We start from the raw sequence: 72,089 nt of genomic DNA, 5'->3' as shown, positions 1-72,089 counted from the left end.
AATAAAACAGTACAATCCAACATTCTATTTTTCTGCAAGTGTTATAATAGTTACCACAAGCTGCATATAGCCTTTGGACTCAAGGGACATAGATTATATTTGCCATGGTGGCTAATCAACATTGTATCTGTTTCACTATTGTGGGTCAGCAAAAAACTTTGTAGTATAGTTGTGGGAAATTTTTGAGCATTTTAATACAAGTTCTGTTTTTAAACCAAACAGAGAAATGAAGAATTGTCACGCTTCTTACAAAAAGCTGTTTAATAAAAACAGTATCCTTAACTTGTACCAAAATATAGTTTCTTACTAGCTGGAGGTGGATATAGCTGTCAACATCAATGCCTGTGGTCCTCTAATAATTTTCCAGCTAAAATAGTATAAATAGAACTAGTGATCTGAAGCACAAACATTAATTTCTCAGAAATATAGGGTTCATCTCCTCTGATATCCCTATAAAGATACTTAAGTACAACTCCTGTTGTCATAGAGAGCAGATTTTAAATTATTGCTAGATGCTTTCCAGGCAGCTCTAAATTGTGCCAGGGACTCTTTAACTCTCTCGTTGGACTGAGGTTAATTGTATACAATCTGTAAAATGACGACTCAGTGCAAACTCATTTCCTCCCTACAGAGGATGGTCAGAAAAAGATGCGAAGGGCTTTACACAGTTTGGCTAAACCTGGAGATCTAGATCAAGTGGAACCTTCAGCTGCTGCAAAATGTAGCTTCTTACTTATTTAGGACACACTCCTTGCTCGTCTTGGATATGCTGGGAAGTGCATTACTCCACAAATAGGCACTACAGAGAAAGACATACTGAATTTGAGAAAAGATGGCATAAACAGGGCTTTAGTGCTGTTCCTCAAACAGCATATTACATCAGCATTCCAGAGAATGAAGAAGATTCCTGTTTGGTTCTGGGTGCAACTCATCTATAAAATAATTCTGGGAAGTGGTGAATTTCCCCCCTTCTCATTGGGGGATGAATTTCAGAAGCCTAATAATTACCCTTTACATTTCAACACTGTTAGATATTTCACTGCTGGTCAGCAACCTGATCTGTGTCCCCCTACAGTCACGGGGAGACTAGGTATTAATTGATTGTGGTGGATGTTGGATCAGGACTCAATATAGCACAAACAGTCACAAAGAGTAACAGTGGATAACAGTGGGAGAGGAAGTGAGGCTGGCTGAAAATCTCCCCATCAGTTACAAATAATGGATTTCTGAATCTTCACTCTTTCTTTATCCATTTTGAAAATGTGTGGCCCTATCCAAGACAGGAGGGAGTGGCGGTGGGGGGGACAACAAAAACAAGCAAACCCTTTTTCCTCGACAGTTTAACTCTATCTGCCTGGGGCTACTCCTGCAGCTGCTGAGTAACAGCCAGAAGCTACCTTGTCTTAGGTCTTCCTTCTTATTGCTGCCCCTACATGCTGCTTCCCCTTGGAGTGGAACAAAGCAGGAACTAGAAACTAGAATTGGAATACAGCTAGCGAGAAACTGAAGAAAGCATCTGGGGAGAGAAGGGGTGGCACTGATTAGACCCCGTAGAACGGGGAACTGATCCATTGCTAAAATCCCTCAACCACAAGACCTGTGGAGAAGGGAGAAGAGTGTCTGTTACTGGAAACCTTCAGCTGCTCCTCTAGAATATTTTCTGTCAGTCCTGACCATAGATTAAAAATAAACAAAACATATAAATTAAGTTGGTGTGGTGTTTAGGTGTTGCTTGTGATTATTAGAACTGGGAGCACTGGCTGTTGGGAGTTTGAAAGGACAGGAAACAGGAAGGAGGGGGGAGGAGTTGAAGTACCTTGCATGGTTGATACAACATTTTGCAATGAGGATGGATCTTCTGCCTCTGAACCCACCTTCACCCTTTCTGCAAAGCCCAGGTGAGCCTCCAGTTGCTTTTACTGCCTGGATCCATATGTTTGAGACTTATGTGCTTGCAATCAGTGCTACAGAGATCTCTGAAGTAAGAAAGCGTGCTCTGCTAATCCACTGCCTTGGAGCAGAAGGGCAGTGTATATTTTACACTTTTCCCCTTGCAGATGATAAATATGAGACTGCACTTACTGCATTAAAGAACCTTTTTGTGCCCAAAGTGAATGTAGTAGCTAATCGCTACAGATTTCTTCAGCATGAGCAGAAACCGGGGGAGACTATAATGCAGTATATTGCTTCCCTGAGGAGTCTGATTGTAACTTGTGACTTTGGAAATATGGCAGATGAGATGATTAGAGACCAGCTCCTTGAGAAAACAACTATGCTTTGTGTAAGAGAACTCTTACTTCTAGAACCACAACTTACACTAGAAAAAGCAACAACCATTGCTACTCAGATTGAGTCAGCTACAGCTAAAGTCAAAATAATGAGCAGGGATACAGGAGGCACAGTCCAGGCTGTGACTCCTTTGCAGAAAAGTTCGCTATCGCTGCAGACAAACAATTGCAGGAGGAAAACTAGTGAAAAGCCACTGAATCAGAAAATTCAAAATACAGTAAAAGCATGCTTTCGCTGTGGATCCCCACACCTTGCAAACTGCACAGGATGTCCAGCAAAAGTATCTCAGTGCAATCATTGCAAAAAGATTGGGCATTTTGCTAAAGTATTTCGTAATAACCAGTTCAATCAACCGGTGCATGCAGTTACAATACCAGATGTTACTGTGCTGAGCGTGGACAAAACCATTACTGCACATATTCCAGAACAGATAAAGTGCTCTGTAAACATTTCTGCCGTACTATCAGGCAAATCACACTCTATTCAGCTAATGTTGGACACTGGCTCAGCAGTATCTATACTACCTGATTCCTTCTATATGCATTACTTTAATGATGTACCTCTTACTGAACCCAAACTTCTGTTGATATGCTATTTGAATAAAACATTTTCCAGTACATGGCTGCCTGCCAGCAATAGTTACTTTTGGTGATTGCTGTATAACTGCAGAGTTCTACATTGTCCACAAAGGCACTCCTATCCTTGGCAGAGGTTTATTGGCTGCTTCAGATCTTAGGGTACTTAATGGATGAATTGATCTTCCTCAGCAAAGCACTCTTGCGGTACAGATACCAGTTTCAGCTGGGACCCAACACCAGGTTGAGGAGAAACTCGGCTGTGCTTATCGGTTTCTGCATAAAAGTTAAAATGCGGAATAATGTGATGCCTGTATGACAGAAATTGCAGCACTTACCATTTTCAGTCAGGGAAGCTGTTTCAGATGAACTTAGAAAACTCGTTCAAAAGGACATTATTGAAGATATTAATTCCTCGGAATGGGTTTCTCTTATAGTGGTGATGCAGAAGAAGGGTGGAGGCATTCATCTTTGTGTGGGCTTAAGGGAGCCAAATAAAGCTAATGTGATTGACAGCCATCCTCTTCCTCACACAGAAGTATTTGCAGAACTCTGTGGAGCAAAGATGTTTTCTACTCTTGATTTGCAGAGTGCATACCACCAGGTTATGTTGCATGAAGATAACAGAGACCTCACAGCATTTATTACACATGGGGAACTATTTCATTTTGAACGTGTTCCATACGGTCTTGCATCAGCCCCAAGTGCCTTCCAAAATATGGTGTCATTGATTCTGAAGAATCAACATGGACTTCAGTGCTATTTGGATGATATTATCGGGTTTGGAAATACTACTGAGGAGCATGACAATAACCTGCAGTCTGTACTAAACTGCATCAGCAAAGCAGGCCTCAAGCTCAATAGGTCCAAATGCAAATTTAGACAAACTGAGCTCTCCTTTCCAGGGCATACAATTTCACAGGCTGGACTAAAACCTGATCCAGATCATATCCTGGCAATTTCAAATGCTCCTCCTCCAACAGATTTACAAACTTTATGTTCCTTCTTAGGTCTTACCTCCTGGTATGCAAAATTCATTCCCAATTATGCTTCTGACATTGAACCATTATGAGAATTACCATGGAGAAGTTCAACCTTAGTATGGACAATGGATGCACAAGCTAGTTTTGAAACAGTGAAAGACCTGATTGTACATAGTCTAGCACTTGCACTATTCAGTCCTGCATTGCCGACAATTATAATTACTGATGCTTCTGATTATGGGCTTGGGGCTGTCCTCACACAGCTTCATGAGGATAACACAGAGAGGACTGTTGCATTTGCTTCAAGGTCACTAAGTAATGCTGAGAGAAAATATTCTACAGTCGAAAAAGAAGCACTTGCTTGTGTCTGGGCTACTGAAAAATGGAGAACTTACCTGTGGGGCTGCATGTTCAAGTTGTGCACAGACCACAGCCCGACGTTGCTCACCACGAAAGGACTGAGAAGAGCAGGATATCGTATTGCTAGATGGTCTGCAAGACTACTCTCTTTCAATTATGAACTGGAATATAATCCTGGAACAAAAATGTGGTACCTGATTGCCTTTCTTGCCTGCTTTTGCCTTCACCAGATAGTCCACCGGAGGAGGAGGATGTAGTAGTTGGGCTTATTACAAGCACTCTTACTGCAGTCACAAGAGAACAATTTCAAGCTGCTTATTCAGCATGTCCAATTCAACAAAAACTATGGGAATTTCTGACACAGAGATGGCTCAGTAACCCTAAAACCCTTGACCTAGTTTTGCTACCTTATTTTAGAGTTTGGGATGAATTTTCTTTGCTCGATGGCTGTGTGCTACGAGATACACTCTGGCTACTTGTGCCAGAAGAATTACGGGCCTGGTCTACACTACGCGTTTAAACCGATTTTATCAGCGTTAAACCGATTTAATGCTGCAACTGTCCACACAAACAGGCCCTTTATATCAATTTAAAGGGCTCTTTAAACCGGTTTCTGTACTCCTCCCCTACGAGAGGAGTAGCGCTGAAATCGGTATTACCATATCGGGATTAGGGTTAGTGTGGCAGCAAATTGACGGTATTGGCCTCTGGGCGGTATCCCACAGTGCACCATTGTGACTGCTCTGGACAGCAATCGGAACTCGGATGCATTGGTTAGGTAAACAGGAAAAGCCCCAAGAACTTTTGAATTTCATTTCCTGTTTGCCCAGAGTGAAGCGCTGATCAGCATGGATGGCGATGCAGTCCCCATGGGCCATATGGGAGATACTGGATCTGATCACTGTATGGGGAGACAAATCTGTTCTATCACAGTTCCATTACAGAAGACGAAATGAGAAAGCATTTGAAAAAATTTCCAGGCTATGATAGACAGAGGCCACAGCAGAGTGCTGTGTGACAAGCGTAACAGAAAGCCAAAGAATCAAGTGGATGCTCATGGAGGGAGGGAGGGGGTACTGAGGACACCAGCTATCCTACAGTCCCCACAGTCTCTGAAAAGCATTTGCATTGTTGGCTGAACTCCCAATGCTTGTAGAGTCAAACACATTGTCTGGGGTGTTTCAGGGTATATGTCGTCAATTTACTACCCCTTCCGCCCCCGTGAAAGAAAAGGGAAAAAAATTGTTTCTTGACTTCTTTATATGTCACCCTATGTCTTCTGCATGCTGCTGGTAGACGTGGTGCTGCGGCAAGGAATAGCAGCATCCTCTCCCCTCCCCTCCCCAGTGGCAGATGGTACAATATGACTGCTATCCATCGTCATCATCAGCCAGTGAGTGCTCCTGGCTGGCCTCAGGTGAGGTCGGCCGGGGGCGCCTGGGTAAAAATAGGAATGACTCCTGGTCATTCCCGGTAGATGGTACAGAACGGCTGGTAACCGTCCTCATCATAGCAACTGGGGGCTGAGCTCCATCAGCCCCCCCCTTTCATGTCTAAAAAAAAGATTCTGTACTGCCTGAACTATCATAGCAGAGGGATGCTGGGCTCCTCTCCCCGCCACCATTTAATGTCCTGCCTGGACTATCATAGCAGCTGGAGGCGCCTCTCCCTCATTTTATCTCACTAAAAAGTCAGTGTTTCTTACTCCTGCATTCTTTATTACTTCATCACACAAATGGGGGACACTGCCACGGTAGCCCAGAAAGGTTGGGGGAGAAGGGATTCAACAGGTGGGGCTGTTGCAGAGGCAACTCTGTGAATGGCATGCAGCGCCTCATTTCTGCGGGATCTGACACTGAGCGGCTGTGCTCTCTGGTTCTCTGGTACACTGGTTCTCTAGTACACTTGCCCCATATTCTAGGCAGGACTGACTCTATTTTTCGATAAACCATAAAGGAGGGATTGACTCGGTGAGTCATTCCCATTTTTGTCTTTGCGCCCCTGGCCGACCTCAGCTAAGGCCAGCCAGGAGCACCCATGACAGCAGCAGACAATACAGAATGACTGATAACCGTCATCTCATTGCCAATTTACAATGGCACAGCAGACAGTACAGAACGACTGGTAACCATCTCTGCTATCTTGCAATGGCAAATGAATGCTGCTGTGTAGCACTGCAGTATCTCCTCAGTCAGCAGCATCCAGTACACATACGGTGACAGTGACAAAAGGCAAAATGGGCTCCATGGTTGCCATGCTATGGCATCTGCCAGGGCAATCCAGGGAAAAAGGGCGTGAAATGATTGTCTGCCGTTGCTTTCATGGAGGAAGGAATGAGTGACGACATTTACCCAGAATCACCCGCGACACTGTTTTTGCACCATCATGCATTGGGATCTCAATCCAGAATTCCAATGGGCAGTGGAGACTGCGGGAACTATGGGATAGCTACGGGATAGCTACCCACAGTGCAATGCTCCAGAAATCGACGCTAGCCTCGGTACATGGACGCACACCGCCGAATTAATGTGCTTAGTGTGGCCGCGTGCACTCGACTTTATACAATCTGTTTTACAAAACCAGTTTATGTAAAATCGGAATAATCCCGTAGTGTACACATACCCACAGTCAAAACTCATTCTCCTGGCACACGATACTCATCAAGGAATTGTCAGAACCAAACAATGAGTATAGGCAGGGCCGGTGCAACCATTTAGGCGAACTAGGCGGTTGCCTAGGGCGCCGAGATTTGGGGGCGCCAAAAAGCGCCCCCAAATTTTTTTTTAAATGGTTGACCGGCTGCTGCTGCCGGGTGTCCTCCGGGTCAGGGCGCCACCACGGCAGCTGGCAACCCAGGGGGTCCCCCGGGTCAGGGCGCCGCCGCGGCAGCCGGCAGCCCTGGGGGTCCCCCGGGTCAGCGCGCCGCCATGGCATCCGGCAGCTCAGGGGATCCCCTGGCCCAGGGAAACCCCGGGCTGCTGGCTGCCGCAGAGGGGCACTGACCCTGGGTCAGGGCGCACCGCCGCGGCAGCCGGCAGGCCAAAGGCCCCCTGGCCCAGGGCGCCGCCACGGCAGCCGGCAGTCCAGGGGGTCCCCTGGGTCAGGGCGCCGCCGCGGCAGTCGGCAGCCCAGGGAGTCCCCTGGGTCAGGGCACCGCTGCGACTGCCCAGAGGTTCAGGCTGCCGGTGGGGTGCTGACCCAGGGGAATCCCTGGGCTGCTAGCAGAGGCTCAGAAATCAGAATCCCTCTCCCTCCCAGAGCAGGGGCTCCAGCCTCTGCAATTTTTATCACTGGGGGGGGGCGGTGGCGGCTGGGCAGAGCTGCGCAGCTCTGCTTAGCACACGTGGTAGGAGCCCTGCGACGGCGCTACACAAGGGCTTTTGGAGGAAAGCAACGGCTGCCCCCTGGCTCAGCCTCCACATCAGCCCCAGCAAGGGGCAGGAGAAGAAAAGAGCCTTAGCGGTGGTCTGGTGGAGTGGAGGAAGAAAGAATACCCTGATGCTCATGTGCTGGGCAAGGTAAGCAAGTGCTTCCCCACAGCTCAGCCTCAGGCGCCTGTGGTCCTGCCCCCTTGGTCCTTGGCTGGTCCCTGCTCCTGCTCCCCTTGTATATGGGTGGCTCGAGAGAACAGCAGCCTGCAGAGCTGAGCTGCCCCAGTACCCCCAGGCACCCCCTTGACCCCATCCCCCCCACAGCCCTGACCCCCAGCTCCGAGGCCAGCCCCTCTGAGCTGGACACCACCCTGACCCCATCTCCCCACATCCCTGAGCCCAGCCCCTGTGAGCTGGGCACCCCTGAACCCAGAGCCCAGCTCCCCACCCAGCCCTGGGCAACAACAGCACCACCCCCAGGCAGCGACAGCCCATTGTTACCAACCATCACAATCACCCATCATCTGCCCATTATGTAATTGCAAATGTATACAGGCCATTACAGCTTTTAATGTTTTTAAATAATGTATTTAGTGTATTTTCAAATTATTACAAGTTAATTTTTGAATGTATTTCACTAGTTATTTTTTACATTTCCTAATACACGTTACTATAGTATTGCAAATGTTTTATGGAAGGGGACCCCGATTTTGCTTTGCCCAAGGCCCCCGAATCCTCTGGGCAGCCCAGTCTGAGTTTTAAGCCCTGCTGCTGTGTTTTGCCTGCAACAGGCAGGCCTAAGCCTGTGAGTGACCCCCATAGCAGCTGCCTGAAGAAGTGCTTGGGAGAATCATGCAGGAGTGTGATATTTATTTGAGTTCTCTCCTCATGGAGGCTCTGCTCCACTTGGTGCAGGACAGTAGTCTCAGCAGGACTCTAGGCCCAGCACCTTGCCTCAGTTTGTGGACTTGTACTGCACCCATCACCGGGCTCAGTCTGGCACCATTACCCCTCACCAGTGCCCAAGAAGCAGTCAAAAAAGTTGGATGGACTGGTTAGGTTAGTTGTCGTGCTGTTGCTTGGCCAGTATAGAGACCACTGAATGCATAATATTCCTCTGTGTTGTTCTGTCCTGAGCACAATTGGCATGTTATGAGGTAGTGCCTGTGAGGGACAGGTGTCTGTTTATGTCATCCAGCCATCATGTCTTAGGTCTTCTGGGGGGGAGCTTTTCCATCCTGCTTTCATTGGATCAAAGTCAAAGATTATTTTCACAGGGAAGTTAGTAGGCATTTAGAGCAGATGAACGTACCACCACAGAGAGCACTTGGCAACCATTTGAGTGTGTGTGACCTATTTAGTTAAAAAATGGAATTTTTCATTCAAATTGCCTTTTGTACTATTTGATGTTTTTAATCATTTGGAGGTGCATGGCTAGTTAGGCAGAATGGGTTCCGCAGCACTCCCAGTCAGATTTTGATATGAAGGAAGGACGTATACGTGACTAAAAAAAAGTGTATTTCTGATTATAATCAACATTGCTTAATTTTAAGGGAAAGTCATCTTGATCTCTTAATCAATATTTACGTCAAACAGTTGATGAAATTCAAATAGTTAATTATAGTAAATGACATGCATTCTCTATCCTTTACTTTTAATAGTGAACAAGAAAAAGGACTGATAGGAATAAAATTTCATTTTTTTTCATTTACAGTTGATGCTGCCTCATGGCAGATAAAAAAAAAAGGTCTGGGGCACAATTTTGTGACCGTGTATTGTGTATAATGTATGTGATTTTTTTTGAGGGGGGGGGCGCGCAAGATGGAAGTTTCACTTAGGGCACAAAATATCCTTGCACAGGCCCTGAGTATGGGATCTGTATTGGTGGCCAGGGATGGACTCTCAAACTGAAGCACTCATAAAATCTTGTGTCACTTTCCAAATGCATGATAAGACAGCAGTGACATGTACCCCTCCATTACAGCCTGTTCCTCTTCCTGAATCTGCATGGGGAAAAGTGGCGATTGACATTGTAGGACCCTTTGATACTGCTCCAGTTGACTGTCGTTATGCCATCACTTTAATAGACTATTTCAGTAAATGGCCTGAGGTAGTGTTTACATCACAAATCTCTTCTGCTACAGTAATTAAGTTCCTCTCTTCAGTTTTTAGCAGGGAAGGTAACCCCAAAGAACTGGTTTCAAATAATGGTAGTTAATTTACTTCCCTGGAGTTTGAGACCTTTCTAGCAGAGAGGAACATTTTACACAGAAGGTCATCCCTATATTACCTTCAAGCCAATGGGGAAATTGAATGGTTTAACAGAAGTTTGAAAGAGTTTGCGAATGGCTAAACTGGAAAGGGCGATTGTGGATACCCTTCACTACTGATTTCTTGCAAGCATACTGGGCTACACAACATGCTACAATGCAAAGATCACCTGCAGAGTTACTGCATAGGAAATAGATGAATACTAAACTGAACATTGCTGGATTATTAAAGGTACAACCTGAGGCTCCAACCAAGGATGATGTGAGAAAAACAGTTGAACAGAACCAAGCAAAGTATAAGGCTTTCACAGACAAGTGGTGGGGTACTAAGGAGCCAAAGTTTGAGTGTGGTTCCTTCGTTAGAATACGAAAACCTGGAATTTTACGCAAAGGGGACCATAAATTCACAGCTCCTCTTAAAATCATAGAGAAGAAGGGACCTTACACCTATCGACTTTCTGATGGGCAGGTATGGAAGGCTTCTTATCTTGCACCTGCCTATGCACCAAGAGGAGATTATGCCAACACCCAGTTTGCATTGGATGACTTCACCATAGTATCAACACAACAAGACGTTGTATTGGAACCAGGGCTTGAGAGATGGCCTGTCAGACCCAGACAACCACCTGTCTGGGCTAGGGACTATGTTATGTAGTATCTACAGTGTTTTCAGTGTAATATTTCTGCCAATAGCATAGTGTCTTGTTTCCTATTTGTTCCTGTGGTTAGAACGTTTATTTTAATTGGGAGAGTTTCTTAAGAGACAAAGGAATGTGGTGTTTAGATGTTGCTTGTAATTATTAGAACTGGGATCACTGGCTGTTGGGAGTCTGAAAGGACAGGAAACAGGAAGCAGGGGGATGAGTTAAAGGGGCAGAGTGAGAGTTACAGAGGGTGCAACAGCAGCTTGGTAAAGAGGTTTCTACTTTATTTTTAAAGTCCTGTTGAAGTCTGTTAGTACCTTGCCTGGTTGATACAACAGTTGGTAAGACAGAAAGTTCACATGTCCTAATATTTATGATGTTTACAAACATTTGGGGACTGGATGAGGCTTCCCAGAATACTGCAAGGAACAGACCTCAAAACTCTTCTATATTACCCTACAACAATAAGTGACAGGGTAATTTTTCACTTCTCTCTCTGACATGTCTTGATGGATGCCACTCAAAAGCCTATCACTGTTTGGATTGGATTCATCTGCATTTCATTTTTGCATTTGAATCTAGGTCTGTCACAAGTGATAAAGAGTGATAAATGTGACATTACTGCGTCTAAAGATCATTAAATGTCAGCTCTTGCACTGGCAGCAAAATGGCTGGCAGAAAGTCAATGATGCAAGAACTGTAAAGAGTGTGAAGAGCGGAGATGGATCTAGGGCAGCAGGGAGTCATGCAAGCTGTGAGCAATCAATCAATCATTTTACACTGAGGAAGAATAAAGGGACTTAAAGGCAGTACAGTGTGTATAGGTACAGAGAAAAACATTTTATTTGCGAAGTGCTTTGGTTCACATCTGTACGCACCCTGTAACCATGATCAGAAATAGGTCAGTAAAAGCCTGTATTGTGCTCTAGCCAATTTCTTTTGATAATTCTTCTAATGTTTGATGTTCTTACATGTAGTTCAAAAATGAATCACCTTTCTGTCACAAAAGTATAGATACTTAAACAGTTTCTAGTGAAAAGTGCACCTCTTAGGTTTTAGATTTATGGAGTATGATAAAGACAGAAATAAATCTGACTAGAATGCTATTTGAATTCTTCTGTGGCCTTTAAAAGTATTTTCATATATTCATCTCTCCACTTGGCTTCCTATTTTCCAATTTACACAGCATGTCTCCTAAGAGTTGCTAAATATAAACTGGGTTTCAAAGTGTATAGAAGTGAAAATAGAACTTTAAAAATTCTTATAATCACCACTCAAAATTCTGAAAAGAATAGCCTGAAAAGTATCATGTACCTGATATAAATTTACTACTTTTTAAAAATAATCAGAAAAAATGAAAAGGCCTGCTTCGTGACTCCCTGCAGGTATCCTTTAGCTAAACTTTATGTACTTGTTTAACTCAATTGCATATCCACTATGTAAAAACATAGAATGATTCTGCTCTTACTCGTTTGAGAATGAATCAAGAGTAATGCCATTGGAGCCAATGGAATGCACCAGTTCAAAACCAGTGTGAATTCTGAACAGGCTTAAAGTCATTATTAAAAGCACTGGTGATGGCCCCACAGTTAGTGAATTTTTCACAAAGATTGCAGGACATCATCCTAAAAGTTTCACTTGAACACTTGTTCTTTGAGCAAAATAATATGTTTTCTGAGAATTTACAAGTGAACCCATTAGGTAGTTACTGGAATCAAAAATTTTTCTTCCAAGAAATTTGGCACTCTGTATCAGCTCTTTTTCGGTTGAAAAAGTCTTAATGGAAAGAGAGAGGGACACCACTTCAAAGTTTCTATATAGTTTAAGCTTCTTAAAATCTTGTGCACAGGCTACATTTGAAGTCTATTTATTTTGGGATTAATGGTAATTTTTCTGCCATCATTCATCTTAAGCGAATGTTCAACAAAATCTATGGTATACAATCTTTACCTTCAGAAAAATCAGGAAGATTTGCACTCTTTCAAAACAGCTACCATCTCCCACTGCTTTTTGTTTGTTTGTTTTTAAAATGAGACTGAGACCAAAGATTGATCTTAGAAAAGATAGCTACTGCCTTCAATGACTTGCTTTTTAGGTTTCTCATCTCTTTCCCCTGACAGCATAGGTGGCTTACCATCTTCCTTAAGTATCAGAGGGGTAGCCATGTTAGTCTGGACCAGGACCAGAATAGCCACTTCTTCAGATGCATGTGGTGGAAATATCCAGGGGCAGGTATATATATGCTAGCAAGCAAGCTAGAGATAACGAGGTCAGTTCAATCAGGGAGGATGAGGCCCTGTTCTAGCAGTTGAGGTGTGAAAATCAAGAGAGGAGAAACTGGTTCTGTAGTTGGTAAGCCATTCACAGTCTTTGTTCAATCCTGAGCTGATGGTGTCAAATTTGCAGATGAACTGAAGCTCAGCAGTTTTTCTTTGAAGTCTGGTCCTGAAGTTTTTTTGCTGCAGGATGGCCACCTTAAGGTCTGCTATAATGTGGCCAGGGAGGTTGAAGTGCTCTCCTACAGGTTTTTGTATATTGCCATTCCTAATGTCTGATTTGTGTCCATTTATCCTTTTCCGTAGAGACTGTCCAGTTTGGCCGATGTACATAGCAGAGGGGCATTGCTGGCATATGATGGCGTATATTACATTGGTGGATGTACAGGTGAATGAACCAGTGATGGTGTGGCTGATCTGGTTAGGTCCTGTGATGGTGTCGCTGGTGTAGATATGTGGGCAGAGTTGGCATCGAAGTTTGTTGCATGGATTGGTTCCTGGGCTAGAGTTATTATGGTGCGGTGTGCAGTTACTGGTGAGAATATGTTTCAGGTTGGCAGGTTGTCTGTGGGCAAGGACTGGCCTGCAACCCAAGGCCTGTGAAAGTGTGGGATCATTGTCCAGGATGGGTTGTAGATCCTTGATGATGCGTTGGAGGGGTTTTAGCTGGGGGCTGTATGTGATGGCCAGTGGAGTACTGTTGGTTTCTTTCTTGGGTTTGTCTTGCAGTAGGAGGCTTCTGGGTACACGTCTGGCTCTGTTGATCTGTTTCCTTATTTCCTTGTGCGAGTATTGTAGTTTTGAGAATGCTTGGTGGAGATTTTGTAGGTGTTGGTCTCTGTCTGAGGGGTTAGAGCAGATGCGGTTGTACCTCAGTGCTTGGCTGTAGACAATGGATCGTGTGATGTGTCCGGGATGGAAGCTGGAGGCATGAAGGTAGGCATAGCAGTCGGTAGGTTTTCGATATAGGGTGGTGTTAATGTGACCATCACTTATTTGCACCGTGGTGTCAAGAAAGTGGACCTCCCGTGTAGTTGGTCCAGGCTGAGGTTGATGGTGGGGTGGAAACTGTTGAAATCATGGTAGAATTTTTCCAGAGTCTCCTTCCCATGGGTCCAGATGATGAAGATGTCATCAATGTAGTGTAGGTAGAGAAGAGGCGTGAGTGGACAAGAGCTGAGGAAGCGTTGTTCCAGGTCGACCATAAAGATATTGGCATATTGTGGGGCCATGCGGGTGCCCATAGCAGTGCCACTGATCTGGAGATATATTGTCATCAAATTTGAAATAGTTGTGTGTAAGTATAAAGGCACAGAGCTCAGCAGCCAGTTGTGCTGCGGCATCATCAGGGATAGTGTTCCTGACAGCTTGTATTCCATCTGTGTGTGGGATGTTTGTGTAGAGAGCCTACTTCAAAGAGAAACTGCTGAGCTTCAGTTCATCTGCAAATTTGACACCATCAGCTCAGGATTGAACAAAGACTGTGAATGGTTTGCCAACTACAGAACCAGTTTCTCCTCTCTTGATTTTCACACCTCAACTGCTAGAACAGGGCCTCATCCTTCCTGATTGAACTGAACTAGTTATCTCTAGCTTGCTTGCTAGCATATATATACCTGCCCCTGGATATTTCCACCACATGCATCTGAAGAAGTGGGTATTCACGCACGAAAGCTCATGCTCCAAAACGTCTGTTAGTCTATAAGGTGCCACAGGATTCTTTGCTGCTTTTACATCTTCCTTAAGCGCAGGTTTGATTCACTGCCATTGGGAACATATCAAATATCAAGGAAGCACAGAGGCAAGGTTGCTTGGGTGTGTACTTGGTGACTATGGTTGATTAGGGTTTGTTTGCCAAGAGAATGAATAATACATATTTGAGAGTATTTGAGGATGATATAAATAAATATATAGATTTTGACTGCATAAGTTTTTCATTATTGTTCTTTAGCGACATGAACTGGCTTTCATGGAGTGTTTCGCCTCCCCTTTTTATGTTTGAATATAGAAAAGGGAGAGCAGGAGGATAAAAGTGATGAACTCCATAGAGGCTTTGCACATGTGCTATTTTGAGCTGTCTTCACACTTGACATACTAATTCAGAACAGAATGTCAATTCTTTCACTGAAAGCAAAGAAGTACCCTGTTGTTATGGAACCCCTTTTACCTTATCACCTTGCCAAGTGCCCAAGACTGTACATTTTTTCTGTTGTGTTTAGACTTTGTCACACAACCTGTATCACTTTGAAACTGCCAGATGTAAAAGCAAAGGTTTCATAGCATCTGTTTCCCCATTGGAAAAATGAGGGTAAAGTGATTTTCCATGTTGAGAACAATACAGTGACAGAGCAGGGACCAAATATCCAGGTTTTCTGAATTCCAGTTGCACATCATAGCCACTCATTTATGCTGCTCTTCAATTCCCCCAACAAACTAGCCTGCCAGAACATTAGAAATATGGATTCGACATGCAAAGTTCTCTCCCCCTTTGACTTTTCATAGTTGAGTCAACAAACCACAACTTAGTAATGTTATTTCTATTAAGGCTTTTCCTGTACAATGTTTATAGTCAAACCAAATCACTAGATATCTTCTAGATTTTAGTGTATAATTTTATTTTAACATTGTTAGAGAAAATATTAAAAGCAATGTGAATTAAACAGAAATAAACAAAGTCAATGAAGAAATCAAACTTAGGGGAAGGATAAGTATACATTTCAAATAAAAGTGTTAGGAAGATGTAGGCATTCAGAGTTCATCAGTATCATGATTGCACCATCATAATGAAAATACTAGCTCAGCCCCTCAGTCACTGTGGCTGTTGTCTGGGTTTGAATTGCATCTGAGTTACTCTTATTGAAGAAATTACTTGAATAGAGCACAGATGGCTGTTTTAGTCTCTTTTTTCATCTCATCTAGACAATATATTATCTTTGGTTTATTTCCTTGATTAGCAGAATTCACACTTGAAAGAATTTCTTAGATGTTCATCCAATAAACAGAATTTTTTTTATCTTTACTAGCATCCTATATTATAAGCAAAATCAGTTCAATGTTGTTTATTTTAATCCATATATTTTTATAAGAATGTTCTAATATCACTCTGATTTACCTCAAGTGACTAAACACAGATCTCTGGAAGTGTCAGTCTTATTATTAAGAATGCCATGGAAACTGAGTTGTTAGTGTCTGTTACAGCTATCCCCCTATTCCATTTTGTTTCTTATAGCTTTCCCCATACTCCATTTTGTTTTTGTTCTCCTCCTGTGGCCACTCTTCCCTGGCTGTTAAGTTGTCTACCAGGGCCACTGCCCAACTCACCTTGAGTTGTTTAACAAGAGCCATTGCCCTTCTCAAAGGGATGGCCACTTGTGCTGCGTGCTAAATGGGACCACTCCCCTGTTCAAAGGGTTAGTCCTGTTATCACCTCGTTGAACCTGGGCTCAGTGTAGGGCAGGCAATGTCCAGAGCTGCAAGACCTATTGTGTTTTTAAGATCCTGGGCATGAGTCATAGGCCTCATGTGCTTTTGAGTCACCTAATGCACAGGACTCTGCCCAGACATGTTTCTGTGCTCACCTGCAGTCTTTTCCCTGTGCCTCCTCCCCTGCGACAGAGGAAGCCTATCAGGATTACTGGCGGGAAAATTCCTGAGTTTGCCTTTAAAAACAGACATTTTTGAAACAAACATCAGAAAGGTTCCTGCATTGCTGCCTGGTCTGATCAGCTAGGGGTTCTGGGGGGTCCTTTCTCCGCTCTTGTTTTATTTTTGAACGTACCCCCGTTTTTTGACACCCCCCCCCGAAGAACGAATTGCTACCTGAGAGATCTCCTGATTATTGAGACTGTACCGAGCCCTCCTTGCTTCTTCTGATGTTGCTGCTGCTTCTGCCTTTGCTGCTGCCTTGGGGACTGGTAAGAATCCCTCTGCGAAACTTTCCCTACTTTTATTTTATTATTTTAGCTGCTGGCTCTGTTTCCCCAGCACACAGACTCAAGCTAAACCTTGGTCTGTGTCTTAAAACCTCTCTTAAACTCCGCAGCACTTTGCCGCTAAAAATAAGTTTGTGCCGCTGCTAAGCTCTGCTCCTGTGTGCTTTGCCTCGGGGCTCCCTGCTTTCAGCTGTATCCCTTGGCTTCAGCCACCATCCCTTGGCTTCCTTGGGAGCTGTATCTGGGGCACATACCACTCTGCCCTCTGTGACTTCCCCATAGCATAAGGTGCACCATAGGTTTTTTTTTTTAGTTTAATAAGTCATAGTTTGTTAAGATTGTAGAGCTTGTAAGTTCACCTGCCTTGTTATAGTTTACTGTTTTGTTGCTCCATATAGTTGCTTGTTATAGTTTTGCTTAGAATTGTGATATTTGTTGTTTTGCCTAGTCGTTGGTTAAGATAGATAAGGTTTTTGTTGCTTAAATTCGTCTTCCCGCTGTCCCGATCTCTCCCTGAACTTTCCCGTGTCTGTTTTTCCCCCGCTCCAATCTCCCCCTCTGTGTGCTTCTCCGTGTCTCCCTGTTATAACCCTTTGCTGCTTTTCCCCCTGCATCTGCACTCTCTCCGAACTTCCCAACTCCTTGCTGCAGACGCGGGAGGGGAGGGAAGCATCACCCTCCGACCTTTCCAAACCCCTTGCTGCTTCTCCCCCTGTGAAACTTCCCAAACCCTTTGCCGCTTTTTTTCCTTTGTTTTTGATGTCCGCTTGTTGCTTAAACCTCTCTCTAGCCCTTCTTTACACTTTTCCGCTGCCCCTCCCCTACCAAAGATCACCATCACACTGCTCCATTGTCCTTACCCTGCAGGGCTTCAGAGTGTCTCGCTGCTTCCAGCCGCACTCTCCTCTCATCAGTTGCCACTAATCATTCACTCCCCTCCCCCCTCCTGTTCCTTGACCCACTTCCTTTTTACACTCTTGCAGACTATCTGCTATCCTAGCCTCACAAATTAAGTCATTACTTTTTTCTTTTATACCGTTACATTGCATAAGTTCACTTATATTCACATTTTACTTGTAATTATAACACCCCATTGGTTGCTTCCACTTTTCTGATATACTTTGTATTTGCATTGATACCATTGTGTTACATTGTGTATAAGGCCATTAACCACTTAATACATTCTATCTAAGATTGTTGACCATTTTATATGGAAGCTACCATTTTATTTTGCATTTCTTTTTGATACGCTTATTGACTGTACTGTATCCCATTGTGCTGAACCCCACTTACTGTACCCCACTGTTAGAACTCCCTACACTGTTCAGTAAGAAGAACCCCCCCCATCATTGTCTATTGTAAACACCCTATACACCCCATCCCATCGTATTTCATTGTTAAATTCCCACCATTTCCTTTTTCCTTTAATAAAGAAATTAATTGGCACCCGACCTGTGTGGTAATTGCTCCCCAAGATCCCATATACCTACAGGCAGGGACAGTTAGGCCTTCATATTTCCTCTGAAGTTGAATTCAACAGTTGTCTGATTTTTTATTTACAGATATTTCCATTCACTCTTCCTCTATTGTTACATCATACCATTCTGATGATTGGTGCTTGTCTCAGATGGAGACCAGGCCTTTCACTACAGTGATCCTATGAATACAAGGCTCAATAGGGGGATTAACAGTTCGAGGGGGTCTGTACCTCTGTGCAAGACAGAGCACTAAGCAGTATAAAGGCTCTGACCCTCAGAGCAGGGCAGAGCAATAACAAACGCAGGCCATCCAGCCTAACATGGGGAGGCTGCCACCCCTGGGATGGGTCTGGTAGCAGAGGGACCTGGGGCAACCTTACTCCACTGGGTCCCAGTCCAGGCCAGTGGTGGAGGGCTCTGCCACTGGGTCAGTGGAGATCCCACCGAAACATGCTGAACTACACTCAGGCAACACAACTGGACTAATGTCTGGTATCCCTGGGTTACTTCCTAGTAGCCCTCCTGGGTGTACCTTGATGTCCTGGGGTTCATCCGTTTCCCCAGGGTATACAGCCAATGGTACTTTCTGTCGCTTCTCCAGTACTGGTCAGTCAGCAGTCCCAGTATCTTGTCTGAGTCCTCAGTGCTGTAGGGCTCTGGCTTGAGTGCAGGGCTCAGAAGCGGGAGAGAGATGTCTGCTTCCTTCTCTGGCTATCACAGGATATGTCTACACTATGGGTTTATTCCAATTTTACATAAACTGGGGAGTAGTACAGAAACTGGTTTAAAGAGCCCTTTATATTGATATAAAGGGCCTCGTTGTGTGGACGGTTGCTGCGTTAAATCTGTTTAACGCTGGTAAAATCGGTTTAAATGCATAGCGTAGACCAGGCCACACAGCCAAACTGCAGGTCCTACCTTTTAAACTTCCTGCCCAACCCCTCTGCTTCTGGTGGGAGAACGTGGCTTGCCTGGCTCAACCCACTAGAGGTGGGAGAGTGGTTTTCCCCACCTCCCTTGTAAGCAGACCATGCCCCCTCACTACAGTGGTACTCTTCTCTTGAAGTCTCTTTTAAACAAAAAGTGCCATAATACTCAAGAGCATTGATTTTGTTTCATCCAAAAGGTGGAATCTTCAATGGTGCAATGTCATTTTCCCCTAAATCTCCATGGAAATTTTGACTGAACAGAGAATTTTCACTAGCAAATTTTGTAATATTCTATGTACTCTTGAATATGTCACCCTACAGATGATTGCACTTTGGTATGAAGCAATCCCTGCAGTAAAGTTGTGAATACCATGAGATGAAAAATGATGTGACTTTTTTTTAATTAGTATTATATAGCAATGTTGGTCCTGACTCCCAAATAAGACAATTTATAATGCTTGAAAGGCATTAGCTAAATTTAACTCCCATCTTTCCCTGTCCCACCTTCAGGCAGGGCAATTGATAGTATAAATAAAAAATAAACTAAATATCAAATGGCAAAATGGATTTATTTACTTCCAGTCTGAAAGACAATAAACCCAGTGGATTCTTTGCAATATGTGAAGAGCAATTAGATAATTACACACAAAAATCTGTTAAAACAATGTTATTTAGATTACTTAAACAAACATTTAATAGTTAAGTCTAGCTTTAGGATTGTCTTAGCAACTTTAAATCTGCCCCCTTTAATTACCATTCTGCACACTGAATGAGGAAGGGATCTCACTGAAAAAACATGGTTTCTGATCATATAATTAAAGATTGTATCATAATACATGCACACAAGGAAGATAAATTAAGGTTGTGGGGGCAACCATGAATCTGGCATTTCCTTAACTTTTGAATGCTTGACTTAGCAACCTAAATATATTATATATATTAAAAAATATTTTTATATAATACTAATAAACAAGTCAGAGCATATTTCATCCCTCTGTATATCCATGAACTTCAAACTTTACTGCAGGGATTGCTTCATTCTTTGGTTATTATTACTAAATGACAATTTAAAGGTTAAACCAAGTTTTATTATGTACAACTGTAACAATGCCCTTATCACGAATTATCAAGAGGCTTTGAATGCTGAACCTCAGCACTCACTGCTACTATTGAAGCTACAGGACTAAATAGATTAGTTAGCAGCAGGAGAAAACTGTCATAGGGAAGATTGACCACAGACCTAGAGAAGAGAAGGACTGCTGGATCTGGGAAGGTAGGGGGGAACAAGGCCTTCCTCTTTCTGCCCTCCTGTGAGTTGGATGGGATCCTATTGCAGGTGGTGTCACAAAAGAGGGGGAGATGGGCCACTGGTACCACATGCTGGCTCTGTGAGGTTGAGGGGATGGGGTGGCCTTGCTTGGCTCTCTTCCCAGCTTGGGAGTAGGAAAAGTTCTCACGCAGTGATGATGGAGTGTCAGAGCCATGCCCATGTTGTGTTGGAATGGGGAAAGAAGCCCAGCCTGCTCTTAGCCCTACCACAATTATAACTGTCCCAGCTGTTCCCAGCTGCTGAAGTGGAGATAGAGGAGACCTGCCTCTTTAAAATGTTCACGTTCAGTTATTATTTTGGCACGCTGCCAACATTTTCCTGAGCATCACAAGTGAAGTAAGGAAAATATTGATCTTCAACACAGTTTATAACTCAGACCTGAATGGAATTTCATGGGACATATGAAATGCACTTCTCTACTTCCAGGGTTGTCCTCCCAGCTGAATTTCAAAGGCCTGCTGTAGACAGTGGAGGAGTTAGAGCTTCTCAGAAAAGTAGTCATCACAAGAGTCTTATATAATGGGAAAGCATTAGGCAACATAACCCTTTCACCTTCCCCTACAACAGTATCTCGTATTTAAATAATTTCATAGAATCTCAGGAATGTAGAGTGGGAAGGGGCCTCAACAGGGCATCTAGTCCTTACTCCCCACACTGAGGCAGGACCAAATACATCTAGACCATTGAAAGCAGGTGTTTGTCCAACCTATTCTTAAAAACCTTCAGTGATGGAGATTCCACAGTCTCTCATGATAATCTATTTTAGAACTTAACTATCCTTATAGTTTGAAAGATTTTCCTAATATCTAATCTAGATCTCCCATGGTGGAGATTATTTTCAGTGGAGATAGAGAACAACTGATTACCATGCTAATCAACATATAGGAAGACTTCCAAGGTCCCCTGTCATTCTTCTTTTCTCAAGACTAAACATGCCTAGTTTTTGTTGTTTTTTAAAGCTTTTCCTCTTAGGTTTGGTTTTCTTAACCTTTTATCATTTTTATTGCTCTCCTCTGGACTCCCTCCAATTTGTCCACTTCTTTCCTCAAGTATGGTGACCAGAATTGCACATAATACTCCAACCGAGTCCTCACCAGTGCTGAGCAAAGCAGAATAGTTACTTCCTGTGTCTGACATACAAACAATCCTGTTGATACACTCCAGAATTATATTATCTCTTTTCACTATTGCAGCACACTATTGACTCACATTTAACTTGGAATCTACTGTAAACCCCAGATCCTTTCCAGCACTATTACCATCTAGCCAATTATCCTACATTTTATAATTCTGCATTTGATATTTTCCTTCCTAACTGTAGTACTCCACACTTGTCTTTATTGAATTTAATCTTGTTGATTTCAGGCCAATTCTTTTATTTGTCAAAACAGCTTTTAATTCTAATCTTGTCCTACAAAATGTTTGTAACTCCTACCAACTTGGTGTCATCTGCAAATTTGATAATCCTCTGCTCCATTATCCAAGTCATTAATGACAATGATTTATCAGGATTTTTCATCCCGAAGGGTATCAGATCATTGAAACTGCGGAGGGAATTTGAGGCAGATACAATGGACTAGATTGAGCCAGAATCACAGGTTCCTCCCTTGCTCCCTCTTTTTCTATTAGGGGAAGAAGGAATAGCATTGCAGGCCTTGACAGGGCATACTTGGATTGATCAGCTAATTGTCTTTGCCCACTTACGTTCCACCTCACCTTGCTCACAATGTGTGGAGAGTAGGGGTTGTCTGTTGCACCAGACCTACACCCTAGATCCAGGTATGCTAAGCCTTACATAACTGCACACAAATTGACCAGGATAAAAGGGCTAAAGCAGTGAAATGCAATCTTTAGTAACCACAAGTGGTGGGGGCCTCACACTTTCATGTCTCTTTTGAAAGCACAGTGCATTGTAACATCCTGATGACATGGAGGTTCATTACTGACTTAAAAAGGGAAGAATTCTATACAGTGAATTGCTCACCCCCTCTAATGGAACAACATGAGATTTCAATGGGGGGGGGTTCTATTCTATAATGGCCAGGCCTATTCTACTTCATCACTCATTTTTACATTTAATCACAGCACAAATATTTATGAGAGTTGGTCAGGAATTTTGTAGGGTGACCAGATGTCCCAATTCTATAGGGACAGTCCCGATTTTTGGGTCTTTTTCTTATATAGGCTCCTATTACCCCTAACCCCCATCCCGATTTTTCACATTTGCTGTCTGGTCACCCTAGGAATTTTTTGACCAATAATTTATTTGCTGAAAGGTGATGATCCATTGAAATCAAAGCTGTTCACAATACAGGGTCAGTTTCAGTGTGTCTATCTGCTCAAAACATTTTGTAAAAAAATTTAGATGTCTGCCAAAAATGTTCTGCTTTGACATTTTCAAAACAAACCAAACCAAACAATCAAACAGATTTTTGTTTTGAAATTTTAGTAACTTTAGCCTTAAGATAAAGGGACAAAAAACAAACATTTAACACTTATCCAAATGAAACACTGATTGAGCTAAATTGGTTTTTTGTTTTCCAGATTTTCAGTTTGTAAAAGTTTGAGATTGACATTTTATTCTGATGTAGTTTGAGGGAAAAAATTGTCTCAATTTTTGTTCAGATGTGAAAGCCCTTACCCACCCATGTATAATATTTATAGCAGTTGCCATTAAAAAAGAGAGACTGGTTCTGCTAAGAGAGATACTACATAAACTAAGCATCATAGGTTGCTCCCTGTTTTCTTCATGGCTTTTACTATATTGCCAATAGTCTGTCATATTATTTCATGCCCATAGATTTAAATTCCATTCATGGTCAAAGTATTATTCCAGACTCTACTTCTGAAACCCCTTCAATAATGAATATTTTGGTTTCCAGGCCCCCCATTCACTGTAATCCCTTCTTTATGATCTCTCCCCTCACCTCCGCTGAGGGAAAACTGACCCCAAAATTAAATTGTTTTCATTTTGGGCATTTACAGGTGTTTCCCCCTTTGTTTTTGTTTGTTTTAAAATAATATCAAAAACAAACATTTCAAAATGAAAAGTTGAAACATTTCCTTCCATAATGGCCAGAGAGAATCTTTTAGGTTTGGCTGAGGAAAAAAAGTATTTGCTGAATGTGTACCCCAAAAATAACCTTTTCAGGAAAATCCACTGTTCATGGGGTGGGGGGAGAAGAGATCATCCATCTCTAAGTTGTATAGAGCATTAAGTTTTCTTCCATGACTACAGATTTAATCAGAAGTTTTCAATATCTCTTCTCCGCTACACAAGCAAAATTTTCTGGTCCAAGAGTTCCCCCCAACCAAAGATTGAATAAACTAGTCTCATAGCCATCGAAAGGGGAAGTGTATTTAGCAGCCCCATGCTAAAAACACAAAGTTAGATAGTGTTTTCCAAAGAATGGAAGAGCAGGTTTATTGCCTCATTATCAGTTGTAGCATTTATTGTGTTATTTACTTAATGCCCCCACTTTACTGAAAAATGCAAAGTTCAGGATCGCACACAGGACAATTGTATAGAACAGAATACCAAAACTATTTTCTATTGAGAGTAGGAAATTAGAGCAAAGGGAAGTGTTTTTTCATTCCTTTCTTCATATTTTGGATCAGAGATGTTCAGCCTGTAGCCCAGCGGATACTTGAGCATTTACACCATTGGCCTCAGGATAACTATTATAAAGAACATTTGTTTTTTATTTTTAAATGAAAATATTTTCCCTGATCTATACCATGGGACTTTTAATTCAAACAATCGAATCAGCCCGTCTGCTGGGAGAATGGCTTCCCTCCTCAACTTTCTCACACTGTTTTCTTTGGAGCCTCAGACATCTCAGATGAGAGCCCAGGAGTGTTCTGAGCAATTGCTGTTCTTCCTCTACTGCAACTGTCCAATAGCTTCCCTGCTGATTGTTTGCTATAGGACAGGAGAGAGGGGAGACAGTAGGTCTGGATAGTCCATTGCCTGCTTCCCTGCTGGGCAATGCAAGTACCAGGGAGAACACTACAACAGTGAGAGCCTAAGGGATTGCCTCTCACAGGAAAACTTTCCCCAGACAGTCACCCAAGAGAGAGTCAGAGTGGAGAAACTGAGAACTGGCAGCCACTTATAGCTTCCCAATTCTCTGGTCCCATCCTGGTGCAGGTTAGAGTAACTAGGAGACTCCTCTAACTCACCAGCTGGCAAATGGTTCCCTGCGGAGTATGCCAGCTAGTGATCGCCAGAGACCAGCACTTGTCAGCCTCTTCTCCTCCCCACTCCCAATATGCCCCTCCACTTCAGGAGCTGCTCACAAGTGGCTCTACAATCACTGGGGACTCCATGGGAACTTGAAAGTGGTTTCCAAGCCCTGCACACTGCCCAAACAATGCAACAGGGATTGACTAGGAGAAAACGTCTGCTCCGAAGAATTAATTGTGGCCCCTTGACCTTTTTCAAAGAACAGGTATCATAGTCAATATATTTGGCTCACAGACTGAAAAGACTGGACATCACTCTTTTAGAGTTCTTTCTTTCTTTAAATCCAAATCAAAAGGCACTTCTATTCAGTACACTCTTACAAGCAGATGACTTTGTTTCAAACTGATGGGGCTTCAACTTGACTTCCTCCTCTGATCACAAAAGCAGCAATATTGAAGATAATCTCTTGACAACGTAACTACATCTAAAGAGTAAAGTAGAACAAATGCACTTAAAAATTCCTATTGTAAGACAGAGTATTGTATCCTCTGCCATATTCTTGAAACAACCAACCAGAGGAAAAAACATTGCAATTGTTCTTATATTCTTTATTTTATTACCATGACTACCTACACTTTTATTGCTCTTTTATAAAGCCAGATTTGTTCTTTCACTTTTGCATTTAGAACATGAAAATACCTGCTTGAATATATAATTAAAAAATAATAATTGCACAGGAATTTAACATGAAAAGTGTATTAAGAAAATGTTAATTGGCATACTAACCCCAAGCATTCAAAAATAATTAATTAGATCCCCAAAATCTTGAGTGGCTTAAAATATTTTTTATTAGCTAATTTTAGGCTTTATGATTCACATTTCCAAGTTTCTCTCTCTAAGTATAAGAACTCTAAACTTACTTAAGCAAAAAAGAAAACTGAATAGCTGGGGCTTTAAGAAATATACCAAATATCATGAGATTCAGAGTAAAATTATGGAAGTTGGCAACACCACACACACACTCTTTCTGCTATCTCTCATTAAAGCAAAAATTCTCTTCTCAGACTATAGACTTTGTGGGTGAAATCTTGGCTACACTGAAGTCAATTGCAAAACTCTCGTTGTCTTTTAAGTATGAAGTAAGTTATGCTTATAACGAGATGACAACATCTTCCATACACATCATATCTCCATAGTGATAGATCTTCATGCCTACCACATTTTCTTTTATTTAAATATTTTTGATTAAGAAAAGATACAAGGTAACAAAATCCCAACCACAATTTCAATAAGGGATTTAAACATTTCTGATAAAAAACATGCAACATATCACAAAAGAACACTCTGAAAACTATTATAGTTGCTACAGACTGTAGCATTTCGAGACACCTTCAGAAACAGGTCCCCAATTAAGACCAAATCCTGCTTCCAGTAAATTCAGTGGCAAAAAACCTTCAATGAACTTGGTGGAAATAGGATTTGGCCCTCAAAAAGCAGCCCTTTTACATTTAATGCATGTATATGAAAATATGTCCCAGGGTATCTGTTATAGGAGATCGGATAAACATGTTCTTACTTTTAATCCCTCCATTTATATGTCAGGAATTGGAATAGCAGAAAGAGGCAGCAGGAAAATTAAATGAGACACACACTGGTTCTGGGTAATTTAGCATATTTTTAATGAAATTTTTACTGCTATGGAGCATTAAAAATATTGAATTCCACAACTGTGAAAAGGTAGTTTCAAAAGTTGCTATAACTCTCAGTAGCATAACAATCTTATTTCTCACTGATTAGACAATCTGTGTGTGTGCAAGTGTTTATTTTAGATAAAAAAAAATCTTTCAGGTCCTTTCTCCCAGAAAAGGATTGTCTTTTCATGGAAACAATCCTTATGATTAGCTTCAAGTAGGGGTGACATACCAGGGTACAATACAGACCAATGAGTAGCTCTGTCACCCCTGCCATGTAATCTAGGGTCCCCTTTACAATGCGTTGCTGCTGTAATCTCCAACCTGGTTTGCCCAGAAATAGCTTCCAGCATATGTGTCACTCCCAACTATGTCTGTTTGTGCTGCCATCAGCCAGCCAGACCTTAGCTCTTACCAGGCTTAAACCACAGGCCCAACACACTCCCAGTACCAGATTTCTGCCCCAGAAATGTATGTCCTGTACTGCCCAGCTTTCCTGGACAATGAAAATATATCAAGTCTGTTATTTCTTTAAGGGAATAATATGCACACAACTTGTTACCCCAAATAAAGTTCCCCAGACACTTCAACTTGAACACGTTGGATTAGATAAAACAAAACAGTATCATTAACTACAAAGAGACATATTTAAGTGGTCCTGCCCCCCCCCCCTTTGAGTAGCATTTCCAGCTGGGAGCAAGATGACAAGTTGATTTTTTTTGCTAAAATGTCTTCCAAAGAATGGCCACTTAGCAAGTCCCATCAAACTTGTTTACACCTACCTGAGGCATCAGCTTGCCCTATGGTTCTGAGGAAGTGGTTTGGCCACTCCACAGATTTATTTATTTATATTTTTAGTCATGATTTCAGCTTATGTTTATAAACTTAACATACAATGCTGCTACATGCATTTTGCAATGATAATATTGATCACCAAATTATGAGTTTTTAAATAATACCTCACTAGACATGTACAAAAATTACTACTATGGGGTGTAGGATGTGAATACAGAGATATATTCTGTCACTACAGGAACAACTGCTTCTATCTTCTGGTTTCTAAAGCAGTGGTTCTCAAAGCCGGTCTGCCGTTTGTTCAGGGAACCCCCCTGGCTGGCTGGGCTGGTTTGTTTACCTACTGTGTCTGCAGGTTCGGCCAATCACAGCTCCCAATGGCTGTGGTTCGCCGCTTCAGGCCAATAGAGGCTGCAGGAAGGGCGGCCAGCACATCCGTCATCCCGCGCTGCTTCCCGCAGCCCCCATTGGCCTGGAGCGGAAAACTGCAGCCAGTGGAAGCCACGATCGCCGAACCTGCGGACGCAGCAGGTAAACAAGCCAGCCCGGCCCACCTGGGGCTTTCCCTGAACAAGCGGCAGACTGGCTTTGAGAACCATTGTTCTAAAGGATTTTCCAATTTCATTACATTCTTTTCATGTGTTTTGATCAGGCTTAAATCATGGGGGCAAATAATTCTGTCTCTTCCTATAAGATCTCTCATGTTATAGAGATATTAACATTTCAGATTGTTAGGACCTACCAGGTTATCTAATTTTTCTTATGAGGGTGTAGGATTCTTCTAGGAAAAGACAATTTATTATGGTCTCCCCAGTCAGCTAAAAGAGATTCCAAAGTGCTCCTCCTGACTTTCGCACTGGGGTATTTCCTTTGACCTGTGCTTCCAGCCCAGTTAGATATAGAAAAGGCTGTCCACTATTTTAATGTTAAAAGTCAATGCTTCCAATTTCTTCCACAGAACCAGAAAAGCTAAGATCTAGAGCTGGTGGAGTGCCTTTTCTTGGTTCTCTGCTATTTCCAAATGGAGCTCTCCAATCCATATATTCTTAACTGCATAGTTATAAAACTATTTTTGTTCTGAGTTAACTCCTCCTGGCAATCTTCCAGTTCCAGTTTTCTCTGACTTTTTCATTTCACTTCACTCACTTATAGAGGAAACTGTATTTTTGCTAAGATTACTTCAAATTAATCCTCCAGAGGAGGACAAGGATGCCTGAAGTTTGCTTGGCTTGGCATATATAGGTTCCAGTAAATTTCAAAGTAGCACATCTTGATAGGAGGGGCACATGAGGAATCATAAGAGCTGGCATTGGTCATGTTGCAATGAGGACTGCTGTAGACAGTGTGATAAGTTTCCCATCTTATTGTTCTTTGCATCCTTGGAAAGGCCATTGAGGCACCAGGAATGAGGGAGTGGGGGGAGTGGAGCCACAACACTGCAGGAGGAGTACAAGGAAGTGTTCTGCCTCCCAAAGCTCCTGGACATGCTCAGGTTGTGCAGCTTTTACTATGCTTATGGAGCTGACCAGGTCTATTAGGAGATGCAGCCATATCCCCCTAAGAGTAAGCCCTTGTGCTCTGGTGGGTGCAAAGACTAAAATTCTACCTGGCCTCTATATGGGCCACAAAAAGGGAAAGGAAGTCTTTGTGCCCTCCCCCCCCCACTCTACATCTATACAATGGCCAAGGAGAATCTAGCCCTTTATAATTTTGCTGGACTAATTTACACTCAGGACGGAGGTTTCACAGAGGTGTTTATTATTGATAGGGAGCTCTCTGTAATAGGACATGCAGTTCCACAGATCTTACATCAAAAGCTCACTCTGTAGTCTCATAGTTGGGGATGTCATATGCGTTTGGGATCATTTCTGGAAAGTTTGGAGATCACAAGCCAGTGAATAGATTAAACAGTGAGACAAAGTTATCAAAAGCCTCCCCATTGAGCCCACACATTTCTGAACACCTCTAGTTGCACATAGACATTTACTAGGTACCCATTGTGGACCTGACTGTGTGACCACTGAAGTCAATGGGAGTTTTGCCATCTACTTAAATGAGACCAGAATTAGGGCTATTATCCAGACAAATGACTAGCTGCATACACTTAACTAGAGTTTACCAGAGCCGTGAAAAATTCAATCTGGAGGTGTGGGGGAAGAAAAGAGACACACAAACACCAAGGGCTTCTCTACGCAATCAGCCTGTGTGGAACAGGTTGAGGTGTAAATCCAAACCCATTAATGGTTGTGTGGACCATGCTGCTGTACACCAAAAGTTCTCCAGTGCTCTTTCATCTACTGATGAGTTTTAAAGCTGAGTAGATCAAAACACATTAGGGAACTTCTAGTATGTGCCTGCTGGGTCCGCGCAGACAGTTAGTGCGTAGCAGACCGGTGCACTGCAAATTTACACCTTGCTGTGCATTGACTGTGTGGCCAAACCAGGACGGACACACACACACACACCTCTACCTGTGTTAGGACATTGGCTGGAGTATAGGTGACCTAGGTTAAATTATTTACTCTGCCTGAGTCAGGAAGAGCAGGAACTCTAACCTAGGTCTCTCATATCTTCGGCCAATACCTTAACCTCTGGGCTACAGGGTGAGTGTCAGTGTGGCCTTTTCCCTTGCCCCCCACCCCTCTGGATGAAGTTTTCATGGTAACATTTCATGTACACTGTTTGCCACAATATGAGCAAAAGAGAAAGGGGAAGGGGGGAATGGGGAAGGGGAGAAGACACATGGTCCCTGCTCCACAGGGCTTACAATCTGAACAGATGGATAATGCAAACTGCAGGAGGAGATCCACGAAAGTTTCCTCGAAGCTCTGCTGTTGATATTTGTTTTCTTTTCTTCCCTACAATTTATTTTATTTATTTGTTTTAAGATAATCTTGCTTCACTAATTTCCATTTTATTTAAAGGAAAGCTTATCAATTTTGCTCAGTCTAGCAATCTGAAAGTTTCAGAGAAAACATGCACTTCTCAGCAAGCATAAACTGTGAAATGTATTAGAAAATAGAGGTTTTAATGCCAATTATCATTAAAAACCTTATTTTCAAAAGCCCTTCACAGTTTATTCATGCTGCGAAGTGCTTCTCATCCTTGAAAATTTCAGACTGCTAGACTGAGCAAAATGGGTGCAATTTTCTTTTAATTGTTTGGAACACCATGTGTGAGAGAACATGACAGAATGCAAATTGCTTATAGAAAATGTAAGAAAGAGAAGGTTGCAACAGTTTGTGCAGCTCTCACAGAGAAGTGAAAGGCATAGGACATGTCAGCTTTTCATCTTAAGGTCATAAGCTAAAGCATAGCATGACTTTAAATATTAAATGAGAAACATGCTGCAACCCTTACTGTAACATGTGGCAATGCACCAGTTTTAATTCTTGTTGACAGTCTGAGAAAAAGGTTAACATTTGTGCATGGTGAATGAACTCTTACCTTTAGCAATGATTCCCCTGGGTCAGTGTTCAAGCACACTGCTGGGACATTTTGAGGAAGATCATATTGCTACCTATCCTATATTGCTCAGTGAATACAAGACACCATGCTATAAAAAGCACTGAGCAAACAGACTGGAGGTGCGGTGAATTCTTCCATGTCTTTCTGCGCAGCTAGTCAGCTGAGGAGGGGGTGACACTCAGAAGTCAGGATAGATAAGGGGAGAGAGAAGAAATATTGTTCTGAATGGAACTGTAGAGAGCTATGAAATAATCATAGTACAATGTCACAGTAGCAAATGCGTATGTCATAGCATTGCATGACATTGTGTCATAAGGAAACAGTTGATCTATTCAAACTTTTGGACACCAGGTTGTTATTCCGCAGTTCTCTGACTATATTCAGTGACAAATTCTATCTTAGTAGCTCTGCAAGGCAAAACACTTAGGCTATATAGATGTAACCCTTCTGCCCCTCTAAACTGGCAGCAACAAGGGCCGGGTTCAGTATCCAGGGGTTCCGTTTCAATAACACGATGCATAACCGGCTCGAGCCCCCACCCAGTGACCTGGGACACTTACATACCACACCTCCTTGGGCGCCTCTAGGAGGCAATACTTCCCCTCTCGCAAGCACGGAGTCTGAGTGTAGCAAAACCTTTTTAATAAAGGAAGGAAGCAAAGCGGCATCCCACTAGAGAAACACCACAAACAGGATTATAACACAAACCATAAACAAACCAAAAAAAACCCCACCCCCAGGTACATTTGGCAATGTCCTTTTCCCCTTAGGGTCTTAAGTCCAATCACCCCAAAGTCCAACAACCAAAAGTCTCTGGTCAGTGCCACCCCAGAATTCGAGAGTTAATCTGCAGAGTTTTGCCCCCCCCACCCTGGGTGGAAAGTGGGGGAAGTCCACACAGGGTGTTAAGGGGCACCTTACATGGGCCAGGGCCAACCACTCTGCCTCTCCGTGGAGTTCTGCTGCAACCTTCACCACGACCAGCTCCACCACACCAGCTGTGCTGCTCCTCCAGTTGTCCCTGCAAACCGCTTCACTCCTCTCACTGTTCCATGGGCTGCTCCAACATGCTGCAAACTGCTCTGCTCTGCCAGCCGCTTAACAATAGGTCTTCAGGCTCCCCCACTAGTTAGCACAGCACTCCATGATCTCAATTCAGCTCTTTCAGTGATTTCAGCTCTTAGTAGGGGAGCCCTGGTGCTGGTGCACCATTGGCCCAACATGAATTCAGCTCAGCAGTCTCCAGATAGACTAATTCAAAAAAATTAGCTCTACTCTTTAACATTGGAGAGAGGAGGATGTGCAATTGGTGTCCAAGGCCCTCAAAAGGGGCCCATACTATCAGGTACACACACCAGTCCCCAACCTCTTTCCATTCATGGGGTTTTGGAACCCATGTCCCATGTTTAGAAAGTACCACCCAACTGAGGCTGAGTCATTTCTGTAACAAAGCCGTCCCATCACAAGCTGCTGTGGGGTTATGCTATGTGGGGGGGGGGGTGCATGCCAATGCAAATTCTTAACATTCTTTCCACATGCTCTACAATTCACCACCAGATGTCAGGGTAGCGCTCATCCTGACTCTGCTTACATAGAGATAATGGAAAAATAATGTGCCATAGAACTATCAACAATTCTGATTTTTCAAAGGCTGATAACTTGGCCATGTTTAGGGAAATTTTTACAGATGTGGCAAAAAGTACACCTCTGACAAAGGCCATCCCAGGCCAAATTTATAGTCCCTTCAAACATGAGATCATCTCAAAGAAACATCACCAATTAAAAAAAAAATTGTTCAGCCTAAGACAGATTCCTGTCCCATGGAAAATTTCAAGATTTCAAGCAAAATGGTTGCAGCTGGGTAAGACTCCAAACAATTGAAAATAGGGTCTTATAATAGGAAGTGTTAGGCAATCTTAATAGGTGGTGCTATCAGCACTACCTATAACTGACACATAGTAAGAGATGGTCCTTACCTGAAAATTATTAGAGTGTAAATACAGGAAACAGATAAAGGGTGGGGACAGGAATCCAAGACACAGAGAATTAAGTTATTTGTCCAAGGTCACACAGCAGTTCAATAGCAGGGCCAAGAACAGAACCAATCAGGTCAGTACCTTATCCCACTGGACCATGCTTTTATCATTCTAACCAAAAATTTTATCCTTGCTTGCTACTCATGACTGCCTAGAGAGGATCAAGTGCCTCAGAAGTGCCAGAGACTTTTGTTTTATAAGCAAAACAAATTAACTATACTGACATCAGCTTTAATAAAAAATATGGAAACGTTTGATTGTACTAAAGCAGAGTTGAAGATTTACTTTTACAAGATTTTTTGTAAAAAAAAAAAAATCACCTCAACATAAACCTATGCTCTTGGGGATGGAAAGCTGACTGACTACTACACAGTGTTTCAGTTGCCTTCTGTGCCTAAGAGTCTCCCTCGGTTCAAATGCCTTTTAATATTACTAGAGGCCTATGCTGTAAGTGACAGCACTGGGCTTCTGATAAATAAATGAATTATTCACTAGCTAAATAGATACATTAAAATGAGCTATTTAGAATTTAATGAATATTAAACAAGCCCATTCACAACTGAACCACATTCATCTAGGCTGAGGAAGTCTATAGGTAAGGGTAGTCTATTATAAACATACTCAAATAAATTTCCTGGGAGGTTTCAGTGTCATCAGAAAATTCCTTCACTTTCAAGAACTAAAAGTTGTTTCATTTGCAGCCTTCTGAAACAGGCAGAAACTTTATCAAAGGGAAAGCAGAATGTTATAGGTAAGGTACCAATAAAACAGACAGGCTCCAAGTTAATAAGACCTGGTCTACATGACAAAGTTGTGCATGTCTATGCTGAAATTGGTCTCTCACTGCTGTAAGTGCCCCATTATGCTGAGACAGTAACACCACTTCCCGAGCAGCATAGAGCCATGGTTGATGTACTTAGATTGATGCAGTAAATGTGTAGACACTGTTACTTATGTTGACCCTAAGTGTCCTCCAGCAGCTGTCCCACAATACCCCGCACTGGTCACCATTGTGAACACCACTGCTCAGGGCTCACAGAAACCCTCCTCCCTTTTAAAGCCCTGAAAAATTTTGAAATTCCTTTTCCTGATTACACAGCTTGGCAAGCTTGCATAGCTGCTCTCCATTGTTAAGCTGACCATGCTGATTAAACGCTCCAGATGTGCTCCTGCCTGGAGCAGACCAAAGACAGTAGATATCCTTGGCCTGTGGGGAGATGAGGCTGTGCAGGCACAGCTCTGAACCAGCCATAGAAACATTGACATATATATGAGCAGATTGCTCAGGGAATGCAGGAAAATGGGTACAACAGAGACTAGCAACAGTGCTGCATTAAAGCCAAGGAGCTGCAGCAGGCTCCAGAAGGCCAGAAACACCACCATTGATCATGTGCCAAGACTTGATGCTTTTACAAAGAGCTGCATGCTATACTCAGCAGAGACCTGCCCCCCCCCAACACATCCACAGCCCTGTGGATACCTCTGAGGAGTCTAAGTCATAGGCCCCTGCCATAACCAGTGAGGATGACAACAGGGGACCAGAGGATGCACCTGGGTAGTGAGCCAGGACCAATTTCTGACTTCACTGCAATCCACCCAGTCAAGTGTGAGTGAGCCCAGTGCTGGGGAAGGAACGTTTGTGTAGATATATGTTCAATTATAGGGATGGCACTCCCAAAGTAGCAGGTCACATCTTTTGACTTTTCATTAATTTACTCATTCTGGAAGAGGTATCAGTGCAACCAAGAGAAATAGAACAGCTAGCTGCTTTTCAGTCCCAGGTAGAGCTGCAGGGAAGACCATGCAGAGCAGTTTATGTGCACAGGGATGTCCCTTGAATCCTTCTGAGAGATCTCAATGAAATGTTCATGGAGTTACTCTGCAATCCTCTGCTGAAGTTTTCTAGGGATGGCAGCTTTATTTCTTCCTCTCTGGTAGCTCAGTGTCCACACCACACAACAATAACTTCAGCAGGCAGCATTGCAGCACACATGATTGCAGCATACGGGCCCAGCAAATGTCAGGACACTAGCAGCAGCTGTGCTTTCTGCCTTTGTTACCCTGAGGAGTGAGATATAATCTAAAATCACCACTGCCTATAGAAAATGGTGCCAGTGTTCATTGTCATTGTCCTATACAACTCAACAATTCCCTTCTCATTTTCCTAATCCCCAGCAAGCCATACTCACTGTGGCTAGTGTTGTGACTGGTGCGGCACATGAGCAATCCCAAGCAGAAGCGAGAATGCAGTGCCTAAAACTTTCGGGGAGTGAGTTCTGCATCTTAAGTTTTGCTTTCTGTCATGAATACACTGACAATGGTACATCTGTGTGTTTTATCTCCAGCTGCTGCCATTGCGGCCTTCTGGGTCTCCTCTTGTATCCCTCTCCCCGACAGAATTCCAGAGCCAGATAAGGAGGAGAAAAATGACGACTCAGGATGACATGTTCAATGAGATCTTACAAGCCAGTGCTGTACTGGGCCATGAGCACAGGGCCAGGAGGATGAACATTGCAGACAGCTTGGAAAAGAAGAGAATCAAGAGGAGAGAAACACAGGGGTCCCAGCAGAAAAAGGGGAGGGACATGCCTCAGGAAATAACGAGCAACAAACAGACATGAGGCAGCAGTCTGGTGGACTTGCAGGTTCAACAATTCCAGGCTCACTTCCATCTACAGCTCACTGACAACTCAATATCAGGACCTCTCCATAGCCCTCCCTCAACATTCCATATGGTATCAGGGGTTGCTGCACTACCCCTACCACTCCACCCTGGGGGACATTAAAACCATCACAGCTTCACATATTCTGAACTGTGAAATCCATGGTTGGTGTACACGCAACTGAGATGGGCATGAATGTTCTCTCTCCTTAATAAACTAAATAGAACTCATGAAATTTTTAAATGTATTTGATTTAAAATTGCTTGTTTCCCCCACCCCCCTGAGTTTGTTACAGAATACAATTCCGTTATTTGGAATCTAATTAATCTTTATTACTTCACAACATATGTTGCCAAGAGATCAACCATTCTGAAAGCAGACAATTACCTGTTACTGCACAGTGTCACACAACTCATAGGATCATTCACAAACAAAAATGAATAGGTGCATTACAAGGTTATATTCCTACATATACCGCAATCACTGCATGATTCCTACCAGGCCACAAAAGAGCAGGGCCAGGTAGGGCACATTACAAACACACACTATACTACTCTGACTCACTGTTAAAATGGTCTTTCAAATTCAGCAGACAGCCACTCCACCTTCTCCCTCCACCACAATGGAAGCTTTCTCCCCTTTTCTTCAAATGCAGTATGCAGGACATAGCAGGCAGCTATAACCATTGGGATATTTTTCTCACTGGGGTCCAATCTTGTGAGTAAACAAACACCAGCCACTCTTCAAATGACCAAAGGCAAACACAAGTGTCATTCTGTACCTGATGAGCTGGTAGCTTGAGTTGACATAAGTTTGTAGCATAGACGTGGCCTAAGGCTCCACCTTAAATGGGAAATTTTAAAGTGGGCTCTATTCCTAATAGAGATGGGCCTGAACTTCTGAGTTCAGATACAAACTTCTCCCAAAATTGGGAGAAGTTTCAATCTGAAGTTTTAGTTGGGTTTTGCTTCTACTCCTCCACTCCTTTTATTTGCAAAATTTCTGCCAATCAGACCATAATATCCTCAAATGATTTAGGGCTGGATTAGCATCATGCTTTCCACAGTTAAGTTTCACTGGAAAAGGGAAATCAAGAGAATTTCCATATGAAAACAGTCATTTTTCACTCAACTAGTTGCAAATTTGATCAAATCCCATTTTGCTTTCCAGTTCATAAGCACATTCCCAGACCACTTTGCTCTCTATTCTTTCAGCTGTAATGGAGCTGCCAAAAAGCCTTTTAGTATACACGTATGATGTTCCATTCCCATTGAGAAGCTAATCACTTTTTCCTCCCTTGTCCCCACTATCGCTACCATTTCACATCCCATCTCCATCCACCCCATTTTAAAACCCTAAAGCCAATGACAACATTTCGTCTTTGTAATGGATCCATTATACATTTCTGCTACTAAATCAGCTTTGCATCTCCAGGCAATCTTTATAGTAAGCAAGACCTACACGGCTCATTATAGGTGGTCCTTCCAGGTGGCTGGCTTTCTTCATCCACATTTGCATGAGTCAGCTCTCCCCTTTTTGCTAATGAGATCCGAAGCGGCAGCCTGTTGCTCTGTCCCACATGCATAACTAGTCTAGTCACGTGATATGCAAGATGACACAGACAAATCCCCTTTCTCCTGGACATACTTAGAATTTGTCTAAAGTAGTAATTTTATTGATCCTCCTCAAAGTCATTGAAAGCTTGATTCTCCACCCCTCCTCCCCACTTCACCCTCATCTTGTATATAAACTGAATAAGGTTGATTCAACTCACACAAGCTAGACATGGAATGTTACTTTGACTATACGAAAAATATGAAAGCACTCAAAGTAATGATTCATCCTGTCCTAAGGGCTCAGCTGTCACTGGTGCCATACCAGTGAATTCATGGGCAAAATCTTTGCCTATGCTTTGGAAGTCTGCCACAAAGGGCAGGAAAATGATGGAATGGAAAAGAGTGTAGGGGTGCATCAAAGTCACAGACAGAAGTCCTGCTTGCCAAAGAATGATGAGTGAGCCCCTACTGGCAGCCGCACAGATAAAAGCTGCAGAGTTGTCCTACAGGATCAAAAAATGATCTAGAGATCAGGAAGAATATTTTTTTCAAGAAGGGTTACTGGGTCCATTGCATTAATAAACCTGCAAAGAGTGTCTATTAGTTAGAGTCTGTGCTTGGGAACCAGGATCCCTATATTTCCAAATCTACAGTTTCCTGTATGGCATTAGGCAAATCTCTTAGGGCTAGGTTTTAATCCTACAACGAAGCCAGAGGAAAGGACAACGTGTAGCTGTGCTTCTCTGAGAGCCACAGTTTAACTTCTACTTCCCTTTGCTTCTGGGGAGTGGGGCGGGGGAGGAGGGAATAAGATGTGCCAGCCCTTTTCCTAGTTCCTTCCACTCCTCTCTCTGTCATTTCAACTACAGGGGCTGGGGGAGGGGAAGAGAAGAGAGAATAGAGTCAAGGATTCCTCTGCTTCCCATCCACCGGCATGGGAGGAGAAGCAGCAGCATGTTGCTCTGTCTGACACGCACAAGGCTAGTTATACACATAGTCTGTGCAGGGAAGTAAAGGGAGGGCTTTATGTACCCTCACTCCCTTTCCCAGCTATGCAGCTGTGCTCCTGATTCCTTTACCTTTCCTCGTGCTCTTTTACATACAGGTAAATTAAGGTTAATGATGGGGGTTCTCAAAGCACTTTTAAGATTAGCTATAAAAAGCATTAAATGCAAAGTGTTAATTACATTCATTGCTTTAATAATAAAACACGCTCAAGTTTGAATTAAAAAAAAAATCTTCCATGGAAAACACTGCTTTTTCCATTTAATCCAGAGTCCCAGAGGAGATTCCATCTTGCATTCAGTAACATTAAACATTTATTCCAGGAGTCCACTGAGAATTCATATTACAGAGAACATTGTAGTTTGTTAATTTTGACTGGGTACAAAGTATTAAATGAGACATGAAAATATATGACACGATTCAAACTAAAAATGTGGATTGTAAACTTAAAAAGCAGACAAAAATGCAGTTGCCACTAAAAGGTTTGAGGCATGAAGGCTATTAATCTAGAATGCATCTAATGGAGAAACTGAAAATTTAATAATGTTGAAATCATTTTCTTTTCTGTTCAAGAACACTTTTTCCTTATTGAAGCCATGTGTATTCATTCTTTGGATACACAGACTACTTAACATATTGACTATAATCAGTATTTTGGAAAAGCTGTTGACCTGTGCATTTATTTTGAGCCACAAGAGTGCCCAAATACTACCTATCTTAGTCTTACCTGCACAGCAAAACATCACTAGCTCCTCTTGGAGTCACTAAAAGTCCTGACTGCAGATTATGCCATCAGGATTTACCTCAAAGGCCTGCTCCTGCAAGCTGCTTCACTGAAAATGGGGTCCCAGCTGGACCCTGGAAGTTTTTCCTATAGCTGCCAGATTGAAGGACTGGGCCATTTGTGAAAATGTGGCAACTACTGGATTAGAATTTAAGGTAAAAATTGTCATTTACCTCAGAGAGGTTTTTGCTTGAGTAAGGACAGCTGAAAAATTCAGTGGGGATATTTTTCAGGAAAAGTTCAAATCAACGTTTTGTTAATACTGGGAGTCCAGGAAAAGGCACTATTACGGATAGTCTTACAAGTTTTACCTACTTGAATATATAGGTGGTTACAGTTTGGAGAAATGTGTATTACTGGTTGTAATAGTCCCTCTTGAACTAAACAGTCTCTCCCGGATTAAATGTTTCCTTAGGTCAGGGATTGGCAACCTTTGGCATGCAGATCATCAGGGTAAGCCCCCTGGTGGGCCGGTCCCATTTGTTTACCTGCCACGTCCGTATGTTTGGCCGACTGTGATTCCCACTGTCCACGGTTCACCGTCCCAGGCCAATGGGGGCTGCGGGAAGTGGTGCGGGCCAAGGATTGTGCTGACCACTGCTTCCTGCCACTCCCATTGGCCTGGAGTGGCGAACTGCAGCCAATGGGAGCTGCAATTGGCTGAACCTGCGGACGCAGCAGGTATACAAACCAGCCCAGTCCACCAGGGGGCTTACCCTGGCGAGCCACATTCTGAAGGTTGGCAATCCCTGCCTTATGTTATACCCATATAAGCAAACAAGTACATTACACTGTGCTAGAATGTTTAAACTCCTCACATTCAATGTGGAACTAGAACTTTGTTTGTTTTTTGGATCAGTCTAGAGTGTTCAGTGGCAGTTGTTTGAAGACCATTTGGTCGGGTATGCAGTTCATCTTACTTTCTCTACTTCTTACTATCTAAAAGGCTTTAAAAAAATAAAAAGTCGTCATGTATGTGTCACTTGCAGGAACATACTGGTGAGGCAGCAAGATACTAAAAGTATAGTCAATATGTTTATATATTTGATTATTTAGCAGCTAGTAAATTTCACATTTCCCCCGAAACAGTTATCCATCTGCATAACTACTTTTCTCTTCATACACAATATATATATTTATTAAATATTAATTGAAAAGATGCATACTATGCTGCTTTAAAATAGAGAAAAAAGATTTAAAAAAAATCCTTTAGACTTCAATTTGAGTTTGGTGCATCACTGCTCTTCAGACATGTAAGTACAGATACACGTATGTCTGTCACTATCATCAGCTATAAGACATCAGCCTAGCTAACTCAAAAAGCTTTCTGGAGAATTGAGCTTCACAAATCTTCAGCTTTGATAAGTTTTTCAGGTCATATAAGTGTTTAAAATAAAATATAAATAATTTAAAAAATAGGGAAACATTGCTTTATAAAGACAGACAAAAAAATGACCAAACACCACCAAAAACATTTGGACAAATTTTCTGGGACATTACACACTTGCAAGTCTTTAGTGGATTTGAAATATCCAAAAGTGCAACTAAATAAATCACTGTCATAAGGGTCATCAGCACCTTGCATGATTGTGTATTTTACCTTACTTAGTTAGTGCTTCATCTGTAATTCGATAGTGTCCAAAACTACCTATATGAGAACATAAGAATGGCCGTACTGGGTCAGATCAAAGGTCCATATAGCCCAGTATTCTGTCTACCAACAGTGGACAATGCCAGGTGCCCCAGAGGGAGTAAACCTAACAGGAAATGATCAACTGATCTCTCTCCTATCATCCATCTCCACTTTCTGACAAATAGAGGCTAGGGACACCATTCCTTGCCCATCCTGGCTAATAGCCATTAGTGGACTTAACCTCCATGAATTTATCCAGTTCTCTTTTAAATCCTGTTATAGTCCTAGCCTTCACCACCTCCTCAAGCAAGGAGTTCCACAAGTTGACTGGGTGCTGTGGGAAGAACTACCTTTATTTGTTTTAAACCTACTGCCCATTAATTTCATTTGGTGGCTCCTAGTTATTATATTATGGGAGCAAGTAAATAACTTTTTCTTATTTACTTTCTCCACATCATGATTTTATATACCTCTAACATATCCCCCCTTAGTCTCCTCTTTTCCAAGATGAAAAGTCCTTGCCTCTTTAATCTCTCCTCATATGGGACCTATTCCAAACCCCTAATTATTTTATTGCCCTTCTCTGAACCTTTTCTAATGCCAGGATATCTTTGAGATGAGGAGACCACATCTGTATGCAATATTCAAGATGTGGGCATATTATCAATTTATATAAGGGCAATGAGATATTCTCTGTCTTATTCTCTATCCCTTTTTTAATGATTCCTAATATCCTGTTTGCGTTTTTGATCATCGCTGCACACTGTGTGGACATCTTCAGAGAACTATCCATGATGACTCCAAGATCTTTTTCCTGATTTGTTGTAGCTAAATTAGTTGCCATCATATTGATTGTATAGTTGGGTTTTTTTTTTCCAAAATGCATTGCTTTACATTTATCCACTTTAAATTTCATTTGCCATTGTGTTGCCCAATTACTTAGTTTTGTGAGATCTTTTTGAAGTTCTTCGCAGTCTGCTTTGGTCTTAACTATCTTGAGCAGTTTAATATCACCTTCAAACTTTGCCACCTCACTTTTTACCCCTTTCTCCAGATCATTTATGAATAAGTTGAATAGGATTGCTCCTAGAAGTGACCCTTGGGGAACACCATTAGTTACCTCTCTCCATTCTTAGAATTTGCTATTTATTCCTACTCTTTGTTCCCTGTCTTTTAACCAGTTCTCAGATCCATGAAAGGACCTTTCCTTTTATCCCATGACAACTTAATTTACATAAGAGCCTTTGGTGAGAGACCTTGTCAAAGGCTTTCTGGAACTCTAAATATAGTATGTCCACTTGATCCCCCTTGTCCATATGTTTGTTGACCCCTTCAAAGAACTCTAATAGATTAGTAAGACTCAATTTCCTTTTACAGAAAACATGTTGACTTTTGCCCAATAATTTATGTTCTTCTATGTGTCTGACAATTTTTTTCTTTATTATTGTTTCAATTAATTTGCCTGGTACAGACATTAGACTGACTGGTCTGTAATTGCCAGGAACACCTCTACAGCCCTTTTTAAATATTAGTATTACATTAGCTATCTTCCAGTCATTGGGTACAGAAGCCAATTTAAAGGACGGGTTACAAACCATAGTTAATAGTTCCACAATTTCACATTTGAGTTCTTCCAGAACACTTGGGTGAATGCCATCTGGTCCCTGTGACTTGTTATTGTTAAGCTTATCAATTAATTCCAAAATCTCCTCTAGTGACACTTCAATCTGTGACAATTCCTCAGATTTGTCACCTCCAAAAACCAGCTCAGGTTTGGGAATCTCCCTAATATCCTTAGCAGTGCAGACTGAAGCAAAGAATCCATTTAGTTTCTCCGCAATGACTTTATCGTCTTTAAGTGCTCCTTCTATATCTCGATCATCCAGGGGCCCCACTGGTTGTTTATCAGGCTTCCTGCTTCCGATGTACTTAAAAAACATTTTACAAACTAGAGGGGAATTATTTTCATAGTCTTCAAAGTTATGGGAAACTCTTTCTAAATCCTAGATCACATTTTTGCAAAGGACTAAAAATCATGACAACTGGTACCAAACTAGAGACTAGATTTTCCCCACCATTATGGGCTACAGAGGGGAGCAAAAGAGCACAGAGTGAAATGCCCCTTTGGTGACATACCTGCTCAAGGTTCTGCATAGCATGGAACTCCTGCAATGCCTCCATAGAAAACTGCACTATGTGCAGGCTTTAAATATGCTGGTGCAGAAGAGAGCATTGAGGCAGGAGAGGTGAACAGTCCACTAGATTGATGTTCATGTGGATACAATGACCTAGAGCCTTTGTGTAGTAATCACGAGCAACTGCAAAAGGGTATTATGTCTATGCTCCAACTGAAAAGACTGTCCATGGATTGATGGGATGGTTTTCATTCTCCACACCATCTTCAGGACAGTCACATGAAAGCAAATCATTCTAGATTTGAGTGATTTGATCATTTTACCCTTGGAGTGATTTGATCATTTTACCCTTGTTGTATAAATATCACCAAAGTTAGCAGGAGAAGACCAGCAATACTCTCAGTTCTCTTGAGCTGTCAACACCACATAGTTGAGAGCTTCAGAGAATTGAGGAGAAGTGGCTGGTTGGAGGGGAGCTGGAGAGTAAAAGTTCAAAAGCCATACAAAGGCAGGGGTAAAGGATGCATGGAACTATTATTTGCATTGTTGTTTTATTGTGACATCATTGTGCAAACACCCAGAAGAGCTTGCAGTGTGAATAGATAAGCTTGCAATCCTTTCACCTATGCTTTATCTTCCTTTTCCAGATGGGAAACCAAGGCACAAAGATTAAGAGATTTGCAGAAAAGTCTATGGAAGAGCCAGAAATGAAACCCAGATTTTCTGAATCCCAAATCCAGTGCTGTAAGTACAAAATCATCCTTCCTCTCTAAAATCAAACCATTTGCAATTTTTTTCAAATAATTATAAACTAATAGATCTGGTCATTTATTTATTTGTCTTTTGAAATATCAGTGGAAATGTTTGCCAAAAAAGTCTATTTTTGACTATCACTATATGCTCCCATTAAGCCCTTATTAGTTGGTTGATTTATTATAAACATCATGGAAGAAGTAGGTCTTGGGGGAAGAGATTTATTAAAGACCACCTCAGTGGCTTTATGGATCCTAATATCACTGCTCAGAGGATTTTATACCTAGGGGATAGAATGGAAGATGTCATTGGGATGTTTGCGTGAGAGACTGACAAGGGAAGTTGGCAAAGTGGAGTTGATGAGTGCTAACATGGTAAGTGATGAGAGCAGATAAGAATGGCAGACTTGTCAAGGTCTTCAGCTTAATTCTGTAATACTGAGAGGTATTGGTGACACACCCCTTCAATTAACAAGTCAAGATAAGCTTCCCCTTCCCCAGCTTAAGGAGAAAGGGCTTGTGAACCCACCCAGGAGTTATTTGGACTGTGTAGGTGGAGGAGCTTTGAGTATTGTGCACATACAGGCAGAAGACACAGGACCAGGAAAAGACAGAGAAAGCTGGAAGGAGCAGCTGAAAGCCTGGTGTCTAACCCAAGAAGAAACCTGGGGAGAAGTTTTTGGGTTGGGTGAGTGGTTTTGGTTCTGTGAGCAAAATAAGTTGTTTCCTGGTATTTGATTTTTTCTGTGCTCAAGGACACAGCACTTTGTAAATAAATAAAACTGTATCAAAGATTTACCCATCACCAGTTGTCACTCCCAACTGGAATGTCCCCAGAGTCTCAAACACTGGCTAGTTACTAGTGTCAAAAGGGAGCAATGCAATAGAACAGACAGAGCTAATGGAAAGATTAATGCAATCAGAATAATGGGCAAGAAAGATTATTTTAACAGCTGCATTTTGCATAGTCTGAAGGAGGAGGCGCCATTATTAATAGAAGGGAAAGAATAGTCATTTGGAAGTTAAACACTTCAATTTCTGATCAATGGCTGATACACCAGAATTAGCTAGAAGTAATTCTTCCCAATTTGGTTATCACACTAGAAGACCAGTAGATTGTGGCAAACTATGGTCACATCTCCTGATGAATGTATAAGTACAATCCAATATACTAAGAGATTAGTGGAGATGCTGTCACCAGGATCCTCTCTTTCTTGGATCCTAGGATCTTACCTTCTCCTTTACAGAGGAGAAAAACAAAAATCAATCAATCTGCAGAAGACTCTGAGGGAGTCTCTTGGTCCTCCCCACATTGCAACTGAGAGACAGCTTTTAAGGAAGTTTGTCTTGAAAATTATATTTACTAGTAGAGACAGATTTCTTTTTTAAAGTATAATTTACTGCTACTCACAATTCGAAAGAAGCAAAGACAAATAATGTCCCAGTACATGGCTACAACTACATATTACAGAGAGTACCTTAGGGAGAAAATGCCTGATTCTTTAAACTTTCCTCAATTTTATAAAGTACTGGAGTTAATTCCAGACCACTTACCACAGCTGTAATAGTTATTGTTGATTTTTAATATCATCAGCTGGTATCTGTGAGAGAAGACAAGAAATATACTGCATGTGACATTCTTGCTGTTTCATTTTCAAAAAGCTACAGATAGTCATACTAACTGTTTCATGGCATACAGTTAATGTAGGCAGAAAGCCTCTTACCTAACATGGGAAAATTATATTGACATATTTGAATATGCTTTGTTTGTGCATGGTATCTGAGTGCTATTTTAATCTTCATAAAGTTGTTTGGTAAGAGTAAAGCTACAAGTAGCTAATTGTTAAATTCTGATTAAGAACCAGAACCCTTACTTTGGCAAAACTCATGGACTTCTGTGAAGATTTTGGTTGAATTGGAATGGGACTATCAGATGCCAGAAAACGGTAGTGAAAAGGAAACGTAAGTTCTATAGTTTGCTTTGCAAGTTAGGTTACTAATATTTACTTAAAAATACAAGTGGTTGCCATATAGATCATATGATTAAAACTGACATGGCCAATGCTATATAAGATATACACATTAAATGAATTTTTACCAGCTGTTTCATTGTTGCAAACACATTCTCATTGGTTAGGTGGGCATAATTGTGTGCAGACATTTGCTTGTGCCTACTTTAGATATATTTAGATGCATCTAAATATATGTATGCAAATATTTCATGTAGATGTGCAAATCAGGTATTTGTGTATGTACCCAACTGCACATACTTAGCTTTGTCATTTAGGCCAGTAACTTGAACTTGTTCTGTGTAATCCATCCACTGGTATTGAATATCATGCAGGATGGGGACCTAAGGGTCTACTTTATATGCAACATACAAGGCTGATTTAATTCTGACTGAATCCAATTCTCTGTCTCCATTTTTTCCTGGGGAAAATTCTGATTTTTAAATCTCTTAAGGTAATAAAGAATCTACACCCAGAGCTTGTTAAAAGATACATTTCATAAAATGAAATGTAACTTCCTTGTTAACATGATTTTAAATTTCCACAGCATATTGAAAGCATTAATATTTGATTTGTTTAAAATGTGTAATCAGAGATAAGAAAATACAGAAAGTTAAAGTTTAATTTAAAAAAACACCCATGAAATGTTAAACCTATTAAATATTCATGGTTAAATTATTAGAAACATTACAAGTCAAACGTCTGAGTCACTGATTCACAGTACTCGTGTAATCGAGCCTACTTACACAGCCTCACTTTTTACTTGGGAGCCTGATGATCACACAACTTCTATTGAGTTGACTCACCAGCATACTGCAGGATCAGAGCTTAATCTCACCCCAAATATCCAGTTCCTAGAGCCACACAAGCACCTGAAGTCGTCAGCTTCCAGCTCCATGGTGAGCTGTGTTAGTCATATAGCCTGCCTGCCATCTAATGCAGCCCTAGTCTCCAACAACATAGTTATACATCAAAGATAGCTGAGAGATAATAGACCTCAATCTCTCCATATTTTCTTTCAGTCCTTCCACAAGCAAGGAATGAATGCTGTTTATATTTGTCCATCCTTCCAGATAGCTGCAATTTTCTGGTAGTCTACACCACTTTTACAGTAACTGTCATTAACTGCTGTTTTACAGCTTGATGATAGTGCCTTGTTTTCTGAAATTGTTATAAAGGTGACAGCTAAGTTTTGTCTATTTTTTTTTAATTCATGGGAAGGACTAGATCAGGGGTTGGCAACCTTTCAGAAGTGATGTATTGAGTCTTTATTTATTTACTCTAATTTAAGATGTCACGTGCCAGTAATACATGTTAACATTTTTAGAAGGTCTCTTTTTATAAGTCTAAAATATATAACTAACTTATTGTTGTATCTAAAGTAAATAAAGTTTTTCAAATGTTCAAGAAGCTTCATTTAAAATTAAATTAAAATGCAGAGCCCTCCGGACCAGTGGCCAGGACCCAGGCAGTGTGAATGCCACTGAAAATCAGCTCGCCTTTGGCAGACGTGCCATAGGTTGCCTACCCCTGGACTAGATTCAAAAGCAAAATTACCTAAATATAGAACTCCCAGCCCTGAATTAATTGTACATGTTGTCCAGTTCATTTAAAACATTGGAATCATGCAGAAATCATTTTTAAGCTACACATTTCTGTGGACAAAGATTCCCAAGCAACTCTTTGTGGTTCCCAGTAACAATTCTGTAAAACACAATATATAGAAATCCCTTATTTGAAAACACTGACACAAATAGGAATTGTAGTAATAAGACATAGAAAATTCAATAAGTAGACTGGCAGGAAAGATATTTCAGACATAACAAATAAACCAGGGGGGTTGCCAGAGAGGACAAGTGAGACAGTGGATCTGCCCGATAAACTTTTAGTTAAGAGGAAGAGGGAAAAAAGGAGCAAGTCTGACACATGACAATTTGTATAGTTGCACATAAGCACAAAATAGCATTTGAAATTTCTATGCTCATTATGTTTTAATGTAGACCAATTTCCAAAATTCTGTACCAAATGCACTTGAAAAACTGCTGAAAGTGACATTTGTAATTAAAGTCTGTGCTCAGAAAAAATTCTAAGACTTGAGATGACTTTACATCTTCTGTGATGTATAAGAAGGGTTTGGATGCAGTGTAGCTCTGGTATATGTAGGAGTATTCCAAGTCCTAGAGTTTTGATCCTGCCCTCCCTGCTCAAGAAAGTCTCCCAGCGTCACCTGAATTTCAGGCCTGATGTTGAGACACAATGATCATGGCCCCTAGTGAAAGGTGATCAGTTCCTTTGAGGATCAAGCCCTCTGTATCCAAAAAACCCTCTATGGTTACCAGTACAGGAAGTCTCTGGTAATAATATGAAGTGGTTCAGATGCTGCTGAATATGAGAGTGGATGCCAACAGCAAATTGAAGAATGAGAGCCTTAGTAGGGAATCTTACAACTTGTGCATTTAGGATGGGCAAGCCTGCTCATGGAAACAATCAAACCTGGAAATAGAGGAATATTTTGAAACCAGTGGGTATTACTATTAAAATGTTGGCCAAGACTATCCATTTTGGAGCCCTGATCCTGCGCAAGGCCCCACACAACTGAACTCTTTCCTATGCCTGTGCAGACCGGTTCACAGGACCTTGGACTTAAGCCCTAATCCTGTAGCTGAAGCTGCTAGCATTAACCCCTGTGCACTTGTTCCAAAGTCTTAGGGTGTTTATATTGTTAACCTGCTAGGCAGCCATCCTACAATTCATTGCACATCAGCAGGCTACTGTGTCTCTGTGGGTAAAGCCCCATTGACTTCATGGGGATGTGTGTGAGTGGAACAGTCCCTTCATACTAAATGAAGTGGAGAGTCAGGGCCTTAACAGAAACCACATTTTGTTATTTGAAGACTAATACAGAGATTTAAAAAAAAAAAGACTTTTTATTCAAACCGATGAAAGATATTATAATTAAACTAGATTGCTCTGACCTGAAGATGAGCTCTGCATAGCTCAAAAGTTTGTCTCCATCACCATCAGAAGCTGGCCCAATAAAACCTATTTCCTCACTCACCTTGTTTCGCTAGATTGCTCGAGTCAGAATCATGCTAGTGTATGAGTATAAAGTGAAACTGTTTCATTTCGGTTCATAATATACTGTTATAGTACAGTTTGGTTTAAAAACAAACAACAAACACCTGTTTTTCTCTTTAAATGATACCATTTCTGATAAAGTGTAAAGTGAATAAACAATTGTAAAGTTATTTATAATGTTACAAGGACAGAATACCTCATACAATCTTCTACAGCCACATTAGCAGTTGGAAAAATCTTCACCAGCCTCAACTAGCTCTCTCTGCTTATGCATTACAGAACTTTTCTGTGTTTGTTTTTCCCTCCCCACTGCAATAAATGCTAAATGAGTAGTTGAAGTAACAGTTGGTCCACCAAACTCTTAATCGTTCTTCCACACAGAATGTTTGGTCTAATGCAGTATATTTAAAATTATATTACCTTTCTTGGTTTTGCCTTCATTACATTAGAACTCCAAACACCGACTTGCATATGCAATTAAGATGCCAATTTTCCTAATCTTTTCAAGGTTTTTGTAATCTTAATGCCATCTGCATTTGAATTGACTTCTGCCTCTTCACCAGCTTTGTATCATCACAACATTTCATCACTTTACTCAGCTTAATAAGGAACAGAAGTAGCACCATATTGATTAGGTCACCCAAGAGACAAAAAAGTTCCAACAGTTATCCCAGCACAATTCATTTTCCTGGGTTCTGTTAGACCACTAAAGAGCATATTATTTTATACTTAGTACACCACAATTATTTTATATCAATTGGCATTCCACTGCAGGGCAGGATTTCAAGTTAAGAATAGTGGAAATCAAGGTGTTGGTGCTAAGTCAATTTAATCAAATTGACAAACAAGATAGTAATTAAAAAAAAAACAAAAAAAACCAACAACCCAGCACTGTGTTTATCAGGCACACAAAATGCATATTGCTAATTGCTGCTTAGCATTGCAACATGTTCGAAAGAGCATGCCAATGAAACCATCAGCAACGAAACTATATTCTTGCCCATAGTCAAAATATACCATTTTACACACTGGCACAGAAGACAAAAACAATAACATCAAAGCATACAGGTTGAAATAGGCTGCTGCTACCTGACGAACACAAAGACACAACCACAATGATAATCCTTCAGGAAATATCACCAGCAGTATCACTGTACTTTTTATATGGCAGTAAAGCCTCAAGCTTTCCATCACACAAAAAAACCCCACTTCTATAATCCCCAAGTGGCTCTATCAGCTCATTCAAGACATTTTTTTTTAAAGTGTGCAATTCACTCTGAACATTTTGGTTGATCTATTTTGGTTTAATTTACATCATTGTATGTCCATACCATTGCATATTGTAGGGTTCATGAGATTAAATTTACTTGCAGTTAATTTTACACTCCCTTAGATTCACTGGGCCAAATTTGAAAGGCCATCTTTAAGGAAATAAGAGGCACCTATCCTGCAACAGGAACAATGCAGGCAGATATCTGTGTCCATGGGGATTCCCTGTGAGGTTAATATAAAAGTCTAGCTAATATGGACCCAATTGTAGTATCAGGGCTTAACTGGTATAACTCAAGTAACAATTTCCCAAAAGAGAAGAATATAGTCTCTCAAAACTACCCAGGGAAAAAAGTAATGCTTGGGGGATGGTGGCAGCGATACCAGATCGAAGCTGGTAATTAAGCTTAGAAATGTCCATGCAGGTCTCCACATCTGTACCCTAAAGTTCAGAGTGGGGAAGGAACCTTGACACTGACTAGCCCTATATGTGCTAAACTCACTTAGCTTCGAAATTTCCCTTGCAAAAGTTCCCTCGATGACTAAGTTTTAGACCCTGGGACATGAACACTGCTGCCCCATTCTATGTGTCCAGATGCCTGTCTCCCATTTAAGCCCAAGAGCAATTCATGAACCATGGGATGATAGGCGTTCAGCCACCTATGTCACATGCAATGCCTGATCCCTCCCTGTCTGGCTCAGTGACTGTTCCACTTTGGATAAATACTTAAATATTGGGTGAGATATAGAATGACAGTTGGGAGGTGGGAGACCCAGGGTCTTGTTCCCCATGCTCCAATTTTTATTATTTATCCACAACAGAACATCTTCAACAGAAGAGTTTGAGGGAGCCCCCACCTCAGGCTATCCCATAGCTCAGTGTTTAGAGCACCCTCCTGAGATTTGTCAGATTCCTGTCTTTGGGGCAGAACCATCTTTTTGTTCTATGTTTGTACAGCACCTAGCACAACTGCATCCTAGCATGACTGGCAAACCTAGACACTACCACAAATTTTAAACAATAATTATTATTATTGAAAATACATGATAATGTGACTTAAAGATTTCATGAGAATGAATGTAAAGTGGCAAGCCATGCATGAGTTATGAAGGGTGACCCAAACAACTTTCACTGAAGTCTTTATACTACACATCACATTCATCTTCCTCACAATATAACACAGAACCTCAATTACAATTTCAGCATCAGCTAATATTCAGTGTTGACATACATCCATAGATCAACAGTGACTGCGTTTGTGAGGGGAGTGCAAATTCATACCTAAGGCTTTGTGTTACACAGAGATTAATGTGTTGGGTGTAGTGTGTATCCAAGTTCCTCAGGACAGAGCAAAGTCTGTCACTGTAAATGAAAACATGCTGTGTGGTCATTAGGGCATGGCTAAAAGGTGTCCCAAAACTTTGCATTTCCTTGATTTTTTAGGATTTATGTTCTAGGAGATGTCACATTTAGTTAACTTTTATCCCCTTTCAACAAAGCTTTTGTTTATGGAATTTCATTTTTTTTTCAATTTAGCAAATGAAGGAAAGGGCTTGTGTATATGCACCAATATTTTATCCCATCACTGGTGTTTTAAGGTAACAGCTATCCTGGCACACCCTGGTGTGACAGGGCCAGCTTTCCTCATCCTTCCATCAGGGGACAGTTATGCCTCAGTTTCACCTCACACTCTGCTAGTGGATGATTTGCAGCTCTGGCTATCTGGCTAAAACCAAAATCCTCCCTTTTTCAAGGTAAATAAAAATCCAAACAGACAGCAAAGAAAAATACAGGTCCTTCTGTCCTCACCAGCCTGAAGCTCTTCCCCTTTAGTCACAGACTTTGTTTCAGTCTCTTTACCTGTAAATGTCAGGAGTTTTCACCACTACGTCTGGGTGGCATAAGGGAACCCAACCAGACCTTCCCTCTCCTCTAGGCTTGAGCTCAGAGATTCTTACCACACAGGGGCTGCCCATCCCACTCAAACTCCTGCTTCATTTGTCCCCAGCCCTGTCACATTCAAATAGTGCATTTTAGGTTCCTCCAGGAATGAAATTCTGGGTCAATTGAATGCAATGGAAATTGAAGCATTGACTTCAGTAAGGACAAGATTTCATGTTAGCTCTTTTCCTACTTTCTGGCCACCATGTCTTTCAATGCTGCCCTGAGACCTCATGTCTTCCCTATGCCTTCTGTTGTGCTAAGTAATAAGAAGCTCTTTTGTAGACTGCCACATCTCCCCAACAGGCCTTATTCTGAGGCATAGTCATATGCTTCTATAAGGAAATAAGTCCAAGAATGCCTATTGCAAAAGGGCAGGGATGAGCTAGAATCAGGCATTCCTGTAAAGGGACAAACCACCTTGTGATACTTGGAATATCTGACAGACTGGATTATCCAATAACCTGCAAATATTTTGGTTGCAGTTGCAGTTCGGTTTTGAAATATTCTGGCTACTTGTTGAAATACCCTTCTTTCTTCCACTCAGCAAATGTCTGCAGATGTCTGCTCCCTAACAGAATTGTCCATTGCAAATTTGTTTGTCTGAAATCCAGCACAATGTACTGTAATTTGAAAGTGAATGCAAACATAAACATGGATGAGCTTTTTCCTATCCAGTTTTCTTCGTCTGTGACCCACTCCAATTTCAGAGCTAACACCCACCTCTACACATAGAGTACATTTAACAGCTGCAGGATTTCTATGCATACAGGAAATATTTAAGAGATCGCAGCCATAGAATTTGTATTCTGCAGAGAATAGGGGAAAACCATTACAACATGACATTTTAGCATAATAAGAACGTAAGAATAGCCATACTGGCTCAGACCAATGGTTTATCTAGCCCAATATTCTGTCTTTATTTCTCCATTTTGATGGTAGGGACATGGGACATAATCATTCAGAGCAAGGGAACTCTGGGGTCAAAATTCAAAATGATCTGGACAAATTGGAGAAATAGTCTGAGGTAAACAGGATGAAGTTTAACAAAGATATGGATAGAAACCTCTTTAATGTTTTTAATGAAGTAAACACTAATGGGAAATGTGTGATCATGGGAGACTTTAACTTCCCAGATATAGACTGGAGGACAAGTGCTAGCAAGAATAATAGGGCTCAGACTTTTCTGGATGTGATAGCAGATGGATTTCTTCACCAAGTAGTTGAAGAACCAACAAGAGGGGATGCCATTTTAGATTTGGTTTTGGTGAGTAGTGAGGACCTCATAGAAGAAATAGTTGTAGGGGACAACCTTGGTTCGAGTGATCATGAGCTAACTCAGTTCAAACTAGATGGAAGGATAAACAAAAATAGATCCGGGACTAGGGTTTTTGACTTCTCAAGGGCTAAATTTAAAGAATTAAGGAAATTAGTTAGGGAATTGGATTGGACTGAAGAACTTGTGGATCTAAATGCGGAGGAGGCCTGGAATTACTTCAAGTCGCAGCTGCAGAAACTATCAGAAGCCTCCATCCCAAGAAGAAGGACATTGAGGTCAATGGTAATTGGGACAAGTTACAACATGGTTTTACTAAAGGTAGATCGTGCCAAACCAACTGGATCTCCTTCTTTGAGAGGGTGACAGATTATTTAGACAAAGGAAATGCAGTAGATCTAATTTACCTAGATTTCAGTAAGGCATTTGACACGGTTCCACATGGGGAATTATTAGTTAAATTGGAAAAGATGGGGATCAATATGAAAATTGAAAGGTGGATAAGGAACTGGCTAAAGGGGAGACTCCAATGGGTCGTACTGAAGGGTGAACTGTCAGGCTGGAAGGAGGTTACTAGTGGAGTTCCTCAAGGATCAGTTTTGGGACAAATCTTATTTAACCTTTTTATTACTGACCTTGGCACAAAAAGCAGGAAGGTGCTAATAAAGTTTGCGGATGACACAAAGCTGGGGGGTATTGCTAACACAGAGAAGGACCAGGATATCATATAGGAAGATCCGGATGACCTTGTAAACTGCAGTAATAGTAATAGGATGAAATTTAATAGTGAAAAGTGCAAGGTCGTGCACTTAGGGATTAATAATAAGAATTTTAGATATACATTGGGGACACATCAGTTGGAAGCAACAGAGGAGGAGAAGGACCTTGGAGTATTGATTGATCACAGGATGACTATGAGCCGCCAATGTGATATGGCAGTTAAAAAAGCTAATGCGGTTTTAGGATGCATCAGGCAAGGTATTTCCAGCAAAGATAAGGAGGTGTTAGTACCGTTATATAAGGTACTAGCACCTCACCTGGAATACTGTGTGCAGTTCTGGTCTTCCATGTTTAAGAAGGATGAATTCAAACTGAAACAGGTTCAGAGATGGGCTACTAGGATGATCCGAGGAATGGAAAACCTGACTTATGAAAGGAGATTCAAAGAGCTTGGCTTGTTTAGCCCAGCCAAAAGAAGGCTGAGGGGGGATATGATTGCTCTTTATAAATATATCAGAGGGATTAATATTATGGAGGGAGAGGAATTATTTAAGCTTAGTACCAATGTAGACACAAGAACAAATGGGTATAAACTGGACACTAGGAAGTTTAGACTTGAAATTAGACGAAGGTTTCTAACCATTAGAGGAGTGAAGTTCTGGAACAGCCTTCCAAGGGGAGTAGTGGGGGCAAAAGACATTTTTGGCTTTAAGACTAAGTTTGATAAGTTTATGGAAAGGATGGTATGATTGGATAGCTTAATTTTGGCAATTGATCTTTGATTATCAGCAGATAAGTATGCCCAGTGGTCGGTGAAGGGATGTTGGATGGGATGGGATCTGAGTTACTGCAGAGAATTCTTTTCTGAGTGCTGGCTGGTGAGTTTTGCCCACATGCTCAAGGTTTAGCTGATCGCCATATTTGGGGTCGGGAAGGAATTTTCCTCCAGGGCAGATTGGCAGAGGCCCTGGAGGTTTTTCGCCTTCCTCTGCAGCTTGGGGCATGGGTCACTTGCTGGTGGATTCTCTGCAGCTTGAGGTCTTCAAACCACAATTTGAACACTTCAATAACTCGGACATAGGTTAGGGGTTTGTTATAGAAGTGGATGGGTAGGGTTCTGTGGCCTGCTTTGTGCAGGAGGTCAGACTAGATGATCATATTGGTGCCTTCTGACCCTAAAGTCTATAAAGACAAATGCAAAGTGCTCCACTTCGGAAGGAACAATCAGTTTAACACATTCAGAATGGGAAGAGACTGTCTAGGAAGGAGTACTGCAGAAGGGGATCTAAGGGTTATTGTGGACCACAAGTTAAATATGAATGAACAGTGTGATGCTGTTGCAAAAAAAGCAAAGGTGATTCTGGGATGCATTAACAGGTGTGTTGTGAGCAAGACACGAGAACTCATTCTTCCACTCTACTCTGCGCTGGTCAGGCCTCAGCTGGAGTATTGTGTCCAGTTCTGGGCACCGCATTTCAAGAAAGACACGGAGAAATCGGAGAGGGTCCAGAGAAGATCAACAAGAATGATTAAAGGTCTAGAGAACATGACCTATGAAGGAAGGCTAAAAGAATTGGGTTTGTTTAGTTTGGAAAAGAGAAGACTGAGAGGGGACATGATAGCAGTTTTCAGGTATCTAAAAGGGTGTCATAAGGAGGTGGGAAAAAACTTGTTCATTTTAGCCTCTAAGGATAGAACAAGAAACAATGGGCTTAAACTGCAGCAAGGGAGGTTTAGGCTGGACATTAGGAAAAAGTTCCTAACTGTCAGGGTGGTTAAACATTGGAATAAACTGCCTAAGGAAGTTGTGGAATCTCCATCTCTGGAGATATTTAAGAGTAGGTTAGATAAATGTCTATCAGGGATGGTCTAGACAGTATTTGGTCCCGCCATGAGGGCAGGGGACTGGACTCGATGACTTCTCGAGGTTCCTTCCAATCTTAGAGTCTGTGAATCTAAGAACTAAAGCAAAACCATTTACAGCCATTTCTTGCGACATTTAATACAATATCTGATGGTAGTGTTGGTATATCTTTGGGCAACTACGTTTGAAAGAAGGTCTCTCCTGAGCACCGCAGAGAAATGGTGTTGGACACTTCCATACGCAGGGCTTGAAACACTGTCCGTGACCTCCTGCTGCAAGGCAGACTCGTAGGTTCCTATTGGCAGAAAGACTAACTGGAAAGTATAAACAGGAAAGGGGAGATGCCGCAGCAATAGGTGTATCTGCAATTCCTGCTCTACCCAGCACAGCCCTGAAAATGGGTGGGTCAAGGCAAAAAAGAAATGGGATTAGAGCACCCCAAAAATGCACTGCATCAGTGCATTTCTCAAGATGCTTCTGACAACGGCGTTCCTATTGAGCCCTGACCATACCTTAAATCACCCAATAAACAATTAACACCTATCTCTTATATAGTGTTTTTCATCAGTACATCTCAAAGTGCTTCACAGTCTTTAATGGATTTTCTACACAAGAACACCTCTGTGAATGAGTGTATTATTATCCCATTTTACAGATGGGAAACTGAGATACAGTATAAAATAGAATCTAGGAGTCCAGTCTCCCTACTTTCCTTCTCTAATGACTAGGCTGCAATTCTTCCTTTGAATAGCCCTATATCAAGACTCTGTTTGCTGGAAAACAAATATAAATGCTATTTTCCCACAAATTAAACAGTTACATTTACTTTACAGGTTTTTAAAACCAAAACTACATGTTACATAATTATATACAGAGTAAAAAGTGCAGTAATTATCTGCTATTTAGAAAACCTAGAACAAATTTAAACTGTGCATAATTGGGAATTAGTAAAGAATACCTTTAACAGTCAATAACTAAACCCAGCCCTTTAAATGTGTTCTAAAACTTGTCAACTTTGTCACATCAGCATTGATTAACAGAATCTATATAACCTGGCGATGGGAAAGCTGATTCATTAAACACCTTCCATCTCAAATATGTTCACTCTATTCAACTTTTTGAGGTTCTGAATTAAGTCTCCTCCATCTCTCTTACCGTTTCACTGCCCTATATGTCTCCCAGTACACACATTTCCTAGCCAGTGCATGGTCTACGGAAAGCCAGCAGTTAGGCTTGCTATCTTTGTCTAACACTAAGTCTCTTTTTCATAAGTTGGCCAGAGGGTCTTTTCAACATTAGAAATCTGCTAGCTCCTCTTTTATGTTACTATATACCCCTGTCCCTCCTCCAAAGTTTTCAGGGGACCTTCATCCTGGTGTACAGGGTCAACTGGTAGGCCAGATGCCACTTTCCTTTGCACCTTCAATGGACAGCTGGAAGGTCATCTTCAGGCATCCATCAGGGCTCAATACTCCTTGGGGTCACTGAAGTGGGCCATCTGTCCTGTTGTGTCCTGCTGTGTCTGATTTTTCATGGGGAAGCTTGCCTGCTCCCCTCTTTCAGAATCTTTGTAGGCTAACTGTTCAATCTATTCTCCTTAAAGACTGTGTATAATTTGCCTGGGGTTGGAGAAGCAACCTGCCTATCCCCCATACTGCAGTATTGGGCCTTCAAATACTAAAGAGGTCTTGATTTAGGACACTCGAAAATATAATGGACCATTAAAAAAAACAAAACAAACAAACAAACAAAAACCCTGTGATCTCACATTAAGAGCTAAAGAAGAGGAGGCAGTGGGCCAACTGGCCTTAATGAATTTGGAAGAGTGCAGTTTATGGCAACATGGTCTCTCCAGTGATAGGAGACTGGATCTGGATGATCATGTCCCTTCCTCCCCATCCCCTCCACTCTTTGAGGGTGCAGTGAAGAAAATGCAGAGGTTGCTCCAGCAGTTGGGATGGAATAATCTCTCCGGAGCAGCTTTAGAGCTTCATCCTATGACTCCCACCTGCTTATTCATGTTTCTGACACCTAGAATGGCTACCAGGGTGACACTGAGCTCTGCATTTCCTCCTGTGTGAAGATTTCAAGAATGCACTTTTACTCCTTATCAGATATAAACTAATTAATACTGTATCGCTGACTATTGGACAAATAACTCTAGTAAGCATATCATGGGAAGGATTGTCCAGTCAGGAGATCAGAGAGCACATAACTTTAGTGGCATTAGCATTTACATGAGAATAATAATATTTACAGGAAAAAATAGTTTGCTTGTGGTACGTTAAACAGACTAGATTTTGAGCTCCAAAATAAAACTGTATTAGAAAACTCCTTCATTACAATAGGCTGAACTGCCCACAGCAGCAAAATACTTTATACAGTGTAGATTGCACCACTATTGTAAAGACTTTGTTGGCATTTCTAGGTAGGGCTTCATTTTTAAGAGTTTATAATTTGAACATAAACATTCCTTCTGAGCTGCAACTTGAGTCAATAAGTCAAAGAAGTGTGAAAAACCCACTAGTTTTTCCTTACATGAATTTCTAATACTCAAAAAAAGGGTGTGGAGTTATACCATTTCAGCACTGTGACATGTTGCTTTGGGTTGGTGTATAAGTGAAAATGGAAAATAAATTATTAAGCAAAAGAAGACAACTATGATGACACTTGTCATTTTCAGAATGAAAATGAGATACCTGCACAGGTGCTGGCTCCTGACATAGAATATTGGGGTTGGAGGGGACCTCAGGTGGTCATTTAGTCCAACCCTCTGCTCAAAGCAGGACCAATCCCCAAACAAATTTTTGCCCTAGATCCCTAAATGGCCCCTTCTGGGATTGACCTCACAACACTGGGTTTAACAGGCCAATGCTGAAACCACTGAGTGATCCCTCCCCCCCATCTTCAAGGTGGCCTTCAAGGATGCCTTTAGGACTGGATGGCCTACTTCTACCTTCTCACATCACACCTTAAAATATCTATGGGGTGTGGAAAGCACAGACAATATTCTGTGGCCTGATCTACACACAGTTTTTGTAACATAACAACATAATTCTGGTTATAAGTGTGTTTTTACTGAAATAGTTATTCTGTTACAGCCCCTTGGGGCCATATAGTCACACTGGTACCACTTATTCAAGTATGAGCAATACCAGTATATGGCAACCTTATACTCCTATAAATCTGTCCATGCTGGAGGGGAGGGGCTTGTACCATTTTAACTATACCAAACAGTTAAGACAGTACAGTTGTTGCGTGTAGACAAGAACTGGGCTGACATCTGCTTCAAGACACCATGTAGTAAAAAGGGATCCTGGGAAAACCGCATGGCAAATTTTAGGCCAGGTCTAAATGACAGATTTTTGCCAGCATAGCTATGTTAGCCCAACTGTGGTGAGGGATGATCCCAGACTAACAGAGCTGTGCTTGCAAAAGCCCCTAGTGTAGACACTGTTACACCAGCAAACTGAGGCTTCTGTTGGTATAACTTATTTGGTTCGGAAGCAAGGGGTGGGGGGTGAGTAAAGGCTGGAATAAAAGATATCAGCAAAAATTCAATTTTGCCAGTATACACTGCATCTATGCCAGGAACACTTTAGCTAGTATGGTTTACTAGTATAACTGTACCAACAAAATGCTTCTAATGTAGATTTGGTCTTAAAGTGTCAGGAACCTAATAAAACATTTCTCTCTTAATATAATGAAATCTCCATACTCAATTCTGTACTTGTTGAAATATGTTCATATTTTTTCTACTAGAAAAAATCAATTAAAATTATGATAGTTTTTCTGTCCTTTTATTTAAAATAAGGACCTACATTTACTTTTAAATTAAACTTTATAAGATTATTAATCTCTACAGTGGATTTTTAGAGATTTTTGTTATATTGTTAATTAGAGTGATTTTGATTTCAAATGGGTTATTATATATATACAATAAGTTTTATCTATGAATGCTGTAATGACCCAACAGATCTGAGAACCGCCCAACTGAAAGGGCACTACAGCACCACATCATGCTATTGATAATTATTTTTACAAACAGCCATTAAACATATTTGCACTTAGCACTCTTCGTTGCATACACACATTAGGAGAGCGTTAAGCAGAACAGTGCCAGAGTTCCCACACTGACTGTGGTTCAGAACTATGTTGGGATGGGAAAGTGATGAGGGCAAAGGGATGTTTGCAGTACAGAAGAGGGAACTGCTACTTAGCAACTTCATTCTTAGATGGGGTAAGAAACAGACCCCAAGTCATCTCCTGGTTTAGTAGGAGCTAAGATGTGGAGGGGGAAAGAATTTCTTTCTCATTACACCCTTGGAGTCTTCAATAACCAAACCCAATCCCCCTGTTCCTCTGACTCTTGTTCCCTCCACCACTATGTCTGAGTCCAACATCTAGTCCTTCCTCTTCACCAAGTAACTTAACTTTCCATTGTCTTGGGTGAGAAGTAGGAATGGCTCAGTGGCCTTTAACTCCTTTCCTTTCCTGAAAGCTTCAGAGAGTGTCATGCTAATCTTCTCACCTTTTCCACAGGGGTGAAGACAGAAAAGTTATGGCCCACTACTCCAATCCCCAGTGAAATCTTAATGGTGTGGTAGTGAGACCCATACCCTCAATTAGGCCCTACTGCATCCTGTGCGGTAGAAGCTGACAATCTGAAAACCAACTTTGCCCTTTGAAAAGTAGATTTTTCTTTTCTGATGCACAAACATGCTTATGTATTTTGTGTATCACAAGTTCAAAACGATTGCTCATGATTGTATTTTATTTTTTAATCTACCCCTAAATGCCAGTTAAAGATACTCTGTGAGATAGATCTCAACTTTGGCCCTAACTTAAAGCCACATCCTTTTGTCCTTAGCTAGGCAAATTTCCCATCACATTTCATGTGATATTTGCCTCAGTAAGGACTGAAACCAATGGAATTACACCAAGGTCAAACCAAAATAAGTGAGAAAAGAACCAGAGACATATTTATCTTGTACATGCCCCTTTAAATGTAATATTGATGTCTCTAAATATTAAACGTTATACTATTACCAGTGTATCCATTATCAGAGGGTAGCCGTGTTAGTCTGGATCTGTAAAAGCAGCAAAGAATCCTGTGGCACCTTATAGACTAACAGACGTTTTGGAGCATGAGCTTTCGTGGGTGAATACCCACTTCCTCAGATGCAAGAGGAGGAAAACCTGCATCTGAGGAAGTAGGTATTCACCCACGAAAGCTCATGCTCCAAAACGTCTGTTAGTCTATAAGGTGCCACAGGATTCTTTGCTGCTTTTACAGTGTATCCATATTATGTTACACAATTTAGAATGTGACACTGTTACATAATATGTTAAAATCCACAGCTTGTCAGTCACTAGAAAAAGGAATTGAACATTTTCAATCTGCAGTTGCATAAATTACTTGCTTGAAGGAAGAGTCCTGAGGCACAACAAAATGTGGAGTGGTAAACACTATTATAATTTGATATGGGGAGAGGCTTCTTGTCTTTCTACACATTCTATTCATATTAATTCTAACAAAAGAGGCAGAATCTCTATGTAAAATGTACCAAAGAAGAGTTGACTATGAAAAAAACAAAACAAAACAAAACAAATCTGAACCTCTATTTGCTACGGAAGATTGTGAGGACTTTTGCACCAATTGCAAAGAAAAGGATTTCAGATCACCTTAAGTCCTCTTTATGGTAATATAGCAGAGTTTGTGTGCCTGCCAGTATTTGAAATGACAATAAACCAGCTTTTAGCTCTCAGCTAATTACAGTGCCAGGATCAGTAATTTCTAGACGTGCAGAATAATTTGTTGGAAAAAAGACATAGGGAATAGGTATTGAAGACTTTGGTATGGTTGGTTAAGATTATAAGGTAGAAAATAAATATTTATTTTGCAAATCCCAATTGTTGTGTTTGCCTCTATCTTTATTCTTTCTCACGTAATGCCAAGAGCTAAATATGACAGCACACATTTATAAAGTACAATGCTATGAAAAAGTCTTTTCAGGAAATTATTTTTGCAAACAATTTAATATCATACTGTCCAAAACAATTTAGATTGCATTACTCTATAGATTTGTTAAACAAAGGTGAGCACTGTAGCATTGAAAAATCCATATATATATATATATATTTACAAAACAGGTTTTACTAATATTTTATAAAGCACAACTAAAATGTAATAAATAGAAAACTATGTTGTTATATTTGTCTTATGTTGGAATGAATATGAGACATTTATTTATTTATTTATTTTTACATCTGAAGCTGTGTATGCAGGGAGTGCTAAAGAATATGGGCATTCAAATTTGTGCAAATGTGTATACTGTGGCTATGCACACAGACATTCAGTGGAGGCTGTATACAATATCTTCTCCCCATTCTGATATAAATTAGTCACTCCCTTAAAGACAGTTTCTCATTTGCTTATTGAGTAGTACCTGGTCTACACTTAAAAGTTTTATCAGTCTGCCTATGTGGGTTAGGAGTTTGAAAAAAAAATCACACTCCTAAACAACATAACTCTGCTGGCAAAAAACCTAGTGTAGATTCAAAGAGCCCATTGGCTGTTACAGTGTTTTTTTCATGTTCTGGGTACTAGTATAGGATATATGATAAAAGAAGTCTTGCCTACATAAGCTGAGTCACAATTATGAAGGGCTGTCAGCATAGCTGTACCATTATAGCTATATGGGCAAACCCTTTCAGTGTAGACAGGCTCTATGAATAATCCCACTGAAGTCAATGGGACTGCTCATGCTATTAAGCATGAGAAAAGCATCAGAATCTGTCCCTGGGAAATCACAGATGAGAAGGAATGTGAAAGCAAATGCAGTTCAGGCAGGGAAGGCAGATAGTTCACCCAACAAACAGCATAGCAAAGAGACTAGTTTAGGCTACATTTGTGCTACACCACAGTGGCAGCAGTGTGTAGTATACACTTTGTCATAACATTTTTCCCAGATTTGGACCTTAGCATCCAAAATATGGGTGTTAGCATGAAAACCTCCAAGCTTAGTTACCAGCTTGGACCTGGTAAAGCTGCCACCACCCAAAAAATTAGAGTGTTTTGGGGCACTCTGGTCCCCCCAAAAACCTTCCCTGGGGACCCCAAAGACCCAAATTCCTTGAGTCTTACAACAAAGGGGAATAAACCATTTCCCCCCCCTTCTCCCTTCCAGGTGTTCCCTCCCTGGATTCCTGGAGAGATACACAGAAGCAAGCTCCGTGAATCTAAACAGAGGGACTCCACCCTCCCCGTTTCCAGTCCTGGAAACACAAGTACTTCCCTCTTCACCCAGAAGGTATGCAAAGTCAGGCTTAGTAAATCTAACACAAAGAGATTTTCCCCCTGACTTCTTCCTCCCACCAATTCCCTGGTGAGTTGCAGACTTAATTCCCTGGAATTCCCACTAAAGAAAAACTCCAACAAGTCTTAAAAAGAAGGCTTTATATAAAAAGGAAAGAAAAGGACATAAAAATGGTCTCTCTGTATTAAGGTGACAAATACAGGGTCATTTGCTCAAAAGAAAAAAATGAATAAACAGCCTTATTTAAAAAAGAATACAATTTAAACATTTCAGCAACTACACACATGTAAATACAAAAAAAACAATATAAACCTTATTGCCTTACTATTTTTGTACTTACAACTCGGAAACAGAAGATTAGAAAGCTGGAGATAGAAAAATCACTCTCATAGCCGAGAGGGTCAGACCCAAGACAAAAAACAAAGAACTCACACCCAAAACTTCCCTCCACCCAGATTTGAAAAAGTCTTGTTTCCTGATTGGTCCTCTGGTCAGGTGTTTCAGGTTACTTGTTTCCAGGTGAAAGAGACATTAACCCTTAGCTATCTGTTTATGACACATGTAGTGTAGCTACATACTACAGTGACAAGCAGGCTTCATCCACACTGAGGTGTGTAGCTACATGCATCAGGGAAAGACTCTGGCTGAGGGCAGGCAACAGGGAAAGGTTTTAGCAGTCCCCCTCCCCCTCCAGAGCCTTTCCTTGTTGCCAGAGTCTAGTCCTGCTGTGGGAAAAAACTCCATCAGCAGAGAACTGCCTAAACCTTTCTCCACTCTCAGAGCTTTCCCCACTGGGGGTGTCTTTTCTTGCAAAGAGGTAAAGCTCCAGTGGTAGGGAGGCAAATGGACACCACACGGCTAAAAGTAGCAGTGTAAAAAGGGAGGCACTATGTGGGTGAGTAGAGGGCATGTGGGATATGTACACAGCCTTCAGGCATATACTCTGCTTGCCTAAGCGATGCCTCACTGGCTACACTGCTATTTATACCCATGCTAGTGGGGTATGCGGGTATATTCTCTACTCACTGCTGAAAGAAGCATGAAGTGTAGATGTACCCTTAGAGGCAATGGACAAGTTCCAACAAAATAGACAGAGGAGTCTGCCAATGAACCAGATGCTACTACTGAAAACTAACTCCCACAAATTGGCATTGGAATCTTACAGAGCTTGCACTCAGCAGTACCTGCTTCACTAACCCTTATACTGTCTTGACCACATTATTTTAATTACCTCCTCTCCCCCCCCCAATAATCAATGAATATTGTTGTTTTTCCTTCATGTATTTCATTCTCCCTGGCATCTGCTGTTCTGTGACTAAAGCAGGAGACAGGAGACTCAATGTATACTCTGTATTTGTAGAGTTTGTGAGGTCTCATTTAAACATTCCATGGCGGAAATGATTCCCAAACTTTGCTGTTTGTGTATAACTGTAATTCTTTCCTCAATATTTTGACACAATCCACAGGTGGCAGTTGGGACTGTATTTGTCACTGCCTGGAGGGAGTGAGCAATTTAATGCATTTCTTCCCTTCAAGCCATTGACAGTCAAGGCTGAGAGTGGTGAAAAGTGGGAAGGAGACACAACAGTGCACCTTGGAAGACCAGCCTGTGCATCTCTACATTTGTGTGGGGTGTAGGGAGGTGCACTGTATGTAGAAAACCTAGAATTACACTGCTATAGAAAGAACTTGAAACAAATAATCATTGTAGGTTGTATATACTTGCATTATAACTGAATAGAGCTCTTTCAACCTTAGCAGCATTTCTTCTACTCCTAAGTCTTGTCTATATGATTGATGTTCATTGTGAGGTTATATTCAACATACCCACCTGGAATTTTTGAGCATAAGGGAATGCTACTATTCTGTACTAAGCTACCTTCCATATGCACACCAAATTCCAGAATTATTTTAAGGTATCCATAAAATATCTTTGTGGAAAACCACTCCAGTGGAATGTATCATTTCATATTGTTATTGTGAAGCACCATATATTTGACCTGTTATTGTCTTTTCCTTTATCACTACTAAATTGTTTTACTAAACTCATGTACTTAATATCAAGTCAGTCAAAATTAACAAGACTCACACCTGTCCTTAGCTGTATTTGAGAGAGCTAGGATACATTAGGTATCATGTTGTTATAATTCTGGAGAGGAAAGATAACCTTGTGGGGAAATCACTGGGTAGAGACTGAGAAAAACTAGGTTTAATTTCCTACTTCTTGTGAAACCATGGACAAGTCATTTAATCTTGTTGTGCTTCAGATCCACATCCAGTGGGAATTATAACAATTCCTTATCTCGCTTCAGTTAATACTGAAGCAGTGCTCAGATACGAAGGCAATGTGGGTCATATTAATATTTATTGAGGCATTGTCTGCATGCAAAATCACACCCGGTTAAAAGTATTATTTCAAATCAATGTAGTTAAACCAAAGTGAGCTGTCTGCTTCTGCAGCGAATTAGATGCTGTGCCTTTTCGCCATGCACCCTGGTGCCTGAGTACCTTACTTAACAGTATATTAATGGGAATATTACTCATATCAATACAAGAGTGGGAGGCAAATCTGAAGATCACTGTTGCTTAGATATATGATGAAGTGGGGGCCTCATAAAAAGTCCTACAAAATCTATTAGAGAGAGACTAGAATATGGGCTTAACTATACACAGGCATTGGACCAGGGACATTGGCCTCCCACTTTCAGGCAAGTGGGATAACAGTGCTTTTTATACCCCTGAACTTTCAGCCCAGTAGAAAGGGAAGAGGAGAAAAAACATCTGTTGGAGGGCTACAGTTCCCAGCGCAGAGTCCTGCAGTGTTCTGCCTCCTCCTGCCCTCTCTTCCCTGAAAAAAGGAGGCTCAACAGCAATACAACAGCACTGAGCACAGACAGAGCTGACTTTGCAGGCAGCTGACCAGCAAGGGACAGCAGCAGAAAAAAAGGCTGCTTCTTTCTAACAGGCTCAGGAGGAGAGATGGTTTGCCTCATGCCTCCCAGCACGAGGAAGAGGAAAATAGAGAGAACCAAGTCCCTCCAAATGTTGAAGGGGAGAAATATTGTCAGGGGTGGAGGTAGGGCAGAGAGCTGGGCAGAAAAGTAAAAGAAAAAACTCCAAGGGACATGATGGAACTACAGGGAAAATGTGGGGGGTGCAGACAGAGCAGAGATGAGAAGCCAGATAGGGTGGTGAGTCTATGAGAACTCATGGGGGAGTCAGAGGAAGGCAACATATCTGGAGTCAGCTTTTTGGCTGGCTGAATTGGGAGAAAATACTCAACTGATGTACAGCCAAACTTCTTTAAAATACAGAAATACAAAAGTGAGTCAATAAGTAAACTAATTGACATGGTATTGTGAGCACATATGCAACATCATTATTTAACAGATTTTACCACATTAAGTAGTTTTGAACTGCTAATATCCATGCAGACATATGTGTAAAGAATAAAACAGATGGTCCACTCCTTGTTACACACACATTGGACTGAATTCATGACTGCAAAATCAACTCATAATCAAGTTAAAATACTATTTTTTTTAAGTGTGACTCTCCCAATATATTATTTTTCAGTCCAAATTAGCAAAAATTGCTAAATGGATTCTTGCTATAACCCCCCACCCCCTGCAAATCCTTGGCAGTCCATTATTAATAAATAGGGATGCTTCAAGTGGTCACAGCATCCCATTTACAGTCTATTTGACCTGCAATTATTCTTCCACTAAACATGTTGAAATCCTTTCTTTGTTCTTCCAGTTCTGGAAACTAGATAGACATTTTGCTGCAGGAAAATGTATGATTGACATCTTAAAAATATGAAAAATGTTGTTTATAAAACAAGAGGATATTTCAGGTTAGCATTGTCTTCTGGATGGGATTATTTCTGTACCCTCTCCTCCAATATCCCCAGGACCCGCTACATGCTTGAGTGGAAACATATCGCCAGCAGGCTGGATGAATTCATCTCTCTGCAAATAGGTTTTGTATTGTTGTAGGGGATTGAATTCAGTTGGCTGTTTTGAGATATTACTCTGTACTACATTGTATACTTGTCACTTGTCTTGTCTTAAGGATGTCTAGGGCTTGGATAAGATCCCCATTTATTTCTGGTAAACATCAAAATAAAAAAAAATCATACTAATTTGTAATAACCTATTACCTATAATTTATCTATGTTTGTTCTCTCTTTGTTCTCGCTCTCACTTATGTGCGCATGCACACACACACACACACACACACACACACACACACACACACACACACACACACACACACACACATGGGGTGATGTGATATAAAGTTTTAGTATTAGATTGTGGCTTCATTACAAGTCCTTCGTAAGGAGTAGCATGTAGTTGCACTGCTTCTAAGCATATCAGAGACCAGATTGTGATGGAGAGAGTCACAACCTGCCCCCTGGGTCCCCCACCTTGCTCCAATAGGGAAGTAAACTTTGTCAGCCGTATAACTGGTGCCTTCTTCTGCACTGGGTCTTCTACAGTGGCTGGCATATTACAGGGAGGGGGTGAAGTCAAAGCTGTGCTCATGACCCACCTCACCCTGTGCACTTAACCTTATCTGTGCAGGAGAGTAAATAGCCTTCCTTCAGAGACTGTTCTCCCTCTCACACAGTGATCTGAGATACCTATATCCCATAAAGGAGAGCAAGATGGAACCTTACACCATCTTATGTTCCTGTATGTGTCCATACAGTGTTCAAAATCCTGAGTTTGCGATGGCTGTGTGATGGGTTTGGGCCCTTTGAGATGTCACCTGATGTGACACTGAGTCAGCCTATTCTGCCAGCCTGGGTCCCCTCTACCTGGCCTTGCTGGGCTAGGCTCACAAGTTTTTTCCAGTCAAGCACATAGGCAGGGCCACACCCAGCTTCACCAGGAGACAGAGAGCCACTCTGGAAAGATTCAGCATTAAGGGCTTGCCCCACACTCTGGTGCTCACTCCCTTTAAGGGGTGCAACCCAAAGGATTCTTGAAATTTGCCCCCTCCCTCTATGTAGAGGGAGATATGCTTAACTTCTTTCCTCCCACTTCCCCCCAGTTAGAAATTACATAAACTAGGTTATATTATAAACAAGAAATAAATTTATTAACTACAAAAGGTGAATTTTAAGTGAATATAAGAGACAACAGACAAAAAAAGCAGATTACTGAGTAAATAAACCAAAGTACGCAAGCTAAATTCAATATATTTAAGAAAAAGTTTACAAAATGTAATTTCTTGCCCTAAATGTTATTTTAGGCAGGTTTCAAAGTTTCTGTGGTTCAAAGTTTCAGTATTATTTCTTTTCAGACTGGACCCCTGTCAGTCTGAACTCCCTGCCTGCCTTCCTTTCAGGTTGCTTTAGCAGTCTTTCTTTTTGGGCAGACAGGCCACGGAGAGGAGGAATACTGTTTGTCTTCCTCCTCACCCTTAAATAGGATTTACATAAGGCAGGAATCCTTTGTTTCCCAAACCTGACCCCCTTCCCTTCCACTGGAAAGTTATAAGAAGTCCCAGGTAATGTTTAGTATCAGATAACAAGACCACTTGTAGTATTACAGCATCCATGAGTCAGTGACAGTATGGAGTGTCTGCAGGAATGCCAAGCCTTTCCACAGTCCATTGTCCTCACTGATGGGCCATCAGCCCTGTCTGGCTTTTCCCATTGTTGTACCTGAAATGTTAGCAGTGGTCATCACTCAAAGTAGCATAGCTGAAATACAGGGCTTGGCTACACTGGAGAGTTGCAGCGCTAGTGATGGGGTTACAGCACTGCAACTTACTCTGTGTCCACACTTGCAAGGCACAGCCAGCGCTGCAACTCCCTGGCTGCAGCACTGGCTGTACACCTGGTCTGCTTGGGGTGTAACGATTGCAGCGCTGGTGATGCAGCACTGCTTGTCAAGTGGGCACCAAAAGCGCTTTTATTGGCCTCCAGGGTATTAAGAGGTATACCAGAATTCCTGTCCACAACAAACCGGAAGAATGGCTGAACTCACGGGCTCCCCGGAGCTACTTATCTAAAAAACAAACACAGCTGCTCTTTGTTCCAGCCAGCGAGCGGAGGCAGGGGAATTGCTTTGGAACGTTCACAGCTGTTTGCTTGAGGAGAGAGGGGAGGAGGGAGTCCGTGTTGAGCAGCTGCTTATATGGTCTGAAGGCTATTTAGGAGTGCATACTTTGCATTTAGTGAATAAGGGGTGGGGGAAGGGTCAAAACTTTTCAAATGATTGAAGGTAGGTGCTGCGTATCTTCCAGTCCTTAGAACTTGCAAGGCAGGGAGCTGAGAACAGTATCAGCTCCAAAGATCCACTCTCTCTGTCTCCCCCATGCTCCCTGTCACACTCCACCCCACCCCCCTCTTTTTAAAAGCACGTTGCAGCCACTTGAACGCTGGGATAGCTGCCCACAATGCACCACTCCCAATAGCGCTGCAAATGCTGCAGATGTGGCCACACTGCAGCGCTTTCCCTACACAGCTGTACAAAGACAGCTGTAACTCCCAGCGCTGTACAGCTGTAAGTGTAGCCATACCCTCAGATACATAGTCAATATTCCTAACTTCAGATACAGAAATGATAGATCTATACAATTTGGATAATCATATTCAGTCAATCATAACCTTTCCAATGAGCCATCTTGCATAAAGTACATTTCAGTTATATCATATTCATATCATAAGCATATTTTCATAAATAATTTGGAGTGAAACATCACTAGGCTGCTTTACTCACAAGTTTTATGCTATGATTCTTTTTACTGTTATCTCTACACTGCTTCTGTAACTTATACAAAGAGCAAATAATGTAATGACAAGTATTTCAGATTCAAACATAAAAACGGCCAAACAGGGTCAGATCAATGGTCTATCTAGCCCAGTATCCTGTCTTCTGACAGTGGCCAATACCTGATGCTTAAGAGGGAATGAACAGAAAAGGCTATGATCAAGTGATTCATCCCCTGTTGCCCATCCCTAGTTTCTGGCAAACAGAGGCTAGGGACACTCAGACCATGGAGTTGCATCCTTGCCCACCCTGGCTAATAGCCATTGATGGACCTATCATCCATGAAATTATTTAGTTCTTTTTGGAGTTCTGTTATAGTTTTGGCCTTCACAACAGCCTCTGGTAAAGAGTTCCACAGGTTGACGGTGCTTTGTGTGATAAAGTACTTCCTTTTGTTTACTGCCTGATAATTTCATTGGGTGACCCCTAGCTCTTATATAATGTGAAGGGGTAAATAACTCTTTCTTATTCACTTTCTCCACACCAGTCAAGATTTTATAGACCTCTACTGTATACCCCCTTAGTCGTCTCTTTTCCAAGCTGAACAGCCAGAGTCTTTTTAATCTCTCCACATATGGAAGCTGTTCTGTACTCCCAATAATTTTTTTGTTGCCCTTCTCTGTGCCTTTTCCAATATATCTTTTTAGAGTGAGGCGACCAGATCTGCATGCAGTATTCAAGATATGCGCATACCATGGATTTATATAGAGGCATTAAGGTATATTCTGTCTTGTTATCTATCCCTCTCCTAATGGTTCCTAACATTCTATTAGCTGTTTTGACAAAAAAACCAAACTCCAAATACAAAGTGGCAGAGAGAGAGAGAGAGATTAGATTTATGCTTTGTCCATACTAATTTTCCCTCTGTTGCCACTAATTTTCCACTTTTTCAGTGGTAGCATTGATGGGAACCCCAGTGTAAACATGTGGCAACCAGTATTTATACATTACGTAGTATTGCTAGGTTACAGTGCTGGAGCCTAATCTATGCACTAGCATCCCCACTATTGCTAGCACTAATGAAGGTGCACCAGTGATATCAAAGTTGGGATATGTAGGGAGTTAAAGCTAGTGTGAACAAACCCCTTACAACTCAGTTTACAATAGTAACATTCTATACTGATTCAAGCATTCCATCTGAATTGAAACACAAAAGTGGTAGCTCTCATTGCTGGCAATACACCAGGCTGGGGCATTTCTCTCTGTTTAAAGATATAACACACAGAAAACAGAATGGCATCTCATTTTAGTTACACAGACATAAGGATAAACTCAGATAAAATTTTGGATAAACAGAACCAAAACTGTAAACCTTGTGAGATTCACTCATCACCTACTGTGCATGCCCAGCTAAATCCTACTATCCTCATGCAAAGCACTAGGGTGCAAATCTTAGCAAATGTTTTGATACATTTTACTTACCATGCACTATGCACATAATTCAAATGCACTGTAAATCCCTGTGCCAACCTGCTGCTAGTACTATTATTAACCTTAAAAAATCATTCCAGCATTACAAGCAGATAGTGGTCAGATCAAAAAGAGAAAGAAGGCCACCAGCTGAAAAGAGGATGACCTGATAGTGGAAATTTTAGATGAAGCAAGAAAGGAGGGACTGGGGAATGGAAAGAAATGGAGCACTAGAAGAAAAACTCAAGGAAGGAGCCTAGACACTGAACACACAGTTATAAAGACAAGATTATCCTAGCAAAGGGAGGATGGGGATAAGGCAGAAGAAAGAGTAAGGTCCAGAGAGGTATTTAAAGGGTAGTGACAATACATACCAGGCTAGACTCTGGAAGCAGAAAGAAAACCAAAACAAAGTGAAAATCCATCCACAAGTTCTGTGAGTTTCATCTTTTAATAAGTTTCATGTAACTATCTAATTATCTGCTGCTCATCACAGTAGTATCTGAATGTATTGCAAGTGAAATCAGCCACAATAGCAACGTCCCAGCCAACTTCAAGGAAACTCTGGCACTTCTTTTTTGGAGAAAATACTCTTCTTGGGGTACGATTTTTGCATTTGCTGTTTAGATTTTATTTATTTATTTATTTATTGTTGGGGATCAGGGGGAGACTTGGATAGAAGAGGGTCTTATTTTTATGGAGGAAAGTCCTAACATGGGACCACAAATTTCTGTTTTCTTTCTGTTTACCACATCCATCTTTTCATATGACACAATATCCCTCTTTTCTGAGGCCTCACTTAAGCCATGCTTTACTCTATTTTTTCCCTTCTCTTCTGACTGCACAATACCGAAGCTCAGCAGAGTTGCACTCACATTTTCAGTTATGCATCTGTCTATTTTGGAACAAATTCTTTTATCAGTGACTTGGTCAATTTTCAAAAGTGCCTAAGGGCCAAATTTTTAAATGCCTAAAGATGCAGACAGTGGAATTTTCAAAAGCATACACATGACAAGCAGTTAAGCACCTGAATGCTTTTGAAAATTCACCTATGCATCAACCAATTTTGAAAAGTGACTTTGGCATTTAGCCCAAATCTCACCGAAGTCATAAAGGCCAAGATTTTCAAAAGTGACTAGTGGTGCCCAACTTGAGACTCTTAAAAGGGGTCTGATTTTTAGAAAGTACAGAGCACTCATCCTCTGAAAATCAAGCCACTGTAAGGTATCTCAGATTGTGCATCCAAAAATCGAGTCCATTAAAATTATTATAG

Source organism: Gopherus evgoodei, chromosome 2 (genome assembly GCF_007399415.2).
Source record: "Gopherus evgoodei ecotype Sinaloan lineage chromosome 2, rGopEvg1_v1.p, whole genome shotgun sequence".
NCBI classification, from domain to species: domain Eukaryota; kingdom Metazoa; phylum Chordata; order Testudines; family Testudinidae; genus Gopherus; species Gopherus evgoodei.
Note: the sequence above shows the minus strand (reverse complement) of the source record.